Source organism: Pagrus major, chromosome 5 (assembly GCF_040436345.1).
Source record: "Pagrus major chromosome 5, Pma_NU_1.0".
Lineage (NCBI taxonomy): Eukaryota > Metazoa > Chordata > Actinopteri > Spariformes > Sparidae > Pagrus > Pagrus major.
The window spans coordinates 11891375-11963463 of NC_133219.1; the positions used below are offsets into that span (position 1 = coordinate 11891375).

Genomic DNA, 72089 nt, shown 5'->3' on the forward strand with positions numbered 1-72089 from the left:
GTCACGTAAAGTGGGTCTGTGTTCCTCATTTAGTTCTGTACTGTACAGCTGGGGAGCTGTCCGGCGCGCGGCGGCAATATGCAAATGACTGTGGATTTGAATGGAGATGGAGGTAGACACAAAGCTCAATTAGAGACAGAGAGAGAGAGAGATGGTGGGGGAGCGTTGAATGTCTGGAGGGGAGGGGGAGGGGAGAGGACAAAAAAAAAAAAAAACCCTTGGCTGCTTAATGCCAACCTGAGGAAACCAATGTACGGACACATTCAAACACAAAGGCACACACAGATAGCCGGGCAGATTTCTAAATTCTTCAGACAGGCAGCTGATCTCTGAGGGGCTCAGACAGCTCAGCTCTGTGATGCGTTTCGGTCACACCAATCACGCCGAGAATATTCCACATCATCCATATCACACATATCATCAAAACAAAAAGGTGTCAGGCAAGCACAGGCGCACTTCCTCTTTTGTTTAAAGCTCAAAGACAGACTCTCCCATGCGGAAGAAAAAAAAAAAAGTATGAAGGGGGATGGCGGCCATTTTGTTCTCGGGTGTTAATCGATGCCCAGCAGCAGTCTACACATCACCTGACCCAGCTCCTGCACGAGTGTCCTTGGAGGAGTCTCTGACATCAGTGCTGCCACCCCTGGTTGCCACAGCAACCCCAGTGCAATTGGAAGGGAGGGGTGGGGAGGCGGGCGGGTGGAGGGCAGAATAATTAATATGCACATATGGGGAGTTTGAATGAGGATTTAATTGTATTTGTTGGTGTGTGAAGCTGAAATGGATTGAACGCCACAGCAAAAGACGAGGAATATCAGAGAAGGGGGAAAAAAGGGATTAAAGCGAGCTCATTGGTCAGAGAAATCATTTGCATCGTTGTCAAGGTTATTTCCAAATGATTTCCTTTCATACAAGAAAGTAACTTCATAGATGAGATGGTGGGGAGGTGGGCCATGGGGTGGGGATTATCCTCCCTCCTCCTCCTCTAGATCCTTCTCCTCCTCTTCCTCCTCCTCCTCCTCCACAACATTATCATCATCATGAATAGTTTACAAAGCTGTGTACAGCCAAGGTGATGCTCCACACAGCAACAATCCATCGGTCAACATCTGACTTTGTGTCGGCGAATTGCAATCATTTCACCGTGCTCGGAATTATTTTTACATGCAGCTGGAATGTAACAGACAGACTTGAGGCTAACTTGATCAGGGAGGCTCAAAGATCATCCAGCTGATCTGGTGATGCCACACAAACCCCCCGCCCCCCTTACCCATAAAACACTGGCTGTCAGATTATATGGAAACATCCTTTAGTCACAGGGACACACACTCCTGAACGTTGTTCCACACCACCTCTCACACACACTTCAAATACACACAGGAAGTTGCAGCATTTCTTCAATAAATAAAGAGACTGCAGGCTGCTCTGAAGTCTCATTACTGCCAAAAAGACATATAATATTCAACACCAATGTTAAAAAAAAAAATAGGCAACATCATTTTTTCTCTTTTTTTTTTTTTGATATTCTGACTCAAGGTAAAAAAGATTCAAATAAGTCAGCTGCACCACTCTGCGGAATTAAGCGAACCAGCAGAAGGAAAGGTGTTTGGTTAGACTGACAACAGACGTACATGCACACGGTCACTCACGCACGCACGCAGACATTATACGCCCTATCAGCGCCCGCACACACGGGCGCACATACAGTAAACGTCGCAATGGTCTCATCAATAATGCATCGGCACTTCATGTTTATGCAATTTACAGGGCAAGACCGAGCGATGGATACTGTAGATGCGAGCATGGCGCACGACGCGCGTCGAGCGTTTTTACAAGCCTATCACAGACAGAGCTCAGACATGAAAGTTCAAATCTTCCTCCGCCTTTAGAGAAAGAGATTAAGATAATAAAACAGTCCTCAGCACATACCTGTTAAAGCATTATTTCTTTGATTCTGGTTTATGCAGGCTTGAAGGGCTTCATGATAACACCGCACTAAGGAAATAAAACTGTAGCTGTGGTGATATGCAAATTAACGGCTCCCGCTGGATGCAGGGGCATTTATTATTCATAAATTACTCATGTTTATGCAAATGACGGTATACGGAAGCACTAGTGGGGGTTGAGTGGCTCCGTCTAAACATACTGTGTGATTCAATTTCTGTCATGCTCTTCCATCTGAAATGATCCAAAATCCAGGCATTTCAGCAACACGGCGCAGTTATTCTGAAGTTTCATCCAGGTAGTCAGGACTGAGATGAAATCAAGGAAGGTGCAGGGAGCTGTGCAAATCAGAAGACGCCTCTGTTTGTTTATTTACTTTTCTATTTGATTTTATTCTTTAAAAAACTAGTTGGTTAAACCTGTGGGACCCCCTACTCTGCATCAGAGGTGCGTTTTGATCAAATACACAGCCTTTGTTCAGTGTATGTTAAAGATGCTTTTATTAGTTATATGTGCTTGAAATCTACAGTTATTTCCAAAGGCTATGAAAGTGTGAGAGCCGGATACCTTTGCACTTTTTTTTAAATATATGTAACAGCATATCATACATTGCTCTGACAATTACCCAATATGTCACGTGATTTGAATGCAACCAATTATCCACAGCTACGACATAAATGTGAATTTAATGAGATATTTGAGACTGGAAAGACAAAAAAAGAAAACAAAACGTTTGAGAGAGAGAGAGAGAGAGAGAGAGAGAGAGAGAGAGAGAGAGAGAGAGAAACTGCTGACTACATTTTTTTTATATCATCTTTATTCAAACAGAAATAGCGTCTTCTGAGTCTACAATCACAACTACGCCAGGTGGACCATAGGTTGTACTAAATAAAAAAGATTTTTTTAAAAATCAAAAATTGGAAAAACAAAATGATTAAAATAAAACTTTTTTTGTCAGTACATTCGGATATAATGTAAACATTGTTTAATATGAGCAGGCAGCTCCAACAGGCTCGGCCTAAGAGTTTGGAGTTGTTGCTCAGTGCATTTTTCTTTCGCGCGCTGTGTCCTAAATTACGGTAATAGTGCGTCATCAACAGGGGACGATGCTAACGTAAAAGAGTGGCGACGCGGATAATTTGTATTCTTAGCTGGTGTTTGTACTTCTAGGGAATATTTTTTGAAGTTTCACGACTAACCAAATAGTCTTCATCCTTCACAGCTACATGCTGCCTCACTACATGGTCGTCGTCGTCAACGTTATCCGGTTTTGAATGGACTATCGTACATTTAGACATAAATAAGGTAAGTTAATTGATGCTAGCGCAAACCTGTCAAACTGTGAGCAGCAGGCTAACTTTTCCTGTTTGCCACTGTTGTTTTATTTCGCCTTTTGGGACACTTTTCCTCTATTTTTTTTATTTTTCTTTCAGACGCCGTCATGTTCCACAACAGCTCACACAGAAAATACTGGATATTTAGAAGCGAAGAGGAACTGGAGCACATGAGATACAAGGCTAATCAGAAATTCCGTAACAAGATACAAGAAAGTGGGAAGGTGAGTGTTTAAATAAAGACAATAACAAATGAAAACAAAATGTCTTTAAGTGATATTTAAGCTCACTTCCACCTGTCTGTGTGTCTTAATGAGCCCGGGGTGAGTGAGTCCTCGTTCCTGGAGCGTCATGAGGAAGACGTAATATTCAGACACTATGAGAGGAGGATGCTGGACTTCTGCAATGCCTTCAAACCGGTCATGCCCAAGTCTGTTGTGGTATGTGTGCGCTTTCTTTCCACCTGTGTGAGAACAACATGACTTTGCTGCCTGTAGATAACTGAATCACGTGTGTCTCATCTCATCTGTGCAGGGTACAGCCCTCATGTTCTTCAGAAGGTTCTACACGAACAACTCTGTCATGGAGTACCACCCCAGGATTATCATGTGAGTAGCATTGATCATGGTAAGAAATGAGCAGGGATGGACATTATTTAGTAGGAAAGTATAATCTGCCCTAGCTGCAGGTAAAAGTGATTGGTGTAACTAGAGATGCACATCTTAAGCAATTTCTTTCATTGATAGTCGGCTGCCTTAACAATCGTTTATAGGTTAATCATTAATGATATAGGAAATAGATTGGATGTTTTTCTATCAGAAAACTGTTTTAGCTGCTGACGTGATCGACGTTCGTTCAGAGTAAGCTTCATTAGCCGTTAAAAAACAAGTAAACACCAAGTTACTTTAATGATAAGCTAAATAACACAAACATTTTTTATTACATTTTTACGATGTCATAATGTCAGCTTGTATAGAATGTCTTTTTTTAAATGATTTGTAGGTAAACACATTTTCTCATACCAGTATTGGCTTTAATTTTGTCAAACAAGGTACAATTTAAATGTATTTATCAATATTATTAACAGGAGTTTCAAAAACGAGGTTTGAGTCATTTTCTACTACATTCACAGAAAAAACAAAATCTATTTTATAAAATGGAGTGTAAAGGATGAATTGAGGAGTCTCTTGGCCTCAGGAAAGAAGCTGCTCTGTAGTCTGGGTGTCGTCTTTCAGTATCCTTTAGGCTCTGCGCAGACATCCTACTTGACCCATATCACTGATGCTCTGTCGATGGGTACTATTGATGATCTGGGCGGTTTTAATCACCCACTGTAGAGTCTTCCTATCCTGGGCTGTGCACGAACCGTGCCAGATTATGATGTTTCCAGTCAGGGTGGTTTCTGTAGCTCCTCTGTAAAAGTTGTACAGAATTTGGCTATATATGTTTGTTTTTGGAAAGTATTTGTAATTAGCAACAAGATACTTTTTGATGTATGTGTGCCCATCTCTGATTGTCGGTTAATACATTTTTAATATGTGAAATTCTTTACAGGATTAATCAATTTATTATTAATAATTAACATCCCAAGGAGTAACATTGAATTGAAACATGGATTAATTACTTGCTTTAATTCGTAATTTCTAGCAGATAAATCAGCTTTTCAACCGATTATTCACCCTATTGTTAGTGTTTTGAGCTTTTGGTTTGGTTTTAGTTTGAAATGGTGTGTATAGATGATGTGCAAGTTCCCAGTACTTTATCAGATCCTCTCAGTTTTATCCTAGTTCAATACCTCTAAATCACTGCCCACATCTACACATTGACTTATATAGAATGCACAAATGAACAAAATGAAAAACAATGGCAATGCAGTGTGATAAGCAGGCAAGTAGGATTGAGCAATATTGGGGAAAAAGTGCTAATATACTGTGATATGTTTTACAACATTTTCAAGTCTTTTATTTATTGATTGATTTATTTTGCCACATATGTTGTATGTGACTTTCAGCCCAAGTTAAGTAGCTCCATTTTGGAAAATGCTTTAGTGTTGATGTAAGTAAATGTATGTCAGATTGATGAATAACATTTGACACTGAGTCAACATGACACTGTTTTATTCACTTCATACTTGGCCATCAGCCTCATCTCAGTGTTGAATAAAGTATTAAACATGTTTCTTTCTATGGCTAAAGAAAACTACTGTTCTTAGGAATTGTTAAATGTAGTGTTTAGAAAGGATTAAAATTGACTTTTATCCTTTTGCAATCCAACTTAAGGAATATAAAAGGTCTATACAGCCTTTTTTAAACTTACCTCCCTGTTTCAGGCTGACGTGTGCATACCTGTCCTGTAAAGTGGAGGAGTTTAACGTGTCCTGCACCCAGTTTGTGGGCAACCTCCTGCAGGAGAGCCCAGCAGGGCAGGAGAGGGTTCTGGAGCAGATCCTGGAGTTTGAGCTGCTGCTGATTCAACAACTCAACTTTCACCTGGTCGTCCACAATCCCTACAGACCCATGGAGGGCTTGCTCATCGACCTCAAGGTAGGTGGACTCCTGGAGAGCTTTCACTGCTTCTCAAGTACTCATAAATTCATTTAATAGTTCAGATTGTTTGTCCTGTTTCAATGAATTGTTGGATTAACATAAATGTCATCCCTCAGACTAGATACCCTACGCTGGAGAATCCAGAGACCCTGAGGAAGAGTGCTGATGACTTTCTGACTCAGGCAGCCATGACAGACGCAGGACTGCTGTTTCCTCCCTCTCAGATTGCTCTGACAGCTATTCTGAACAGCGCCTCAAGAGCTGGCCTCAGCATAGAGAGGTGAGTCAAAAGGCGTGCTCAGGTTAAAATAACGAGCAGTGCTAAATTTAAGTTATTGATAGGGCTGGGCATAAAACATTAAAATAATCTTGCAATATTTATAGGTTACATTTTGATACACAGTATATATCTCCATATTTTCACTAACTAACTAACTTTACCATAATGCAGCCTTTAAAACCAGGAAAGGACTAAACTTATGTTATATCACGATAAAACAATATATAGTCCTTCATAATGATGACGATATAATATGGTATATTGTCCAGCTCTGCTCAGTAATAATAAATAATTTTGTTCTATAATTGATGAGAATTTGTAACTTCCTTTGATTGGTGAAACAGTTTCAATAACATTTTGTTAATAAGTTTCATTTTAATTGTATTCAATATCACTAATTGCAAACACATTGAGATAAGTTACTAATCAGGATGTATGATGCTAAGTACCGATGGTGTATATAATGTTTTTGGTGTATTTCGATGGATTTGTCCCAGGAAATGCAAAACACCGAAGTTCTCATAGTGTTACGTATTATAAACAGATTATATAGTAGTATATATCTGTGTTTAAAACCTGTTTATAGGTAATATGTATATTTATTTATAAACAGTGCATGTATGAAAAGGCAACTGATTCTGAGAAAACTGACTGACCATCTTTCATTCATACGTTTGTGTAGTAATTAAAGGGAAATGTTCCAGAATAAAGCAGAAACCTTTAACTGAAAATTCCCCAAAGTGAAAGTTTCTATTTTGTGTGTTAATTGACACCTTCTTGTTTGTTGTTTCAATAGTTACCTGACTGAATGTCTGGGACTGAAAGGGGACAAAGAGACTCTCTCAAAGATGTACGACTCGATGAGACGTGAGTAAACTGCACCTCCCTTTTGACACCACAAGATGGTGACATTGAGCTGTCCTGAGCTTCACTGTAGTATGATACACAGAACACGTCTTTTCTGAGATTTAAGGAAATGTTTCCTCTGTTCATCCAGGGATGAAAACCCTCCTAAAGAAGTATGAACTTCCCAAAGCGGAGGAGGTGAATGTTTACAAACAGAAGCTGGAGAGGATTCATGCGGAGTTAGCTTCAAGCAAGTAAGGAGAAAGTGACCTGCTTGTGTTTTATACAGGATACCTAAAAGGTTTTCCAACAAGCAGAGTGTTGGGGATAAATAGCAATAACAAACATTTCATAGAGACGAGTGTATATAAAGCAGATCTGCCAGTTTGTCTGCAGTTTAGTTCATACATTTCATCTCATCTCATTTTCTTGACCGCTTTATCCATGAGGGTTGTGGGGATGTTGCCGCTTTATCCCCCCCCTTTCAGGGGGTGGGGGTTACTGGAGCCAATCCCAGTTTTCATATGGGCGGAGGCCAGGGTCCAGTCGCCAGCTCGTTGCAGGGCCCTTTCTGACGGCAGAGGCTGCCACACAAGCGTCAGGAGCAATTTCGGGGTTCAGTATCTTGCTCAAGGATACTTCGGCATGTAGCTTGGTTCTGCCCAGGGGAGCCGGGGTTCGAACCAGCGACCTTCTGGTTGCTGGTCACCTGCTCTACCCACTGAGCTATAGCCGCCCCTAAAGTGTAGTTCATACACTTTACTGATAAACCACAGGCCTGTAGGGTAACATTAGGCTTCATGATCAAAGTTTTTTTTTTTATCATGTGGACACTTCCGTTCATATTCTCGTGCTAATTCACTCGTCCACATGAGTGCTAATTGCATAATACTTTTATTTTTCAATCAGTTGGTGTTTTTTTTTTTTATAATGCCTCATTTCAGGGGGTGCTGCAGCCCCCTCAGCACCCCTACTTCCTGCATCCATGACTAGAGTAGTGTAATTTTAGGCACAAGTTTAGTTTCAACATTTAACTGGAAGAGCACTCAGTAGATCGCATACCTGCGCCAAGGGCCCAACAGCCCCCTTTAATTCAGTCATGCTAATCTAATGTCATTGAAAACATATTTAAACCCTCTAGATCTGGATTTTTACTTGGATCTGCATCGAGTTTAACTCACTCATAGATACCAGCCACCTAAATACAGCTATTTTTCATTAAGATTCATGAATTATTCCCTAAGAAATGTATGAAACTTACTGTAGTGTAGTACATTGGTACTGCTACGTGTATGCTTTTGTAATCACAGATTCTATCCCCCACACCAAAGTAAGCAACTCAAGTTTTCCATTGCCATACGTAGTAACAGTTTTATTTTAGCCAGGTTGTCGTATCTAAGATGCAAAAAGGTTCAAGGTTCAGTTTCAGGTAGAAAAATAAAAAGGAACACATCATCAGCTGTATGAAATACAGAAAGGAAGTACAACAGCACGCCACATTCCTACCTACATCATCCATACCATGTAGCACAGCTGATATTGGTATTGCTGATGAGGAGACTTTCAGGCTCATTCGTCATCATCTCTCTGTTGCCGGTCGTCTGTTTAACACTTGGTGAGGTTGGTGAGGTCCGTGGTATCTTAAGTGCAACTACAGTAAACAGTTTGGTAAACTCTTGAGCTATGACAGGCACAGATTCAGACTTTGCAGCGGCTTGAATCATCAGGAGGCACATGAGGCCCACCTTTACGACTATGACTTTGAAGTTGATAAATCTGTGCATGACATGACTTTTCAGGATGGATCTATATGGAAAAAACAGTCAGTGCAGAGGTGTGCTGAGGGAGAGAAAGAGAAGACTGCAAATGCACGAAAGCTTTCGTTCACACCCCCGAGGCTAAGAGGGAGTTCAGGTGATGTTTGTTAGAGCAGCATATATGTAGGCCCACACACTATAGCAGGATCCATTCAGGGTTAACACATGCACAGGACAGGATACAGATATCTCCTACAAAACTTAGACTATCTCTCAGCTCTGTTCGGCTATAATCATACACAAACACCTTTTACTGCTATACAAGCCTAAGTATATAACATCAACAAACAAAGCAGCGTATAAAAAATGTAACAAGTGGTGTCAGTGCTGCGTGGTAGTTCATACACAGACGGTGGAAGTTGTCGGTGGTTTGAAGGAAGAGCTTGTCATGAATCAGGTGACAGTGCGGGCAGGCGGATGCGGTGTAGAAAGGGAGTTAAGGCTTGTGTCATCTTGGAGAGAGGTGCTATGTTTGAATTCCCTGATGACGGCAGAAATCGCTACTTCAATGCTTTGGACGGCCTCCCCTACAGTAATCCTCGCAAGTTTTGTCCAAGGAAAGCAGTGATCAGGGTGCCACGTTTGTCTGGTTCAATCACAACCCCATTCAGTCCGACGTCTGAGGGGAGTGGCAGGCATACCAGGATTAAAGAGGTTCAGACACTTATGTAGCTGACTGTATCTCAGGTCCATCTTCATAGAAATCATCTCTTCAAAGGTCTCATGTGACAAGGCTTCTTGTCAAACTTGAATCAGTTCAACACACTGTCTGTAGCATTTTGGGAAGGGCTTTGGAAGGACAGTATTCAGATATGCAGCAAGTGGTTTCCCATGGAGAACAGCCATATTGCATTTGAACTGCCAGGAATCTAGGCCACATGCTTATAAATACAAACTGACTTGAGTCTTCGGTCGCGCACCTCACGGGATGAGGCCTGACTTTGGCTGCCTGGCGGGCTGTGTGGTCTGACTGCCACACTTTGATTCTCAGGTGGGAATCTGTAAAACTCACATTACCTGGATGGCAGCAGCCAGTGACATGATGGTGCACTCTGTCCTGTAAGATAAAGTGGACATGTTTGTGAAAAGCACAAGCTCTGACAATCATCTGATGTGGCTTTATATTAAAACGCTTACAACCGCGATTCCTTAAGAGTTGGGACGCTGTGTAAAACATTTTAAAAAACAGAATGCGGTCATTTGCAAATGAACTGTTTACTAACAGCAAGTGTTACCAAGCCTTTCCCCATCCTGTCTAATGAACGACTGAGCCTTTCATATCCAATCATGACACTATCATCTGTTTCCAGTCAACTTATTTACCTGTGGAATGTTCCAAACAGGTATTTTGAAAGCATTCCACAACTTTCCCAGTCTTTTATTGGCGCTCTGTGTGTGGTTGCTCGCATCAAATTCAAAATATAAACATGAACAAAAATAAATAATTAAGCTGATGAGGTAAATCAGTTGTTTTCAATTGAGTATATGTCAGAAAAGATAAGCAAATTATCACAGTTTTCTGTCAAACACAGCGAACCAACTTTTTGGAAGCGGTTGTACTAATTGACTGAAAATTAAATGTATGAAACTACAACTACTGATGGTGATCATGAAGGCGTAGAGGAAACTAGATGTCACATTCTTCACCTAAATGAGTGTTGGAAATGGACTTGGAGGGGTTGGTCACAAACATGTATGAACGTAGTTCACCAACAGATATGGCTTGCAAAGATTAACTCTGATCATGAAATATTAACAAAAGCAACTATGAACTTGCTGTTCTTTTATGTGTTAACTTAACGGCTCACGGTAAAATATTTCTTGTATTGCAGCAAACGAAAGAGAGGATATGAAGAAGATGGTCATGTATCAAAGGAACCACGTATGACGGAAGAGGTAGGATAATATTTTGTGTTAAAGGTAAACTTAGTTAAGCTGCATATTTCTTGTACAATCCTTCTGAAATTAACTTTTTTCTTATTGCAGGAATGGACTGATGAAGACCTGATATGAGCATTCAAACAAAGTTTTAGTTATTATACCACTTAATTCCAATGTTGAGCCATTGAGGTTATACGACCATACCTATAGAAAATACGATGGAGCGGCATAAACAGTTAACAGTGAGGTTACCTAACAGTTGCATAAATGTACATGTTATATTAATTTTCTACAAGATACAGTAGAAACTTGGGTTTAACTTTGTTCTGCAGCAAGAATAAAGATATTTTTCTACATTTTGTGTGTTAATGTTTCTGCAGATAAGAAAAAAAAACAATAATCTTTCCACATAACCAAGCCACTTGATACTTTGTCCACACGTTTCTCCATCTTTGTCAGGGGACAATAAACGACTCCATAATCTACTTTACAAAAACTGTTTAATAAGTGCATGCATGTCTGATACAGTCTGTACTATTCAAAAAATTTACTGCTGTAAACACTTTCATTTTACTTGGTTTCTCTGATTATGTGTCTTGTCTTGCATTGAGAAGTTTCAGAAAAAGATCTAAACCAAATAATCAAAAAAATAGCTGATACAATCGGAGGAAAAAAAAAATTCAGCTCATCTCACTTATATACTCATGATTCCAGCAAGAGAATTTATTCTTAATATAAAATAACCATACTTTTCAGAAAGACTTTGTTCCAATCTAGAAAACAAAGAAAGAAAAAAAAAAAAAAAGAACAAATAGACAGAAATGCTAGTTTCAGCACTTTGCGGATATTGTCACAACCTTAAAATAAATCGGTCAATTACAGTATAAAAAGCATTATCGCTCATAATCCAGTTACAAGAAAGGGGGACTGAGAACTAGCTTCTTCATGTCAGTTTCCTCATATTAAACAGGATTTGGGGGGGAGGGGTACACTTTGGCAACCTGTGCTATCAAAACACATAGTGGGTACATAGAAACCACTTTTGAAATCTGAATATTTGGCCCTCATGAAGAAGGGAATGAAATGTACCCAAGTCAGACTCATGAACAGTTTATGAGGGAAAATATTGTTTCCTGTGCATACAGCTGTCAGTCACTGGTGCGAGTTTTTTTATTTATTTATTTGTTTTTAAGTACTGCGTCGGTTGTTGTACTCAGCTGCTGTTGTTGCATAGCTCTCTTGTGGTGAACGGGACAAGATGGCAGGTGGGTGGGGATGAGCGGGACTATTGGAGGAGGACATGATGGAGGGGTTGCCATGGTGATGAGGGTAGAACATGCTCAGTCTCCTCTGTGCTGCACTCCCGTGGAGGAGACTTGTGGCGGGATGGGAAGATGGGAGGAGAGGAGGAGTGCAGTACTACCTGTTGCTGTTGGACATGGCATACTGAGCCTGCTTCTGCTGGAGGAGCTCTGTGATGGCCAGCAGCTTTTTCAACACATGCTGCAGAGAGGAAACAAGAATTAGATCAATCTTCTGAAAAGAGGACGGCATAAGTCGTGCCGCATGTGCACAGCTGTGACATGGTCAGCCTCTCACCTGCTGCGCTCCCCTCTCGTTGCTCAGCGTCCGGAGCTCGTCTGAGTGGGTGGCACAGACCTCATGCAGCGCAGCCAGGTCCCGCGACAGGTCTGTCCTAAAGTGCTCTGTGGCTTCTGGGAGGTCAGGGACATTCTGCACACACAGTGAAAGATTTCAAACCCTTTGAACTCTGCCAATGTATACCAGTGCCCACATTGGTATTTTTTCGTTATTTTAATGTCATTTCTTCTTCAAATGCATCATATCCTAAAATCTGTACAACTAAATCTGAAGGTCATGTATAAACATGAACAAAATATTTCTTAAAAATCCTGAAGTTATTTGAACGATGTGCATTTTTTAGCTTTTGACGCTGTGCAACACTTTAGCATACAACATGAAGCCTTAGCTTTTAGCTGCAAAAACAATGAATGCTCTGGCTGAATTCAAGGATGTTATTTTAGATCGACCTGGTCAGGATTATGAAAACAACGACCTCCAGCAACCAGTTTGGGGTCATTTTTCACAGGGTTGATAGAAGAATAAGAGACTTCTGGCAATTTGATCCAAAGCAAAGAATGTTCAACTCACTCCCAACTCATCCAGAAACATGATCATCCTATGTTTGTTGTTTTTGATGAAAGGGTTCACACCCTCCATATAGGGCTCCTGATTGAGGATAGAAAGAAACATTTGTTAAATGAGTATCATAACTTACAGCCGATTTAACAAATACCAACGCATGTACTGCCACTGTCAAAGTAATACTTCTACTGCATGCTATTGTTTCAAGAACATTATCCGTACCTTAGCACCGAATTCAACAAGGTTGGCCAGGTTCTGGACAGACTTAGCCACCAGTGTGAGGGTCCTGCCTGCTGCTGAAGATGGAGGGTCTGCGAGAACAGTTGTGGAGCAAAATACACACTGTAACGTGTCACATGAAAATCAGGAATTGTTTTTGTGTGCTTTTTAAATGGATGCTTACCCGCAATGATGTTGAACAATCTTGGGTTGAGAATGGCAGGACAGATCAGTCTTAGAAAGACAAAGCCACTGGAGGAAGAATTGATGAGTTGGAATGAATAAGAACAAACACCAATTAACATAACTAAGTTGTATAGACAAGATAAATATGCTGACAGATTGTTCACTCTGTCCAACATTGATTGCTTTGCTGTTTTACCTTACAACTCTTGTCCGCATGGTGGTGTTGGTGGGCCATTTCTGCTGCACAGACTTTTGCAAACAGCCATAGATGAACCTCAATGTCCTGGATTACATCACAGAGAGATGTTCATTTGAGTTTATTGAGTTTGAACAGCCTGTTTAATTGACCCCCCCCCCCACACACACACACAAAACAGGACAATACTGTGCACAAATATAAGTGTGTTGGTTCTTACGGTGGTAGGATCTCAGCAGCCATGAAGATCTTCTCCACCAGTTCAGACAGGATGTTGAGCAGATGAGCAAGATTCAGGTTCACATCCTCATTCTTTTCCAGTTTGGAGGGGTTCAGCTTGGAGCGAGCAAAGATAAGGAGAGTCATATACAGGGATGGAAACAGGAAAAAAGGATCGGATGTGGAAAAAGATTTAAGGTTTGCATCGTTGTGTGTAAGAGATAAAAACCCGTTGTAGGCCTTTACCTCGCAGGACTGTTTGCTCTCCATGATCTTGAGGATTGTGTCTTTGAGAGCGTGGTGGACAAAGGGTGTGGCTGTGGCCTTCATGTACTGCTCCATCAGTGTGCTGGCCAGTGTCGTTGCTCTGAACAATGTTGTGGCCTCGTCTGGTTATAATGTACAAGCAAGGAAGGTTAGAAGTATATGGGCACAGATTTTTGAGCTGAAGCAACTCAACAGACAAACCAAAACAAGAAGCTGAACCCTGCTAAAGACTCCAAAATGAATCATTTGAATCAAAATGTATATATTGTGGGTTTCTGAGGTAAAAGCTGAGTCAACCCAGCAATTAAGCAAAGCTTTCCGTTTGATTTTACATCACGTTTCTGTTATTAGTGCTTGCTTTCTTACCCTCCATGTTAATCTCTCTGTCATTGAGTGTCCTGAGTAGAGGGGCTTCAGCCTTCTCGTGTCTGAAGATCCGCAGTAGTAGACTCGCCAATAAGGTGCGGTCCTGACCACACACGTGGGCCAGAGCGTAGATGACATGAAACTCTTTCTGCAAGATCATCTAAAGAGAACAGACAACAGTGATATAATTAAATGAATATCAGAGTATCACAGTTAAAACCACTTTTCTGTGGGACAGACCTCTTTGAACTCGCTGTACTCCTCTTCGGGCATGATCTTCTCCATGGAATATCGGGCACGTACACGTAAGGAGCCTGGCTCGATGCCCTTCAGAGGCACGTGGGAGCTGAGAGGGAACCACTCATCAATCATCTGGCCCTTTTGAAGACGGTTCAACTGGCAACGCATGAACACTGAGAGGGAGAGATTGAGCAGCGAGGTAGACAGATGTGAGTTGTGTCACAAAACAAAAAGACGTAAGGTAAATGCACAGACTTCTAGTGATTACATTGGTTTTAAAAATCTACAGAGGTACTTACAGATGTCACTTTCTTTGCTCTTTTTTGTTTTGTTGCTTAGGCTGATTTCAAATCTGTTGATTTCACTTGACAAGTCACTGAAACAACAGATAATACATTTTGTAATTCTGTAAACAAGTAGAGAAAATGTATGTGAGGAGGACAAAATAGAGAGGGAGAAAGAAGAGTGAAAAAATGGATCCAGACAGACTCACTCAAAGATGAACTCCTCAGTGAAGACGGGGTTCTGCCCGTCCCTGTGGTGCGTCTTCGCCACTTGGACACTGTTCAGGTAGATGTTGCAGTAGGGGCTGTTGAAATACTTCACTGGCAGTTTGTGGGCCTCCTCCACATACAGCACCAGGCTGCTCACCTGAGAGAGAAAAAAAAACATTAGCACATAAACAACACATTAAAAGATGGGTTTCAGTGAGTCATGGAAGCTCATGTTAAACTAAACAACAATCATATTTCCTCTCAGACTTTTCAATAATATATTGAAAACATTTAAGGAACAGAACACTACTAAGAAGGACAGCATGGGGTTGTTTTTTAAAACCACACTTGCTTTCTTCTACAGCATTTCTGATCATTACCACCCACTCCTGCAGAGATTCTGAGTATTCCTGTTTACAACACTTATAACACCTGTCATGTCCCACTGAGAAAATAAAGACAGCTAAGCAGGGTGCAAAATTAACTTTTTCATCCAAATAGCGAGTCAGTGTTCAAATTTTACCAGCCACTGAATACATTATCAGAATTTGGCTAGTGTCTGGTGCTAACGCTGTGCCCTTCACTTATGCTGCATTATTTAATACTGGGATTATTGATGTGTATTCCCTCTCAAGTCAGAACAACTCAGGAGGTTGGAGAAAATTTTGGTACACATGTGGCCGACTTGACATTATAGGATGCTGAAAAATGGTGGTTGGGTTGATGGTAAGAAACTTTGACTAAAGTCATGTATTGTATAGTCATTGTATCGTTTCCTTAGCTCTTCCTTGTCACTCAAACACTAGAAACAGCTGTCAACGTGTTGCTTAAATGCTCTAAGCGTTAAAGCGCAAAACAACGTATTTTTGGCGTCCACGTTTCTCTCACATTCTAACATGATGCACTTGAACACACCAAAGTTGGAAGAACAACATCCCAGTTGGGGAAATGGGACAAGTGTGGGGGTGTAATTATGCAGTAACAAGATTGGCTTGTCTTGACAATAGCAGTACACAGAGCTAGCCCAACATGTGTCAAGCCAGCCAGGATAAAAGATTATTTATTCTTTATTTTTTGTGTGTGTCTGTATTTTTAATTTAACACACACTGTTTCAGATATTGATCTTGGGACCCCTCACAAATTAATAAAAGTCTTTTTAATCATGTGGCCACCCTGTCACACTTCTGCTCACTTTTAATTAATTATATTCTTCAAATTTTGATTTTAAAAGCACTCACTGCTCGTGTTCTGACACCTGATACCTTTCTACATGGCTTGTCGATTATCAGCTGCTTTAATTTGTCTGCAATAACACACACCCACTGATGATGCACGCACCTGTCTAAGCCTCTTATTGGAGGTCGGCTGAGTGGTTTTCCTTAAGTTACTGCAGAAAGTTTGAAGGCATTTCATCCAATCCTGTAAATAAAGAATAATGTCAGAACATTTGGAAAACACAGTTGCTATGTTTTTGTTTTATAAATGATGAGCAGTTCACAGAGTTGCAAGTCATTTTGGAGACAGAGCACACAGTTAAAGTTTTCTGGACTCAATCTGGAAAACACAGCTGTGCGAGTGCATAGGACAGTTAGAAGTGACAGGGGTGTGCTGACTCTTATTACCTGTGCCTGCTCTGGGACCTCCCCCGCAAAGTAGAATATGTACTGTTCCTCGCTAAAGTGCTGGACAACAATCTGGAAACAGTTTGGCCTGAAAAAGTAAATAGAAGAGAAGATTTTTAAATTACTTTGTACTGTAATTTACATTATTTCAAAGAAAACTTGCATAACATCTAAGCAACGGATCCTTCAGAGCTGATCGACAGCACTTCCTGCCAACTTTACTAAATTATACCAAGAACAATGATTTCACATCTCACCTGCCAAACAGACTGTCATGCACACCATACACGGAGCACACGCTTAGGTCGATCAGCCCTTTGGGTTTGGTGGCTCTCTTCTCGCTCTCAAAGTAGATGAGCTGGGCGTCGTTCCCCTCCAGGATGAAGTAAAGGTTCTTCCATCGTTTGCCTTTGCCTGTAGGTGAGAGGAACCAATGAAAGGGCTTACTGATCTGATCACTGATCTCATCTTGAAGACTAAGATGATATTAATCAAACATGTTACATACCTTTGTTGAACAGGAGGTAGCCTTTCTTGACAATGTTTTTGTAGAAAGCATCTTTTGTTTTCCGTCTGATAGTGTTATAAATTTCTCTCCCATCCACTGTGTCAGAAAGAACCTGTTCCTGGTGCTACAGTAAATACAGAAACAAATCAAGAAACAAATCAAGCTATCACACAACTATAAAAAGGCAAAATCAATTCCATTGAGCACCAACTTACATTACAAAAAAACCTATAAATGAAGTATTATATCTGTTGCCCCAGAGAAATGTCTGAGATTTTTAAGAAAAACGAAAGGCAAGAAAGTGTCTGATGCAAAAACACTTTTTTTGAATAGTATTACAGTTCATTTTTTTCAATGACATCGATATTTGAATACTTTGCATGGCAGTAAGGGTAAGAGCTATGTGAGCATTTGAAGTCAAACAGTATCAAACCCCTTAAATTGTAAAATATCATCCATTTAAGTCCAAAATATCACTTCCTTCAGACTCATTAATGACAGTACAATTTTGTACCTACCTGCACTGAAACTGGCTCCTTCAGGTTGTAGCCCTCGACAATCTGCTCTTTCTTGTAATGGTCGATAATGTCATCAACGCTACCAGAGAGAGAGCAAACAAGATGCAGCACATCAGTAACTGCAAGTCAAAATACACAGTGGAGGCTAGCTCCATCTTTAAAAATGTTTTATTTTATTTTGATGCAACGACCGCCGAACATACCTGTTGTAGTACCTCCCCCCCATCATGTACTGATTGTTGGGGGTGGGGGAGATCTTAAACCTTTGGATGTTTTCATTGGTGCGAAAAAAGAGGGAATAATCCCCAGGTGTGTTGTCTGATGGTCGGACTAGAAAACTGCACACCTGGCCAACTAGCAAATGAGAGGGAGCAAGAAGAAAGACGGAGGTTTTAGTGCATGCTCAGCATTATATTTTGATAAATGGACTTTGATTTTCACAACTTATTTTTCTGACAAAAGAATGCCTGATAATGTCACAAGTGATTAATAACTTTCCCCTAATGAAAGGCAAAGAGGAATGTACCTGTCATCAGCAGGTTGTAGGCCTCTTGCTTGGTGATCTTTCCGTGATACCAGCTGTTTAGGAGATTGGAAGCAAGCAAAAGAAGATGGAGGTGCAGACAATAAAATTAGCTCAATCAACAAAATGTGAAACCTAATCCAATTACACCATCTCTGAAAACAGAAATAATAAATGAGTGACATTATCTGAATAAAATGACTATGTGATGTTTGCTAAATCAATTGCTAGCGTCTACAAATATATCAAATGTGTGTATTGTTCAAAAGTGCTAAGACAAAGAACAGCATAAATGTGACCATAATTTTATTTATAACTTCTATCCTCTCACAAGGGCCCGTGGGCAGTTTGCATGCTCAAGGTCTTTTTTTAAGTTGAGTCACTAAGTTAAAACTTAAAAACTTGAAGGACATGATAGGTGAGGAGAGAATAATGACTCATATATTGCAATACACAATGTGTTGTCATGCTATCCTGTTTGTTAAATCGAATAAAGAATATAATTTCCCTCTCAAGGACAAACCAACCTAGGTTGTGTGAATGGAGGCTGAACATCAGGGTGGATGTCATCCTGTAATGATATCTTGTCTACCACTTTTTATAAATGAAACTGTGTAATAAGTAACTGCATCATAGAGAAACATTGCTAATAAGAAAAGTATGCATGCAGACTTTTACATCCTGCTTTGAAATGTTCCCATTAATCAAATATTGGACACTAAAAACAACGTTTCCACCAAGCAGTCCATTAAAGTTCAGTTCAGTTCATTAAACATTACAGCGGATATATTTACATTTCCATCAGCAAAAGTTTTGAATAGTACCAAAAGAGCCACTTCCTGCCATCCTGTGTTTTCAGTACACCTCTGTTGAGGTACCTAGCAAATTAAACTGATACGAAAAGGTAGAGTAACCCCTAATCTTAACCCTACTGTACTGTCTGCAGTGGAAATGTGAAACAGATCTAGGGATAGGGTATATTCATTGAGGGTTATATACGAGTTTCAAGGGTACTATAGTGAAGGGATTTTGGTGAACACAAAGCTGAAGAAAAGCAAGTTCTGTAAATTACAACTTACACTTTTCCCTCATGTGGATCCTCTTCCCGTCCCTGAAAAATATCAGAAACAGAAATCTGTCAAGACACCCAACTCTAATGATCCAATAACTGCAAAAATTGGGGTGTCTATAGACTACTGTATATTGATACACTTTCTCACAAGTTTACTGTGAAGATGTCCATAAAAATTTTGACTTTACTCCATATAACTTTCAAAAGAATATATAGTATATCACTTACCACCTCCTCCACCAGATCCTCCACAATGAGGCCCTGCTCCTCTGTGCGAACGTTGGTCACCCACATCCAGCCATCATCCAGTTCATTGTGAACAATAAACATGTCCCCTTTCAGGAAGCTGAAGATATACGCACAATGGAAGTTAAGATAAAGGGATAATATTAAGACAGTATGTATACAACACTATTGCTCTGTGAAGGCATTGTCATCTTGATAATATGAAGGTAATCTTGCCGTCAACGGATCTGTAATTTCAATTTTCCAGCTGAAGAATCTGTCATGTGTCTATTTATTTTGTTTCTATTGCAATACCAAAGCATTGCCAGCAGGTGTCCCTCTGACTCATAACATTTGGAGTGAATATTACATGTCTATCTTCTTTAGTTAAGCCCGTGGCTCGCTGGCAGACTCAGGGTTGAGGCTGACTTCAGACAGATGTTTATCAGATTTGGGAAATCAGGAAGAGCTGGGATCATCAGTAACTGTGCCTACTGCAGCTTAATGACACAGACAAGACTGTTTTTCATTAACAAGTCAGATGATGTGCTTTCCAGGCTGCTGTGAGGGGAAGAGCTTGCCTGTGACATGCCAAAGAAATCAAAGGGAAACTAGGCTTCTCCTTGGAAGCAACACAGTCAAATGCTACATTTTCAAGTCGAGGAAATCATCAGTGCTCGTCTGTGTCTCAAGGATTATGCATCAATCTTCTGAGAGTACTTTTAAGAATGCAACTAGTGGGATATGAAGACGTGATTCTATAGGTATAAGACAAGAAAAGCCTATTTCTACAGATATATACAAATACTCACCTGATCTCATCAGTATCTGGCACTTTGGTGTATGGAAGTATGGCCCTGACTCTCCTCCTGTCTTCTACAGGCTGTGGAAACATTCACACCCAAGAATATAACTCTCACTTGTAACCTTGACCTTCCAAAATCACATCCATGTTAAGTCCCCCTATTATTAAAAAAAATGAAGTACTGTACTATACCTCCCTCTGGGAGCTACCACACTCAGCTTAAAAAAATGGTAATTAGCATTAGGTTGAGCTTTGCCTTACACTGAATTTTGTCCGAATACAAAAGAAAAACGTGAAAACCAAGACTTGAAAAATACTCTCTTGTACAGTGAGCATGAGGCTAAATAAAGGAATCAAGGTTTACTTCAAGTTTACTCAAAAAAGGAATATTTTTCCACTCATCTTTCAACCATGAAATATGTCATCAGGCTTAAGTATTTTTACTGAACAACATTTATGGAGATAAGGTTCAATTTGGTATACCTTACTGATAACTATCAGAGTATTTGCATGCATTAGGCATATTTAAAAGGCTTAAGATTCAGTTTTGCTAGATCTAAAAGGACAGTTCTTCTCTATTCTATTTAAAAAGAGACGCTTAATCTGCTTTGTCATGGTAATCCATTCCTGAAAACAAGAACTTGTCAATCACATTTTGATCAAAATGTTACTATCATAATATACAGATGTCTATTTTCAAAAAAGAAAACCACATTAATGACAAGCCACATGCAGGGTTTCCTCTACATGTAATTGATTGTGGCGCACCGCCACGGCAAAATAAAAGCCGCCACACCTTCAGAATAATGTTTTTTTGGTTTTTGTTTTTTTTACCTTGTTTTTATGTTGTTTTATGTTTATGTTAATGTTAACTATTGTATGAAATGTGAATTTTGGCACAAAACATGGTGTTTTTCATGAAATGTGACGTTACGCTGCAAATACCCTTATTTTGAAAAACCAACACTGGAGTCACCACCTGCCTGTCTGGCTGCGGCGTGCGAAAGAAGAGAAGAGAGTAGAGACGACAGTCCGACGTGGAGTGAGAGAAAAGGGTGAAAGGTTATATTTGATACAGTTTTGTTCAAACCCGTGAAAACGACCCTAATGTTATAGATGGATTAGGCTACAGAAAAAATCCTGAGTCGGGATCAGTGTTGCCACAGTTACCTTGAAAAAAGTAATCTGATTATTCCTTTAAAAAGTAACTTAGTTACTTTACTGATTACTTGTTTTTAAAAGTAACTAAGTTAGATTACAAGTTACTTTCGAGTCAACCGCGTTTAGGCATTTCCTCTACAACATACCGCCCGACCAACTTCTTCAACTCTCCCTCACTTACTTGTTTTGCACCGAAGTCCAGCTTTTGTTGTTTGGGAGGTGGGCTCGCAGCTCTCCGCTTAACACCACCTGGTGGGACTTGCTCTGTAAACTTAACTGTGCCGTGCTGCAACTCCAAATGTTTCTTCAAATTTGACGTTGTGTTTTTGAAGCTTGACAGTACTTTGTCGCCAGCACAGAGTGTACAACGAACCTTAATATTCTCATCTTTAGCTGACACGAACTCAAAATAATGACTGTATTTCCAGCTCGAAAACGCGCATCTCTCACCTCCCTCCATTGTTGATGTGTTTGTGTTGCTGTGTGGTGTTACACGTGAGTTGTCCTCATGCTGAAAACGTGACTTGTCGCATACGTGACATCGCTCCCCGAGACGCAAGAAGAAAGCAAAAATATATATTTTTACTAAGGAAAATGACAAAAATAATAGTAACGCATGGTGACTTGAATAAGTAACTTTAATATGATTACTGGTTTGGAACGCGTTAGATTACTCGTTACTGAAAAAAGTGGTCAGATTAGAGTAACGCGTTACTAAGACGTCCAGCATCACTGGTCAGGATAAATGTGTTATTGATTGGTTAATACAGGATATGCATTATTTCTATCATTATTTCAGAGAGATTCTTATTTTTATTTTATTTTTGTACCATTGACACTCGTTAAAGAGAGATTACTTTAGGCCTAATAAAACATGTCGAGTCTTTGGTTATACAGTAGAGAGAGATATTATTTTGTTGTAGATTAATTTTTAAATGTAAAACTTAATTTTCTATTGATAGAGGAAACCCGTTACGTTTCAGATACACTTTTTGAACAGCACGACATAACGTTAGCTTAGGTAATGCCCAGGTAATTTTCTGCCATGACTCTTTTCTGGTTACATTTTCAGATGAGTATATTAAACTATTTTCAAAAGAAGAGAAAGGTTCCAGAGGAAGAGAGTCAGGTAACGTTACATAAAGGAGATGTTATTCCCTCAAGTCAATAGAAATGATAATGATGTGTACCTTGATAAGTGTAATATTTAAATATTCCTAACATTTCAGTATAGACTAGTTTAGTTATTTAACTTTGAAATATATCTTTAATTTGTTGTTGTTGTGTTTGTTGTTTTGGCCTAGTGACACTGCAAGATCCTATTTTCAATTATTATTTTCAATTTATGTACCGGAAGCCCTATAGTAAATAATGTATTTAGAAAAACATTCAGTTTGAAATAGTCATAATTTCACATTTCAAAATTCATGTTGTCGTCGTCGTCGTCACCCCCCCTCTTCCACCCGGGCAGACCTCCCCCACGGTTTAAAAAAATCCTGGAGGAAACCCTGACATGCCAGTCACAACCCAGTCAAGCCAACAGAAATGCCTAAACAAAATGTTTATTATATAATGTACAGTCTTTAAAATTAAGCAGAATATGTTATATTACACAACTTCCATTGTGAGACCATTATCCTTCTGGGAGTACCTCATATTTAGACAAGGTGTATTTCACAAAGCTTACTTTGAAAGACAACTACAAGGGGAAATGTGCAAATATCAAGTAATGGCATGGCACACAAGCAATGGAAAGAGTTGAGAATAATGTAAAAATGTAGGGGAATTGACCTTTAAAACATAGGGGGGGTTTTTCTATCTATTGTATACTCTCGAACATGCTGTCAGTCTTACCTCTGGGGGGGCCACAGGTGATAGCAGTTTCTCTCCTTTTAGCAGGCAAGACACATAGCTGTAGTAACCAATAAGGTCTGATAGAGAAGAGAAACGCCGCCCACCGATGTAATAGTCCCCACACATGGCGATTATCCTGTTGAGAGAAAACACAACAATGATAAAAAACAACACAGTTACTTTTAAATACAAGTTAATTGTTGTGCAGTTAAGTTAAGTAATGTAAGACTTAAGTATACCATCATCCTTAAATGTCAGAAAATATTAAATGTCTACTAGTGTTGTAAAGGTACAGGTATGCGTCACGGTGAGTTTCATGCACTCATGTGAAAAATGCTTTACAGTATGTGAGTGGAAAAACGTTGAACATGATAATGCATATTAGAAGGCATCACCCAGATGTGCCAGTCAGTATCAAGTCCAACAACATATCCCTGCTGTTTTTAAGCAGCCTCTAGATGTGACAGTAGACAAGGCCAACGACGTTAGATCTATTTCGCCTTTTGTTTGATCATAGTTTACTGGTTGATGAATTATAGGACAAGGGAGGAAACTTGGTGGAACTGTAACTTACAAACTTTATGTTTAAAATAAATGAAAATAAATGTAGCATTATGCACTTGAGATTGTTGTTGCTTTTTTCCCCATTGTATCGGACTAATACCCCAAAAACAAGGTACTGAACGGTGACTTCTGTGCACCGCTACACCCCTAACATCTACATTATCTAAGGAGGATTTCAGATAATGTGATGAAGAGAGAGATTGAAGGTGCCCTGTTGAATCCAACTATTATGACTATGATATCTGTAATTTGAGACTTGGGTATATACCTGTTTATCACTACAGTGATGACAATGGTATAATAAAAGTACTGCTCTGAACCATATCCAGTTGCAGAGCCACTAATCCTAATTCTCTGCTCATCAGTTAAGTGGATCTCTAATTGAGGGTTTATAATAAATCCATGTGTGCTTTTACTCATTTGCTGCATACGCAATCTAAGGACATCAGCCTTTTGAAGTGTAGGTGGCACGCAATTAACCTTATGTTAATAATTCCCGTACAGAAGGGCTCCTTTCTTTAAGCATCAATGACATCACAGGTCCACACTAAACTAATGTGAGTGAAGGAGATGATGTCACTGTTGCATTTACATTTCCTAGAAAATATATTCCTCAGAGCACAAACCTTTTGCTCTGTCAGTTGCAAAATTAGCACAAGCAGGTCACACATACGCAGTAAAGTAGAAAATACTATAAAATGCATACTTAGAGAAAATTAGCTTAAGAAAGAGATACACTTTTTTTGTGCAATGTGTGAGACCAACATTGGCACAATAGCCTGGACATTTATCTGCTGATGGACGGACTCTCATCACACACCCACATCGTGTCTTCAAGTACTCACAGTTGGTGTTTAATACACACCATGGAAGGCTGAAACCTGGGTGCTGCTTTTAAATGCCAAATTTATTCTTAGTAGCCTGCTTGTTGATCTCTTGCTCCAATGAATACTTTATCACATCCCATCTTCAAATAAGCTAAAAAAGGTTGTTGTTTTTTTTTTTTTTTCAGTAGAGGATGTCAGGCCATTTGACCTTGATCTAAAAGAGCATATTTTCACCTTTCACGAGAGTTAATGTATCCTCATACTTAAAATAACATATCCGTTGAGGGGGACTACAGATTGTGGTGTCTTGTTTTATTGACTGTAAGGTTGTAAAATACCCTTAAGTATTGCTGCTAGAAAAGTGGGCTGTCATCTTACTTTTACTTCAGGTCCAGACACACACACACACACACACACACACACACACACACACACACACAGTGTGAAATAAAAGTCTGCTGCATCACAAGCACATAGAAAAACACACATGCACATACAGAGTCATGGGTTTCAGCAGGCATCTAAGCGTGCAACTTGATATGCGTTACAAAAAAACACTGTTCCCAAACTTTGTAGTGTCTATTTGAATAACTCTAACACAAATAGACTGAAATAGTCTGCAATGGCCTGACAGGCCACCGGAAGCCAACATAGAGAGAGAAACAACCCTAAACATTTTCACTTCAGTATCATCTTATCTCTGAGGTTGATCTTTCACGACAGTGCCCACTGCCCTTTTGGTTACTAGTTAACAGATAACTCTGGTAGTTTCACTATCCATATCTTCTACTTGATGGTGGCTTTATGTAAGATGCCATATTATGTTCTACTTTTTAATAGAAAATAGAGTTGCAACACTATGTCACAGCAAAAGATTCTTACTAACCTACCCACAAAGCTTGCTTGGTTGCCAAGTGTTTGCAGTACCATGCTAGACAGAATAAGTCTATGTAGCTATGTAGGTACAATTGCTATGGTTAACACAACTGAAGCCTTAGAGATGCTCACAATTCATGGAAATCACTTGTTTGGGACTGTTTTTGTTGCAGGATATGCTAGTCCTATCACTGAGATTAAGTTTTATTTGCTTGTTGCATGTTCTCGGTCTTACCTGAAATGGTTGACCACGTTGGTCATACTGAGGAAAGACAGGACAAAGGAACCGGGCCGGCGGTCACTCTCCCTGATGAGGTAGCTGCCAGGGTTCCGGGCCTGGCGCAGCCGCTCCTCAGCAATGGTTCGGTCTAGCTTGCCATGGTACCACCTTAAAAAGAAAGAAAAAAGAAAGACAGACAAGGACATTAATTAGGAGCTGGATATAAACAAATGGTGCGTTAGGCCATTGTATTTGTACACAGATGGCATTTTATAGCAATGACATTTTTTGTGACAAGTTGTTACGGGCATAGTGCTTTGGATGCGATTGTGGGTGTGTTTACCCTTTTCTCCCCTCCCTGCCTATAGTGAGTGATGGGTCACACCTGATCCCCCTTACAATCTACAAGTTTTAAACCAGAGGACAGTGCCAGCAGGCCAGACAGCAGCAGTTGTGCTGTGTGAAGGTTGCAACCCTCCTGTGCGTTTATACGTTGAATTGGTAGGTGCTTACTTTTTAGAGGTTGTGTGGTAAACCTTGGTTTGAATTTTGCCTTGAATATCATTTAACTTCGGCTGGTTTTTCTGCTGTAGAAAGATCGACCCCTTCACTTTTAAAGAAGTTTGTTTTTGACCAGGGTAACTGTTTATTGACTGGTATACATTTGTGTTGAGCAGTTAATGTACCATAAATAAGACTGCTTGATTGACTGAATTTAAAATGTTTACACAATAAAAGGTTTTGTATATCTAAAAATAAAAGTATAATTGCTCTCTTACAACTATACTAATACACATAATACTTTAAAGACACAGTGCCTCTCATCAAAACATCTCTCTAATGACAGCAAACAACACTGAGTTCCTCACAGCCCTGTTTGATTGTAATCATTAACCATAATATGACAGCATTGCAAAACTCGAATAATAAACATCAGAACAAACAACCACCTTCACCAGGTTACCTAATGTCATGTGTTATACTTCATAAATTCCCATTTTAACCTTGAAGCCACAATGCTTCTTTTCATTTTCAGATCACTTCTGTTAACTTAGGGAAAATAAGTAAATAAGTAATTGATCAATCATTAATTCATTCATAGACTTGATGATGAAATCGCTATCAGATATGAAGCTTCAACATATTTTACTACCTATTTTTATGACCACAAGCCCACACACACTCAGCAGGTCATGAACTCTCAAACAAACGGAAAGGGGAAGGAAGCTAAAAGCTTATATCCAAAAGCATTTCTTTTTAGTTTCCAGCATGCCATTAAAGTCTTGCTGCTTTCTGAATTAACCAGAAGCCTTAGGAACAACACTGGTTAAAATTTCAGCAGAAGAGGCTGAACTTGACTGGGCCTTGCCAGCTGGGGTAAAAAATTAACACGCTTTTCCAAATTTAGGCCACTGGTGCCTCTCAGAACAGAGGGCAGTGGCTGGAAAAACATCCAGCGGTGAGAAGATGAATGAGGCACTGCAGCAGTTCTTTTCACAGGAGACCTAAAGGACTCCCATCTGGTTTTAGGTGAGCAGAGGTCTCTACTTGTAAAGGAAACGTGATTAAGTCTGCTATGATGGAGTGAGCTGGAGAAGGTTTGCTGAAGAGGAGAGGGTGAGTTAAGTGTCCAGGAGGGGGCTTTGGGGGGGATTTGGGTGATAAGAGATCTGAAGAGGGCAATTGAGGGCAGCTAGAGAGTAGGGCCAAGCAGCATTTAAGGGGCTGGGGAAGCTGGGGGAAATAACACTTACGGGGAATAGAGGTAGTCAAGAGAGAAAGATAGATTGATAACTGCAAAAGAGGAAAGGCAGAAAGCAAAGCTGGACACACAATCCAACAAACCAATATGGCTAGGTTCCAATTAATACAGCAGAATATGATTAAGCTGTATAAGTAAATAGTTTATTCCCCCCAACAACACATACAGACACACCACCCACATTAGCCTGTATACAATGACATTAAAGCCAAATAAAAGACATTTGGGGTACTAACTCAAACTGTAACTAATCCTGAACTACACCAAGAAGACCCTAGGTCTCAGAACCAACATATGTTAACCACAACACCAACAAAAACATTCAACGGTCAACAATGGCCACAATACAACATGAAAGACAATGTAAGGGCCACAAACTCTTTCCATTGCTTTAAGCCATTTTAGCCAACAAGTAAACACTGCATGGATTGTGATGGACAGTAAGATGCTGGTTTCTAATGCGGGCTTCTTCTCTCTGTCATGGTTTTATGTCTGCTCTGTTTACCAACTCCAAAACCACCTCTGACGTACTAGCATCAATTTCAGACATTTTTAGACGACTGTGTGGTATATTTAACAAGCAACAACTAGTTCTTAGATCACCTATAAATACTCGAAAGAAAAAACCCTCATAAAAACAACTATTAACCCTGTGCTGAACTTTAATCTCAGTAGTTATCCATACACACCTGTACACGTTGCCCTATCTATGTGATGGTGCAGCAACCAGCGCAGGCAGCCCTCAGACATCTGTGACGCAACTTCTCACACACGCAAATGTAATACTTTGAGTAAATGTACAGAAATAAGGTAATAATGATTAAAATGTAAATAAACTTTTTAAATTAAATACTCTTCAGCCAGTAGATGGGTTTAAATTAAAAAAAAGATATAACTTTTGTTTTGGTAAGAGCAGGAATGCCAGTAACGCAATCTGCTTTGAGCTATAAATTATTAATCTCTTGAGCCGAGTCCAATAAAACCAATGATTTGACTGGCTGAGAATGTATTTATTAATCATCACACTCTCTGATCTATATTAACCTTCACCTTAATACTGCTGCACATACATGAGCCAAAACTAATGAGTGTACTTGGAGACGTTCACACAGTCCATGCGCCTCTAGCAAAGCAAACTACAAATTCCATGTTTTTTTTATTATATTTCTTGACACTTTGGCCCTTGTTATTAAGGATGTAGTTTTTTAAAAATCTTTTGTATGAATTTAAATTTTTCAATTCAAATCTGAAAATTAAACAATGTATCTGTATTGCTTGTCTTCATTATGCAGCCAAATTGAACCTCCTAGCCTCACTCCAGGAAGGATGTGGCTCAGTCAACTCTTTTGACTAACAATGATATACCTGAAACGTCTTCGTCTAACGTCATGCATGGCTGAGTCAGTGCGTCATGCTGCCAGACAGCCTGCTGTTTAAATTAGGTTGGGGTACGTACACATGTCCAAGAACATCAGCTAATTTATTCTGAGCTGTTTACAGTTGCAGGCGAAAGTGTAAAAATAGTAACATACTGTTACCCAGACAAAAAATAAAAAAAACGTACTTAGCAAAGCTAAACCCATGCTACCAACACATTATTGCTTTCTTCCAAAAACAGGTTCTCGCTTTGAACAAGAAATAAAATAACTAGGATTGAATGTGGTGCTAACATTAACAAAAAGGATTCACAATCTTGGGCATAACATTAAAAATATGAACTACAAGGTTAAAAATGCTATTAATGTGTTGCTCACCTGCTGCTTCATTGTTACACTTTCTCATCTTTAGAACACTTGGTTCATAATGTTTATACACAGACCTGAAGTATTCATATATGGGAGAATTGTTCTTCCCTGAATCTTGCCTTTGATGTATGACTGACATGTAATTAATTAACTAGGTACAGCTTGCTGACCTCTGTACACTGGTGTACAATACAGAGACTCTCCATTTTGGTAGATTTTTCCACCATAAAAAATTCCAAGGAATGTATTCCAAGGTTAACAAGGATATTTGTTTGCATTATGCATTTAAACCAGGACGCCATACAAATTAGTGCTTTGTTTTAGTGCAGCATGCAGGGGAGCTTCATTGTTGGTGTTTTGTGGAGCTCCGTAACGTGAGGTTTTTCAATCAACCGTTAAATGAGATAATATATTTGTTTGTCACCTACCACAGTCACTGTTATAGCTCTGGATTTGAGCAGACATGTAACAATAAACAGTTTGTCAGCATTGCTTTATTACTTAGACTGAATCCTACGCTATACCTCAAATACACACAGCGTGAAACACAGATCTCGTTATGCCATTCATTGTCTTGTTGAATCAAGCAGGTGTATAAAATGCATAAACCAGTCTTGGTCCCGAGGTGGATTTAAATCCAGTACTAATCATCAGTATTCTGCACAAGCAAACGTTCCACTGGGTTACACTGGGTGAGGCTGCTTAGCTGTATTTTTGGTTTGGGTTGCAACTCATTGCACTAAAACATACATTTTATAGCTGTGGTATTCCTCCGTTACGTCACAGCTGTACACAATGTTTTCTGTGTATCTATAGCAACCCCAGCCATGTGGATTTGTTGCTGTATGCCTTTAAGTCATCTACATTATTTACATCGCCTTGTTGATTTAATTTACAGATACCCCTTATGTCCTGGTGTCTTATCACACCCATCTATAGATATGGAAAAAGCAATTGAGATGTTTTATGTAGATGGATGTATGGGCTTTACTATTCCATTCTTAAATAACACTGTCTATGATGACAGGGGTTGTGAGTGGCTAAACCAGACAGGAAGGGTGTTATGATAAACAGACTATGAGCATAGGCCATGACAGCGTTGATAGGATACAGTGCTTCTATCAGCTTGAGGAATGCCCTGTCATGTCAGTACATGAACAGTGAGCAGCACAGTGACGTCCTGGTTCTCTCCTGTACTGACACTCAACTCTGGACTAGGCATTTATCTGTCTGCATACAGTTCCCCCACGGATACTAAAACAGGCTAACAAATGCAAACAGATATGAAGTGTGAACAAATCTAACATGCATAGCATTTTTCACTAGCCAAGTCACAACTACCTGAATGAAACCAATAAGGTTTCAAACTGCTGAGGTGAGTGAGTAGGAGGAGACACCCACACTGTCATCCTTCCCCACCCTCAATGCCCACATCCTGAACCTCACCGTCACACAGAACACAGTTTAGGCACTTTGTCATGACAAGGGGCGAGGGCAATCATTTCAGCTATTGTGATGAACAGTTGAATCAGTCACACACAGTGTCAACACACCTGTAGCACCAAAACATCCACTAAAATGCACATTTTATCATATCATCCTATACTTTTATGGTGTCGGCCATAGCGTTTTTAAATATACTGTATACACCTACTCTCTTTGCACATGCTGCTGTACAGTTATGCACTGTAGCATTTATCACTTTAACTTCAACCTATTTCTTCAGTTGCTGTCCTTATTCCTAGCTGTGTGTCTTTTTCTGTGTAGTACACTCAAAGCAATGTAAATTTGATGTGGATACATACTTACATGCCAATTCTGATTGTGTGACTGGGACCATATGAGTTACTAGGTTAAGTAAGATGCATAGTTCAGCTAATTGTGTCATGCTGTCAACAACAGTATTACTGCATACTGCTGAACTTAAACATGCCCAAGCCTAGTGAGCTTGGCAAAACACCAAAACATTGGGCTTAGGCTCCAACAAGCACAGCAGCATGATTTATTGTGTATCCTTCTGGCTATATTTTTAAGGCTGAATGCCTTTAACAATATTGCATCACAAGAGGACAGGACTGACATACTCCTTGTAGATTGTGCCTGTATTGTTGTGCAACATAAACCCTCAATGTGGCTTACTCTCAGCTTATAGCTTTTGATTGAAAAGAACAACCTGTGGCAACATGAAGTCACAGGATGTGAACAATGTAGTTTTTAATCTTACAACTAGAAAGAGATTTAAATTATCCAAGAGAAACTGCACAAAGATGACCACATTTGTAGAGTATTTTCAATGGGTTGCTGTGTTTTCAGTGACTGCACACAAGAAAATATATGTATATCATGCATTTATGTATGTATGTAACTGATGTTTTAATTAAATGGGCAACAGCTGTTATAATAATTTAAATGTGGCAATATAAATAAACTCTAGCCTAACAACATACGCTGCATACTTTGTTTGGGTTATTAATGTGCACTCAACTCATAATTACAGTATTTTATGGTGCTCTAGAAGACAGCAATACCAGCATAAGCATGTTGTATACCCCCATAGGAGAAATTAGGCGATGACTTATAAATGGATTGAGAAAATGACTGACATTAACATCAATAGACTGCTCTAAGTAAAAACAAACTACATCTACATCCTATAAGAAAAATAAACGATATTTAAATTATGTTATGTACGTCACCCCAGGATAGAATTATTGCTAAAACAGCACAGAAGTTGAAGCAATGACAAGCTACAGTTTGAAAAGGACACCAAGTCTTCGGAAAGATTTTGGGCTCAAAATGAGGACACCGCATACTCTACTGACCAAAATCATTCAAGCGTAGCCATTTTTAAAAAGTAATGATACCCAGAGTATGTTGGGTAAGACTTAACCATTTAATAAGCCTCAGTAATGGATTGCTGAAGAAGTTGTACATTATTCATTCTTTAAAATACTGTGATATATTGATATTAAAATTAGGTTTTAATGAAGATTCAAAGTAAGGTAAGCAAAGATTCTACTCTTTGTGCCCATCCAGTTTATGCACAGCTTTATTGTTACCACATGCCAGAAAACTGACAAACTGTTTTGTTTGCATTTTTTCTGTTTGCTAGAGCCAAGTCTCTAGGGGCAGTAAGACCAACAGAACAGACAGATTGCAGTGACTTGAGTGAGTTGGACCTCATCTCTCTGTCAGTCTGTCAGTCTGTCTCTCATTACGCTCCTTGGAAGCTCTCTCTCTTCAGCTTCTGTCTCCATCCTTCATCTTTTTCCATCTTGATGGATGCGGCTGTACTCAAACATCTCCACAGACGTTCTGTCAGCCCTCATCAGTATCAAAAAGTAATGAAACATTGCATTACTGTACATTAGCAATGCACCTCGGGGGAGCTGCAGACTTTATATACGGGGTACTGAGCACAATATGTTTTCTACACATACATTTATCATCCAGTAAACACGCCACTAAGATTTTTAAATCAAGCCAATATACTGAAATAGGTAAGATTGTCTTGAAATTGCATATTACCATGTAGTTAAACATGTAATTTGCCTTTTCCTGACTTCAATGTGCCGGTTCTGTGAATCGTGTGATTAGACAATTTGTTACATACACCATTATATCAACATTATAGCAAGTGTTTGACTAAACAGTTAATGACACCAAAAGTCCTATAGCAAATGTCCGGTGATGATCTGTGATTGCACTGAATGATTAGATGAGCAGTTGGCTGAAAGACATCACACCGAAAAAGTCCCCTGCATAATAATTAAATGATAAACTACACACACGAGTATCCCTTATTCAAATAATATTTTTTAAAACTACAGTAGATTTTGAATCCTCCAATAGAAATCAGTTGTTTTTTTTAAAAAACTGGAGCAGTCAGCTGTTTCTACCAGCCCACTGTTAAGGATGTGAGGCTAGACTTGCGGTGTGATTTGATGCCCCACTTACGCCAAGTTTGCCCTTTGCTGCATCTCCCTCCTGCGTCCCGTGGTCTCACAAGGTGCACCAATTCCACAAATACTGCTGCTGGCCAGGCAAAAACTGTGAGCACCGACGTGGAAAGCAGAGCAAAGGCAGCTCTAAATCCTTACAAGGCATGATGATGTGACCCTGCTGCTGCCCTGATACAGTCATCTCCCGTTGCAAGGGTCAATACTCAACATCCATTGTAAGATGAACAGGAGGACACAACGATGCAGACTGACATCCCACATTTATTGAATTGTGCTAATTTGAAGAAAACTGGAGGATCATGTCTAGTTCCATTATCCTTTAGACGCGCATCTGAAGAAGTTGATCTTTCAGAGACTGAGGCAAACGGTAGCCATGTAGTCTTTGCTCCCACTTCATCCTGCAATGACTTTCTTTTTCGCTTACCCTTCTCTCTTTCTCTCTCATAAAGCCACGCATCATGAGCATGCTGCCTATTGGCTTTTGAAGCAGTGGGACAGCAAGGGTAGGGAGTGGCATCTCTGCACACACAGACGACTGTATGAATACACATTTATGTGCTGTCCATGAACACTCGAATACACAGATGTGCATTAGTGGAAATGAAACAAACAACCCTGTGACCTGCAGTGGCCTTTGGGAGTACTTTAACATACCTGGTTTCAACCATGCTTAAAGATTGAAACACAGTGACATGAAATGCTCTCACTTTTTTTCAGACTGGTTTCAATTCCTAACCCTACACCAACGATTCTTTTAGCAAATGAACAGAGATTTGAATGTAAAACTTTATGGGTTCATGCACTAACCAAGCAGCAAAACAACTATTATGCGAATAGGGACCTCTTAACCATTTACTTATATTTGTGTGGTCAAGTTTCCACAATGGAAAGATAAAAAGGTGGAGAGCATTGGAGCTCTGACAGCAGCATTGAATTGGTTTTGTTTTGCTTTGCACATGACGGACTGCCACAGCTTGTTACCACAGTCAAGGCAGGAGAGTGACAGCACACAGTGGCAGACTTAAACTCTACAGATGGCGAGAAGGGAACGGGACATCCATGAATCTTCAGCCTTGCTGAACCTGAACGCTAACCAACCATCATCATTTTAATGCTCAGCCAGACACACAGGGACCAGAGCCGACATCTCAGCTTTCCTGCTGTGAATCAGCCTCCCTGAAATAACATCATTACATCAGTGATAATAGGCTTCACTGTCATCTACTCATACCATATTCCTGGTGCTTCTGATATCTACAAGCAGGGGTGTCCAGTTAAGAACATTCTCTTCCAGCAGAATTTAAACCATCACTTAATTATACAAACATCCACCAGGCAGACAGAACAGCTTAATAAAAATGGAAATGTGCAACACTAGCTTCCAGTTGTGTGGCATGTCTTTTGTACAGGTAACAATGCAATGACAACACTGTTATAAGAAACACCTTTATTATATATGTGCAGAAAGTCATGTAAGAAGTACCATAGTACTTAAGCCTAACCTGGCACTGTAACATTTTCTACATACTCAATTCATTATCACGCACACCTAACTAATGCGAAAAGTCATTCAAATCAAAAGTCCTGTGCATTGTCAAACACAACTGAAATACTTCTGAGGATCCTGTTAAGGCCACAATGAGCAGCTCAGAAGTCTTGAAAACAGGATGCAGGAGAGAAAAGGCAGGGCAATGTGGGTATTGGAAGGGCATGACAGGACATTGCGTAACACACTGAAAATGCATGGAAACCATAGGCTTTACCTTATCAATGCACAGCACAGAGTTTACACTAATAAAAATGGGACTGGTGTTTCAATCAATGGGTCTAGTAAACCAACCCAAAGCATGTGCATCCTTGGCTATAAAGGTTGGGAGACTGAGTGGACAGCTGAGCGACAAGGTACCAACACAATTTCATATATGCTGTAATCCTCTATGTAACTTTCCAGCTAAAGTATTGGAGTAATTTCAAAAATGTTCATCATTAATTACAGGCTTAATACTAATTGGTGAGATCCCCGTTCATCAAAACTGTGCAATGACCGATCAAATCCCATTACTAAGACCCTACTTTGTTATAAAGCGATGTAACATTTTGGCTAGTGAGAACAATCGCCACCAAGGAATAACCAATTAAGTAGTGAGGGTACTCAATGAACACTAGTTACAGAGGTGTTTCCACAGCCAACTGCTAAATCTGTTAAATTCATTCACATAGCCACTGATCTTCAAATCCAACTTTTCTTTCCTCCATTTCTCCTTCCTCCTACCACCACCTCCTCAGGGAAACCCTTTATGACTCAAAATCCTTGCTAATCTTCGTGGAAACTCAAAATCAACGACTCGTTTCCCAACGTGCTGTTTGTTTAAAGTCAGGCACTGGGCCAGAGGTTTCTAATGGCAGCAGGAGCAAGCACTGTTAGAGCCACCTCACATCTTCACTCCCATTTCTTTGTTAAGCTATCATCAGTGTGAAATTCTTACCAAAGTACTGCATCCATTGTTAATGACACCGTGTTGTACAGAGGTGTGAATGAGTGTGACTGCCGTTTGTCTCGCTCACTCTCATTTTCACTCTTCTGCACAGTGCAAATGTGCCACAGTGGGACTACTTCCAACAGTGTGGAAGTTTTCCACCATCACTCTTCCAACATGCACTTTGCAGGCTGCTAAAATAACTCAAAGGAATACAAGATCAGTCTTGGAGCGTGATTACAGAAGGCATACACAGCTTGCTACACAGCTGAACGGGCAGGGTGAGATTCAGAATCATTCAGGGTAGTCAGCTGTGAATGCAACACCCATAGTTGCCAGTTGTAAATGTTGCCATTGGCATATGCCATATTGTTGTCACGAAAAAGAAAAACACATATGAATGTTGTGTATTATACATAGATTGGATGATCACATACATTATGTGACACAAGATGAGTTGATTTATGCCATAAAATGTGGCCTTGAGTTTCATCTTCTTGCCTCCAGGCCAGAACTTAAGCAAAGTCCATGACCGTGATGATTTTGCCTGAATCGCTGTATATTACATCCGGCATCATCTATAGGACAGCACAACGAGAAGAGACAGTAACCTCGCAGAGTGTCCACATCTCAGCCCTGTCTATCATAGCAGATCAGAGGCACATCCTGAAGGAGGGACAGATCTTTGCCTTAACTGGGTCACTGTTACAAGGCAAAGGCAGCACCTTATAACTTGTCTGTACTCGAGAAGCATCCACTGCCAGACAGGATGAATGAAGGCTGTGTGCATAGCTCTGCCTCCGGCCTTGCTTCTGTTGCCAGTGGCAGGTGTTCGCATGGTGAGCACACATTTGTACATTAACAACTTGACCTCAATGTTTTTTTAATGTAAACCTTGAAACAAAAACAAAAATTAGATCGTAAGAGCATTTTTTTTTTTACCAATTTCCTCCTACAGATCTACTTCCTCCAGTTTGATGTGAACGAAGTTCAATATCCATAAAGGCCATAATGGTAGGCCTCAATTTGATAAACACTGTCACACACTTTGCAACACCTATTAGGAAACTGCGGGCTAATTATAACTAGAAAAAAAAGGTATGCGGTCAAGCTCTCTCATGCTCATCACCACTATGAGCAATTCAATGAAACCACAAACCCAAAATTGAGGAAAAGCCTTGCACAAGTTGGTTGAGTAAAACATGTCAGAGTAGACCAGAGACAGTCAGAGCAGATTCATTCTGACTCTCGCCAGCGTGTAAAGTTATGTCTTAGTGAATGTGGCTGAGAAACATTTTACTACAAGTCTCTCATTGTGAAACAAGCAAGACCACAGAAAATCAATGACATTCATGCACAAGTGACAACTGTTCCACAGCTTCACTGGCAAAACCCTGCAAGTTGATAAACTGGAATCCAAATGCAAACCCATAAAGAAGTCTGTATCCTGTTGGCAAAACTACTATTTCCACAGAAGTACTGTAAGAACTTCGATTCAAGTCCAGTTGAATCCAGCTCGGGTTGTTCATTACCAGTACAGGCAAGAATGGTGAAATGCTGGCCTTCCCCTTCCTCTCTAATCTGACAGGGAGATATAGAGTGGCTCCTAAAATAAGAGCTGAATTCACACTCTAGGCCTACTCACTTCCATATCTTACAGTATGAGGGCCAGAAATGACAAAGCTCAGCAGTTCTCTAATGAGACTGTAACAAATGGGAGGGCCGTATTTAGGTTATTACAACACCAGCACACATGGGTTTGGGCATGTGCTTGTGTGCAAGCCTGATAAATTCATAGAAATGCCTGTAATTAGAGATGCAATCCTAAAATACAATGTTTAGGATGCATTTCCATGCTGCAATCAAAAAAGGCTCACAAACACCCTGTTGTACCTGCTTGTTTCACTTACATCACAAACAAAATATTACATCTCAAACTGAACTCAATACAGTCCATACAACTGTGATCAGACCCGGTGATGCAGCCACGAGACAAATAGTTTTTGAACAGAAAAGGCACAAATAAAAATGATGCTTACCGAGATAACAATGCACTCGCCCAGACTAAGTAGGCACTTATCACCTGCAACTTTTCATCAAACCAGTTCACTTTAGCTGCCTCTGCCATGCCATTACCATGCCTTCATGGAGAAACTGATCTGCCAGTTTAATTTTTGCTCATGAAAACTGATCAGATAATATCTTTATGATGAAAAGGCTGCACAATTAACCCCCCACTGGGTGGATGAACAAAAAAACAGTAAGACATAAGGAGTTAGGACAATGCAACAGCCCGTTACATTTTTCTATCTGATACAGGCATATGTATACTGCAGCTTTGTGAGGCTTTGTTTATGTGTCTTCTATGTTTAGTCTCCTCTAATCTATGTAATCTAAAAGATCCACTGTTATTACGTTTAATCTTTTTGTTCGGCCATTTGTTGAATAATGTCAAGAGGACCAGGACCAGGAGAAGCAGTTTGTTTGATGGCATTTCAGCCGACACCGACAGCCAATAATTACTGTCCTCTCATGGCCGATACTGATAAAATAACTGATAATTTCACATTTTTGTATTTTAAAAAGATGTTCCTAATCTGTAGATTATGCGCACCTGTCTCTGTGTTTATTGGCAGATTGCAAACCAACTTTTACAGTGCAAACAGCCACCTGCTGTATTGGAGTTTGTAAATGCTGTGTTTGTTATGCCAGTGAGAGCACTTAGGCTTCATATTATCATGTCTGTTTATCAGCAGATTTCCCATATAATGTTAAATTGCCGATAATATAAATTATAATATAATGCATCCTGCATCCCTTTGTGAAGATACTGCATTTTGACTTTTGAGTGCATCAATTCTCATTGTAAGGTTCATGATGTTGATTCAAAAACATATGAACTGGATATTGATACTATCCTGTTAGCTTCACTGTGAATAGGGGTGTAACAGTTAGATCCAACTAGGGACGGGATGATCAAAGATTTTATTGCGGATCACAATAACAAACACTCACAATAAGATGATGTGTGAATTTTGATTATCTGGATAATCATGAATCAGAGTAACGGTGAATATCCTCACATGAATGATTTGAAAAAGTCGTCTAGCTCGCTGACACACAGTCCCATTGGTTCCCTGATCTATTTTGAATTGCCTAGGCATGTTACCCAGGGAGGAAGACCTGGCTTGCACATTGCATTCCCCACAAAAAACAGTGAAATCGTATGTGTGTAAATACTACGGACTCCAAACTAATAAACGGCACGGAGACAAGGATACCACGATTTATTTATCTTTTCACTTGTGCAGGAGGACCATATGATTTATGATTATTTATTTCTGATTGTTTTTCACTCACAATGATCTGCGTTCTATCTGTGATGCAATATAAATATTTGTTTCCGAACAAAATGTCAGGTTAAAGTGATGTTGTATGTTTTTGTGCAAGTTGTGCAAGGTACTCATTTTAAAGTTTTACAGATATGTTGTAATGTTGCCAAGATCCAACAACAATTTGACTTAAGTTTGACTGTTTAAACAAATCAATGCATGGAGTAATTTTAATACTGCAGAAAAGTAGAACAAGTTTGTAAATGTAGAAAAGAAAACACACTAGGTCAACAGGTTTTGGGACTATTGCATGGCCACAACTGTTGAGCTACTGGCTATAAACACCCACTGTACATGGAGTAATGATTGTGGGCTGTAAATGTAGAGCCTGACTGATGATACCTGCCTGTAGCACAAGTCACTATTGAACCTGCACGAGTCAAATCAGACATCAAGTGTTAACAGGAAGGAAGTCAACCCAAGAAAAGGTACAGGATGCTTGATAATGTTGATATCTAGGTTTCAGTGTAGTGGTAGTATACTCACTGGTTAGTGGGAGGTGCAGAGAGGGGGAAGACCACCTCTTCTTCTTCGTATTCCGGTCCATCCTGCATGTCGCTTTCATCCATAGTGCCGCCGAGCCCCCCACAGCCTGGAGGGGGAGGAGGTGGTGGTGGCAGTGGGGGGAAGGCAGTGGGCCCATCAGGGCCTGTTGATGTGGGTGAAATCCGACTAGCTGGACCCTCCGAAGTGGGAGAGGAGCAAATGCCGCCCACGGTCCCTGAGCTTGTTCCTTGGAAAACTGAATGTCCACCTCCTGCTCCGCCACTCCCTGTTGCGGACAGCACAGGTCCGGTCATATCCCCACTAGACATGGGATAGATTATGCTCATGTCGGGAAGTGAGTCCGGAGAGGTGTTTGAATGTTGGCGGAAGGCTGGTGCTGGTCCTTGTCCCAAATCAGTGACTCGCACTCTGCTCGACTTGGGATAGTAGGGGAAAGGGGCCGTCTCCGGGCCTCCTCCGCCTGCCACCCCTGTCCCTGTCGTGACCGAGCCCGTATCCTCAGTGCTGACCTCCGCAGCCATCATATTAGGAGAATATGTAGAGGGGAAAAAGTCCAGAAGGGAACCTGCCCTTCCCCTCCGTCCTTACAATACTCCTTCAGTGTTTGGGCTCCGGGGAAACAACACCAAAAGTTTCTCCAAAACGCGTTTAGCTAGCCAGCTAATATTAGCCGACAAGCTAACTTAGCTTACTTGGCTGCACTAGCGGGCGTTAGCTTTACCTCGCATTCGCTCGCTGCACGATAGCCAAGCTAACGCTAGCGGGATGGCTAACAGCTCCGAGACACTTGATGAGTTCTTGCTCGCTATGTCTTCATTGTTTCCTGAGTTTAAAGTTCACACAGACACGCTATCTGGAAACTAACATTTAAACCGTTTCAAACAGAACATCAATTCACCAATATTTCCTGTTTGGTTTTTTGTCTGTTCGGACTTCACCCTCGGCACCAGGCAGACCACTTGTCGGGGAGTGTTGTTTTATTGTCACTGTTGTGTGTAACCCCCGTCTTTTTTTTCCCAGTGTTGTTGTTTTCTTTCCTTCTTGAGTTTCCAGCCGTCTCGTGTAGAGTCCACAAACGACCCGGCCCCTATCGCCCAAATCCCCGGAGCGGTGTGTTGTTATAAGCGAACTACCATATCGTAAAACCACAGTCAATTATTCTTGCGCATTCAAGCTAAGTTCGCCTTTATTTCTGGGTTTCAGGGCTGGTGGTTCGCCCGCTGCTGCTGCGCTCGCTGCTCTTCTCCCCTCCCTCTCCCACTCCTCTCCAGTCAGCGAGCAGACACAGCCAAGTGAGCACAGAGCGCCGCCGGCCCAATCCATGCCATCTTCAATCAGTACTCCGACAAATGCTGCTTGGATCCTAATTGATATTCAGATAGATTGAATTTGATCGCTTAAAACACAGCTTCATGATGTTTTAATGCAGATGGACGGACCTGGAGCTGAAAGGCTGCCTCTAAATAGGCGGACTGGTTGCATGTTTTCCATCTGTATCTATTGGTTAGCCTATGTTGTCAATGTGATTCATTAGGACATTGATTGTGATCTGTATTATGTTTAAATCCAAGCATTCTTCCTCTTGAGAGATGTCTAGTCTACTGCTGGATTGACATCATTCAGGAGTTTGTAGCCTGTAATATTCATTCATTTCAGAATGCTGATGACTAAATTAAATATGTATATGGTCTAGTGGGAGTTTTTAATGATCGCTTTAATACACTGCTGAAGACAATCTGATTATGGCTATCGCGTTGTGACAGAAAGTCTATCTTTGTACAAGTATAGACCGAGTAATCCATTTTCATTTCACTCATTTGGCCTCTGCATTCTGTTAAATAGACAAGTGGCTGCTTACTTAGAATCAGAAAGTATTAGGACAGTGGTAAGTTTTTCAATTATTCACCTTCATGCTGGGATAAACTGTAACTGTTTGTATTAAAACGTGTCCATTTTTAGCACCACGTTCCTCAACTTGCAGGGTAAGCAACCAAACATGTATCTAACTGGCTGAAGACAAGACAAGACAGACTGAAAATGAAAACACCCCCCAAACCAAAAAAAGATGACAATAGCCACAGTGCAGGCCTGAGAGAGCATCACCAGAGAAGATGACACACGTCTGCTAATGTCTGTGGGTAGTACGCTCAATAATAAGTGTGCTGCAGGTCTCACCTAACATCTTTATAGGTTGGGTGAGCTTTAAATTCAACTTTAAACATTCCAGTTTCTCTGCAGGCCTGGAAGTTGATTTGTAAGCTCCAGTAAGTCAGCCATAAGCTAACCTTGACCCGATCAGAGCTTACATAGTGTCGAACAGCTCCAGCCGTCGGCCACTGTTGCTCTCCACCCACCACCTCTAGCCATGCCCTTGGTGCAGCTGCCATCACCATTCTACCTCCACACTGATCCGTCTTAGAGCAACTGGCGCTGTGAGAAAAAAAAAAAAAGGATGTCTGGACCACTTTCTCATTGCTCGCTGGAGTTTTTACTTTCTGTCTGAGTCATTTTCTCACTTTATGAACCCTCATCTTTCTTTTCACTCTATTTTTTTTTGTAGTTTGATTTGACAGTCCTTCCAAGATAGAGAGATAAACACAGTTATAGATCAGCATTTTAAAGCAAAGGTGGATGACATCTGCTGTCAGTTCCCATCTGTGCAAACAACATTTTGCTTCTTTGCAGTGTTTGTCTTTGATCTAATGTAAGTAACCCCCCTCCTCTCCTTCACTCTCCCTGTTCCATGAGTGGTCCTCTCGTGACGAATGGCTCCTGACATGCATCATGACAGAGGTCGACCGGCTGCGGTGTGAAGAACCATACTGCCACTTAGGACCAAGCACACCTTGCATTCTCATGGGGCTCTCGGGGAGCTGATGCCTATGTTCTCCACTAAAGCATGGCCTCTCTTAAGTCCTGTGACACAGAAGGTCGGTGAACTGTGAAATGTAGAGGCTGACATTGACTTGACATGTAACCATAAAAGCCACTCCACTCGAAACGCACAAATACGCAGTTGTAAACACGCAGACATACATGAAGCACTCGCCATAGACGTACACTCAAACGTGCTCATTAAGCACGTAGGGCACTCCACAGTGTAAGTGGCCTCTCAGAGTGGCACAACAGCCTGGTGTTTTTTTTTCTTCATCAAGACAGCATTGCCCTGGCCTGCATTTACTGTATGGCCATGCCTTAGGCTTCAGTGCAGCTAGGTCCAGTAGCCCACAGTTGTCATTTGGCCTTATATGGTGAGCACTGGGGTCTTCCTCTCGGTCTCTGTGTGGCAGTGTGACTGTGTCCTGCGGATCCTCCCAGACTGAGCGTAATGAGATTGCCGACAGGATGTAGCTAATCCTTTCCTTGGCAAACGATATGAGAGGGCCAGCTTCATACCTGCTGGGAGGTGAAGTAACCAGCCGCTACCATGTTTGGCCTCAACGGGTGACTCTGTGTGTGTGATGGAGTATGAAAAAGGTGATTTCATACCTGTGGAGGTTAAACATTTGAATCCAAAGTCCAACCTCAAAATTTCAAACCCGGTGTGCATGTGTATTCTGAGATTGTGCCTGTCTTTGACTTTGGTTCTGCATCTCTGCATGTGTGTTATAGGAGGCACTGACAGTCTGCCAAGGGGAGGAAGAGTGTGTGAAGGAGAACGGCAGGGCAGCCTGGCTGTTCTGCTCCGTTTCACCATAACTGTGCTGTCAGATTTGAGGATGGGCGCTGATTTGGGTACCACAGGAGCCTGACTTGTTGTCAGCTGAAGGCTCTCATCCATATAATTTGTCATAGTGTCATAACACCTCAAAGGCAGCATGGGAAGATCTCCAACTGCCTACACCTTTGGACAAAATTACCTTTTTTTTGCATTTACTGACATTTTGCTTGCAGAGAATATTTTATAACTAGAATGGCACTCAGCAGAGAGCTTACCTCCACCAAGGCCCAACAGTCCGCTTTATCCACATGAAATACGCTTGATTTTTGTATTTTGTATCATGTATTTTTCTCTGATAAATTAACCAAAATGTTGATAAACGCCCTCTCGCAATGTTAAAGGCGCTATATGTAAGAATGTTTGTTGATTTAAAAATTAACTAAAATTGTCAGCAGGATGTGAAAAGAAGAAATGTTTGATGTTATGACGTCTGTGTATCAGTCCCATCTCGGTCAAGAGCTCTAAGCTGTGCTAGCAGTGTATACGCCAACATGCCACCACTGCTCCGAGCTCCCAGTCCAGAACGCTAGCTGCATGGCTAACTGAGCCAGCTAGCTTATGGCAGCTTCAGTTAGAATTAAATATAGTCATATGCTGCCCCTGATTGGTTTGGAGTATTGCAATGTGGTCAATTATAATGCACATTTAAAGAAAGTGAGAAAAAATTCCTGGATCCTTCCCTGTTGTCCAGATCTGCACCAAAAAAATATAAGGGTCTAGTCTGGGCTGAGACCGGTTCTCCATCCAAGTTCTGTGGAAATCCGTTCAGTGGTTTTTGTGTAATCCTGCTTACAAACCAACCAAACAAACAAACGGACTTGAGCAAAAACATAACTTCCTTGGCAAAGTTAATAATGACATTTCTTAAGTAAGGTCCACTGCTGTTCTGTCCTCCCTGCCATATACAGGTATGACAGATTGAAGCGGTAATGATATGTAAGGCTGTGCGTGCATGTAGACTTCCTTTCTGTGTCTCTCTTTCTGTCATCCTTCTCACAAACAGACCACACACACACACACGCATACAAACACTGTGCTTCGCAAAATCTTCATAATGTGTGTCAACCCACTACCCCTTGGCGTCTCATTTAGACGCTAATGTGGCGAGTGTCAAAGGTAGAGCACACACATTAACCCATATGTTACAGGTTTCTAGATCAGTGCACAAGCCACACTTGCCCTCTCTTCCTCGGCTAAATCAGAGGATACTCGTGGGCACATCGGGACTCGTGTGAATAAATAACCAGATTAACATAAAAGTTTAAAAAAGGGAGTGAGTGACACACGGATGGATAGCGTGAGCAAAGGTCCTCAGGAGAACTGGGCTAGGTTTTTCAACATTCATGGGATTTATGAAACATCCCCATGCCATGTTCAATGTTAACTGGATGCTTAAAGTTTCATGTAATTACCAATGTGAATCTCCAGATATGACATGAATCTTTCAGTTGTCATCTGAAAAAATTAACTCTTTCTGAGAATATGTCTCACATCGTGCCAGGATGTACTGTAGTATTCGCTGTTACATGTACATCAGATCGCTTTAAAATCTATGTTGTGCATTAAAGCTGTATGGAATCACTAATGCAAACCCTACAGAAGAAACTGCCCTGATTTTAAGTTATGTTTGGGAATATGTCTTGTATAATGTATCCACAGCATGCAACTTTCATGCAGCATGATATTGTTAGCTTGAACTTTATGTTGTTATGTCCGGTGAGGGATGATATTTCTTTCTGTTACATTTCATCTGGGCTGTTTAGTATACCAAGAATCCACATGACTTCAGTTCCTCCTTCGCACAAGATGGGTATTATGCTGCAGGAGGCGGCAAGTCCATCTGTTGCTGAACAGATCTGGTGTGTGTGTATATATGAGGTGACATTTCATTGAGGGTTGTGGTGTATGTAAAACAGAAAGTGCGAAAGAGACAGAGGCCTGCTCCATATCCGCGCCTGTGTGTGCAGCTCACTCTTGTATTTGTGTCTCTGACTGCACACTTGTCTTGTGATATTCTAATTGGTGCGGGATGAGACTTCTGCTGGCGTTGCCTCAATATGTGCAATATGTGGCCACCCGGCCTCTGTGTGTCACTGAGTTACTAATGTGGTGAGCAGGCTGTGGCGCGGTCTGCTGCTCCACACCTCCTGCAGTCCCCAAAAGGAGTTGGAGAAGGTAGACCGGGAGGCCACTGTGCTGCTTTATTAGTGGATAACTGCATGTGCACACATTATCTCAATTAATGCATCGTCTTGCTTACAAAACAGTGTGAAATTACAAAAGAGATATACTTTACTTCTGTGCAGATGAATACTTCCGACAGCAGAGCGCTTACGAATGACTGGTTAACTGTTTTCCCACAACAATAGACACCAGAAGCCTTTTCTTTTTGTTTCTCCCTGACACTCACAGTAGCTGCCAGCCACCGCCTGACCAGAAAAGCTCCCCTACTTTTGCTGTGGTGCAGGGGGCTGTTTTTCACTTTCTTTTTTCAGAGGGCAAGCGGGGGAGTTTGCAGCTGCCACTCGAATGCACATATGTGCAGAGTGGTGGTGGGATGGGGGTGGGGGGATGGAGAGCACATGGCCCCCTCAGTCACACTTTATGAGAGGGATGGTGTTAGAAAAATGGGCAGCCTCCCGCATTTGTGATATGAAGACTACTGAGAAAAAGTAGAATCTGCAGTGCGATAAACACCACGTTTGACTTCTTGAGCCGTGTGAAAATGATGCCGAGGAGCAGCATTGTTCCCTGACAATCATCACCGGTATAATTACGCTGTCCTCTCTTATTTACTGGCGCAGCGACACCAGCTAAGACTTCTAAATGTCATTCTGATGATGTCTTCAGCTCAAGTCAGCTATCACTTCAATGAGTGCTCTGTTGCATCAAGCTGTGGTGTTAAATATTGAGCGAAACATGTGGTCACAGCTTTTTTTTTGTTTTGCTGAAATGAGTGTTAACACTTTCTTAGCAATACAGAACAAAGCTGCAACAAAGAAATTAACACACACACACACAAACATACACATATACATGATTGGACAGATTAGACAGAGCTGCGTTCTGAGAACAATATAATCAGTTAAATCAATCATTTCCCTCTACCACCCTCAAGCACATATTTAGTTCTCTTGCTGATGATTTGTGAGTCCTCTGCTATTCATTTATGTATTTACACCTGATTATTCTTTTATTAATTCACATGCTGTATCTATCCATCTTGTTGAAATTGTTTATGTGATCGCAGTAGCATGCCAGTGCCTCACTAAGAAGACTAATGCTTCAATATGTTTGAGACTATCGAGTAAACAGCAAATACACTGTGTGCAGTTGCAGGGGCTTGGCTTCAGTGCTCTGGCTTCATGGCTCTGTGGACTAAAGCTGGGCTCACACATGATCCCTCTCACGTGATCGCATGGGGAAGCAGACGTAAACAAAATAGAGATCAGCGTGGTGCGACAACTTGCTGTAGTGACATGCTGCAGTGAGAAACTTTTTTTTTTAGAAGGTTAAAAGAGTCTGGATGAGTGGGAAGATGCAATCAACACATTTCCTATTCTTCAGCAACAACTGGAAATGAGATTTTTGTCAACAATAGTATGCTAGCTAATGTTAGCATCAAGGGCTAGAATGTTTACCTTTGCTTGGCAGCACAAGGATACCTCTCTCATTGGTTGTTGTGGTCTGGCTTGTAAAGTACAGATGTATTCATCCAGATTAAAGTGATAATCTGTGCCGAACAGCATGATTTGAACGGGCACTGCACTAGCAGATGTAAATCCAGGAACAATTTAAATAATGGTGCCTTTGTCTAAATTTTGCTTTCTAGCGTCTTGTCATATTGTTTGAAAAGATGCTTGTCCAGATGGGCTCTGGAGGGAATTAAGAGCACTCAAGCACAAGTAGAACGACAACTGATACTCCACAGACAGACTACTATTACATCTAATGGACTGCATCAATAAGAGAAGCTACATTCAGCTTGAGGTTTAAAAAAAAAAAAGATTTAGTTAATAAGCCTAATTCACTTGGCACCCATTCAGATATATAACGCTCCCAACTTTCCATTTTATATGACAAGCCAATTTCACTTGTTCTGCAGGATTAATATTTGCGGATGAAAGGAGCTGAATATAAAAGGGGGGCGTGAAGGATGAAGACCTTCCACTATATGAAAATGCACTGTGTGGCTCAGCGCCCATGTTTGAGGTTGATGATCAGATGATATCACTCTGGCACCAACGGTCTGGGCGGTTCCTTTTCCCGTCTGGGGTTGCCATGAGAGATGGACAGCAGCTCCCCCAGGGCCAATGAAAAGGGTTGTCATTAGAGGCACTTCCTGTAAAAAGTTACTTACAAATATCAGACTCATAAAACACAGAAGTGAGAGGGTGAGGGTGAGAGAGAGAGACATAAAAGCATGGTCTTAGTCTGTAAGTAACTGTTGCATTTGAGAAATGTGCATTAAGTGTAGAAACCTATTGTGCATTTACATATGAAGGACATTCATCATCCATCAGAACTCAACATCCATGTCTGTGACCTGAAAACCCATTTGTCAAATTTGATCCCTTCACTAGAACAGGAAGGGTATTGCCCTTGAGTCTTTTATTGCCCACAGCTACCGTTTATTGGGTTGCTGCATCAGGTGATGAGTCACAGCCCAAATGAGGTTATCCCATCCATCCGGACATGCAGGCTGACACCAGAAGCCACTTACTGCCCGACCTATTTGAGCAACAGCTGAGACATCACACACCCCACTAACTGTCCGCTGAATGCATGACGTCATCTTCTCTCCTGCGTTTTATATGCATCAGTAGGGGATTAATGTCTCTCTGGCTAAATTAAGACTGCTGTCATGCTCCGGCTATTTCTCCGTGTCATTACTGAGAACTTCTGGTGTTCCTGTTTGCTGCGTTCCTCTCTCGCCTCCATCTATTTCTCTGTTGCATCTTCTTCTTCAACAAAATCGTTTCCTCTACTCTGTCATCGCTCTCCCTCAGTCCCTGTGTGTCCCTTCCTTCCTCCCTGCCTCACCTCCCTCCAGCCCCTCAGGCTGTGGCGACATGTGCGTTGCAATCTGCAGCCTTAGTGCTCTGCTGTCTCCTCGGGCCTCCCCATCACCCTCTTCCCTCCCCTTGTGCTTTTAGGCCCCTCTGTTTAATTCATGAGCTTCCTGTGGCTCCTGTCATGTCTCATCTGGGCCACAGGAAGACACAGTGTAAATAATGGAGCATCCCCAAAGAGATGTTCAATGCTGACTGTCACAGCAGCGCACCATGTGCTCCCACGGAGAGGACAGGACAACAGTCTGTGTGTCTGTGCCTCTCTGACACATATGCCGTGCCCATAACATTATTTCTACACATATGGTAAACAGAATGTGAAGTTACAGAAGGGCTACTGGCATGTGTAAACACATATTGTGTTGATGTGTCACATTTCACTCATACATAAATAAATATTCAAGAAATCAGTGTTTTCATCTTCAGCTTAAAAGGTTTAAGAGAAAAACAACACAAAGTATTTTAAAGAGTGGAGTCTGGAGGATGAACTGAGGAGCCACAGCCTGAGGAATGAAGGTGCTCCGTCGCCTGGTGGTACGGCAGCGGATACTTCTGTACCTTTTTCCCGAACGCAGCAGGGTGAGCAGACTGTGGCTGGGGAGGGTGTTGTCTTGTAGTATCCTTTAGGCTTTGTGCAGACATCTTACGTCACTGACATCACTGGTGCTCAAAAGATGGGTACCAGTGATATTCTGGGCTGTTTTGATCACCCGCTGTAGGGTCGTCCTGTCCTGCGTTGTGCACAAACCATGCAAGTTTGTGATCTTTCCAGTCAGGATGCTTTCTATTGCTCTTCTGTCAAAGTTGACAAGAATTTGGCTGCAGAATTTAAGTTTCTTAAGTTTCCAGAGGAAGTAGAACCTTTTCTGGGCTTTTTTTTAACCAGGTCGGTGATGTGCAATGACCATTAGAGGGTCTCTGTGATGTTGATTCCCAGGAACCTAAAGCTGTTCACTTCTATAGATGAAGACGGGGGTGCGTGTCTTTGCCTCCTTCTTTCTAAAATCAACAATCAGCTCCTCGGTTCTGCTGGCAGTGAGCAGTAGATTGTTCTCTGTGCACCACTCTGCATCATTGTTGATTTCCTCCCGATATGAGCTGTCATCCATGCTTGCGATGCCGCCGATGATGGTGGTATTGTCTGCACAACAATAGAGTTTTTTCTCGATGTCGATGGCAATCACACCAATCCCCCCCAACCAAACAGCTTCATGGGTGTGATTACACTGCATGATAAAACATTTCTTACTTCTAATTCCAGAAATACATTTGTATTTACTTGTTTTATTACAAGAGGCTACAGGATGTACTATATTCCCCCTTTAAACAAGCTGACACTCTTTTATCGAACAAGCATAACATCCTCCCACTGCTACAATCTTTAACATTGACCACCTCTGGATGTTCAATCCACATTATGACAGCAGAGCTGGTTTTGAAGCACCATCACATCAACCATCTTCTGTGGAATCCTTCCTTAAACCCCCACATGCTTAACAGGATTCAAAGATCAATACTGTTGCGAGACAAAATGAGAAATCAGGGCAGGGGTAAGGAGGCAAGGCCCTCACTTAATTCTCACAGGGCAGTCTTAAAAGGCAAAGTCTTTAAAATGATCTGCTTGTTAAACATAGCTGAGCAATCCCTCGAACACAACGAAGATCTTATTGTCCTACTCAAATATCTGGCTTGAGGATATTTGTTCTGTGTACATCAATAAAGAATGGATCAGGACGGGGGATTGAGCGTGGATAAGATAATAAAGCTCCAGGAGCCATTTGCCGTCTTTTTTTTGCAACATCATCAGTCAACCTGCAGGATTTCTCCATTATCAATTTTCAGGGCATAAGCCATGTTTATGATTTACTATAAATCCAGCAAACAAGCCAGTAATGTAAAGGAGGCTCAACGCTGCGATGAAACTGAGTCGGCTTTGGATTAAAAATAAACTGAATCTGCTAAGCTGACAGCCTTTTGTCCCCTTCTGTGATTGAGTAACTACAAACCTTTTACAACCACTTTTTGTATCTTCAGGAGCTAAATGTGTCATTCTTTAAAAACACATTAGGAGATATGTGTGTTTGTGTGTGTATGTACATTTATAGCATGCTTTGGTCATATTTACATAGAGAGGCTGTTATTTATACCAACCTCACTAATGCAGACCACTGACACCAATAACAGCTTCCCGCATCAATGAATGAGTACATATCAGAATCAAGTGTCATGTCTGCGTTTGCACATGTATGTTAATGGGTTTCCAGTGTGCACTTGATCACACCACCAGAGGAAACCTCTTGGGGGTAACAACCTGGCTACACACCGTGTCCATATTGATCTGTGTTATGTTTAGCAAATCCACTGCTTAGGCTGACCGTGTTTTACACTCACCTGTGTAACCCCCCGCTGTTCAACACTGGGTGTAAGTTCTTTAATTCTGCTTGATCTGGCTCCCTGAGGCTGTTGAGGCAGCCAATTCGATCCGTACATAGTGGAAATGTGTGTGTGTAAACATACACTCATTCCTCAGCATAGCAGCTGTGACATAACGTCCGCTCTGGTTCATTTTTTTCCTTTTATGTTCATGATACTCCTCATGATGGACTGTTTCTTCACCAAAACAGATCCTCTCTACAAATGTTTTACCTCAGAGGAAACCATGTGGGCTATTTTAACAATGTCATCATGTTGTCATGACATGTATAGTATGCTGCTACATTTTGTTACTAATATGGAAATGTGCTGAAAACTTAAAATCAGCATATTTGGTAAATATAGACAATGATGATACACATTAAAATGTGTTTACAGGTCTTTGGAAGTACAACTGTGTATGTGAAAACAGTAGTATTAAGCTTTTTGCTTCATTTAATTCAACAAATTGTTTCCAATGGTGTCACTTAGTGGCTGCTGCATTGTGGATATTGCAGGTGTCAGGTTTTGAAAAGGAAGACGCATGCGTGGAATAAAAAACATGATATCTCTGGTTCTGCTGTACTGGTTTTGATTATGTGTCCTTAATGAGTCCAACAGTGTTATGGTGTTAACATGTTAGGCAACTTAGCCACAGAGTGACATCTCTGGAGGCAATTTTTTCAGATTACATGCGGTCCTCTGGAGCCACAATAGGTTTTTATTGTACTTTTTCCACATATACAGTAGTACTCCCCAAGTCCTGTAAAGACAATTTAATGTGTACAAATGGTGCAGTTACCCTTTAATGTGCTATATGTACTTGTTGCTTCATGACCTTCTTGAATTAAAGGAAAGGAGCTGAAAACAGGATTTTGTTTCAGAAGTCTGTTGATGACACATTACTTCTGTTTACAGTCCCAGAGCTGTAAAACGTCATTAAATACAATGGATGCTCTTTATCTATGATTGATGCTGACTGTACTTTATATGCAGCCCCAGGCTGTTCATACAGTAAGAGGTCGAACAGGGAGTTGGATCTATTAAAGATAACATAATGAACATATCTTTGTCTGTAAATGCAAAGAAAATTATTATTTATCCATAGATGACTCCATCAACATATACAATTTCAAATAGGTCCTTGTTCTACTCTCTGTTTATTTCCAGATTTGGCTACCTTCATCAGTCATGCAAGCCCAGTTTGTGGCAAGGAAATGGGTACCACTGCCATACCTGTCTACATACTGGAAATAATGAGGTCAAGAGAAAAAAAAGGTATACACAAGAACAAAAAGTTTGATTTTGCAATGATTTCATTGCAGTGGAATTGGTGGGACCCCCAACGAGGAAGCAAAGCCAATGTCAACAAAACACAAGGGTTACAATATCTGGCAATTATGTATGATATGAGCAAGGGTGGCAATTTATGTTGAAAAGTGGCGGGGACATGAGGTCTTCAACAAATGCAGTTTTAGGCGATGTAATGAGGGGGATCAGTATGAGGTCAGCGTAGATAATTACAGCGGGAAAAAATTGCACGATGGCAAATCAAAAGCCAAAACAAAGAGTCAAAATCATAATAAAACACACAATAACGTTGAACGACCAAGTAACAATCATCCAATACCACTGCATGTCAGTCCACCATTTTCATTTATTGACATTTTTAAGGTGCAAGCTATTTTCAGAACATACATTTGTAAATGTATAAATGACACATATGGATTTAAGTATGACAAGAAGATGCATGTAACAAAAATAAAATAGACATTTTCCCCTTGAAATGGAGCTCATTGCTGGCATTGCAGCCTTATCAAAGTTGCAGTGGCAGAAATTAGGAGGAGGGCACTTACATGATCACCTCTACATGCCTGGAAATGCAGTAACGCACCTGGTTGTGACATTACGACAGTAGCTGTTAATATACTCACACATTTACTCTCCATTTTGTTTGATCACTTCAGCTGTGGTGGTCAAAAACAAAATGGCTATATCCTTGTGAAGCTCTTTATATCATTCGGCGGCTCAATAACAAGATAATTATCCTGCTGAAAAAGTACATTCATGCATGAATAATGCGAAACAAATTTAGATTATTGAACAGATTGCATTATAAATCAGCAGAGTGCTCGGAGGCGAGAGGTGAGTGTCTGCTATCTGTCTGGAATAATCCTCTCCCTGGAAGTGGATGTCATAAAAAGTGTGTTACTTACAATGTGATGAAGTTGGGTCTCAGCAGAGCAGCTCCCATGGGCTGCCTCGAGTAACACTGCAAGAGGCTTTGTTTTGTGTTAAGTGGAAGAGCGATGGTAGATTAGACACCACGGTGAAAAATAAGGGCGCTGCAGGTGGGGAAATCTAGGGCAAGCCATTAGATGAGGAAGGATATTCGTCTTCAGCACTTAACCCACACGTTCCAGCTGAGAAAGGCTCGAAATATCATCTTTATTTCATATGAAGCAGATTCTTCCATTGTTCCCTTCATCTTCCAAACTGACCCAAATGAAGGAAAAATGATTTAGTTTAATCCAAAGTTGCACATAGGAGCATTACATGGGGAATAAAAGATGCAAATACTCTCAAACACATCCAGTGTCTTTATCAACTGAGACAGGCAGCTGAACCTGCAGCCTCCCCGGCACTCACTGTACTGATCCTGATGCTGATGTTTAGACAGATCTCATTTTGACTGGAAAAGGCCTGCAGCAAGGAGCTTGTATTTTCACCAGCGGCAATCTTCTCAGGGCCTTTCTAAGTCAGGAGTAGGCATAGTTTATCGCTCGAGGGCGAAACTTGCTCTGCAATCAATTTCAGAGTACTATATTCAACGCATTTACCAGCTAATGTTCCCTCACAAAGACGCACACGTACCGTAAACACACACACTCTCAGCTTCTCAACTCCAGCTGCAGAGCTCCTGTGGCTCCTCAGCAAATTTAATCAGAGTACAGAATTTGTTCCCAGCATCCTTGATTTAAGTCTTGTGGTGCTGCATATTTAATGTATTGAAAATAAAGTTGTTCCTCTGGCACAACTTGGGATTTAGAGATCAAAAATAAAGGCTGAAGACAATGCAAAGAACCGCTCCCTGTAGACTTTACTAGAGTGTTTTATGCATGATTAAATAACGGTTCTTGATGTTGCTCTTGGCTTTTTGTCTTCAAAGGGGATGAAGGTTAGCTTCCGGATCAGCAGGTATGGTTTTATCATTACTGGCTAGACAGGAACTATTTTTGTCCGTCCTTTCCTTCACTTCTAAAACACTGTAAAAACGCCCCGGGACACTGACTGCAGCAGTACAGTGAATGAAGCTGTTTTTTCGCTGTTTATCCTCTCTCACTTTTCAAGACAATGGCTGCTTATGAATTCAAAATCCAGGCCTGCGTGAATACACGCACACTGTATGTTGAGGTACTGAGTGTAAGCTGAGGATGCACTTTTCTCTCAGTTCTGCTGCCATAAAATAGATAATTAGTGAGCTTTTGAAACTGAGGAAGTTTAAATGAGTGTGTGTAAACTGCTAATCAGACTGAAATAAAGTGACAGATGCCCATCTGCCATGAAAGGCCCTGTGGAGGAGCCCTGAGAGGAGACGACCGCTGTGGCCTTCTGCTCTGCACATGCAAATATTGTGTATAGATGGATAGATTTCTGTCTTCATTATGTGAGAGTCAGTGCTTTATCTCTGCGCTGTGTTTGTCTTGTGACCGGCAAATCCAGACTTGCAAGTCTTTCTCTGTTCTTTCTTCTATCTGCCTCTTCGTTTTTCTTTCTTTCTTTCTTTCTTTCTTTCTTTCTTTCTTTCTTTCTTTCTTTCTTTCTTTCTTTCTTTCTCTCTCTCTCTCTTTCTTTTTCTCTCTCTCCTCCACAGACAGACCTCCGCAGGCCAGCAGCATCCAAAAGCCTCTTTATGAGGGCCATAATGAGAAGTAAAGCTCTGCATTCAGTCGCGGTGCCTCGAGGGCCTGTTGCATTTCTGAGCATAGTTTCATGCCCCATCCCATTCAGAGGGGTTGATGAAAGGGCATGATGCACAAACAATGAAAAAAAAAGCAAGCAGCAGGCTATTCTTAGGAGGACAGGGCACGGGGTGAGGACAGAGAGATCCCGATTCTGCCATTCACCAACACAAGTAACTATAAGTAGACGTTGTACAGTCTTTACAACATGCCTTTACAGAAACAGAAGCTCTTTTCGAGAACAGGGCTGCTGATTGATTTGAGTTAAATGTTCAGACTACATGATTTTGAGTTCATTTGAGGTATCAGTTTCAAGAAAGCTGGCTGACATGCCTGTCCTCATGCCATGTCTAACTCTAGTCCAGAGGAAAAAGTGTGAGTAAAGCGCCCTCTGCTGGTCAGATCTTGAAAGCCTAAGACAAGAGATGTTTTATCTCAATAAAAACACACAATGTGCCATTTATCTTCAAAATCTGACTGAAAATATTCCAAAAGTAATTGTAGCCAATAACAGATAATGCACATAAAACCCACATTTTGTTACTGTCTTACATGAGATGCAGTGTGATGCATTTTTGTAAATGAAACATCCACAGCGCTGATGTTGTGTGACTCTGGCTTCACAATGCCCATGTTGATGACACTCACGTCCTCTCGGAGTGACAACAATGCCAGCAGTCACAGCGCGTCTGTGTGAGTCTGCCACGTGGCAGAGAGCCAGCCACGCTGCAGACACTGCCATGTGTTCTGATGGTTTGACACAGAGATGGGGACACTTGTCAGAAAGGGGCCTCTGTTGTTGTCAAAGCAAACAGGCGTGCTACACAGAATCACATGTTTTGATATATTTTCTGCATCAGCGACCAGCCAGAAAACCTGGAGCGTTTTATTCTGGCCAGTAGATGGCACTGGAACATTGAAGCTGGAGCAACTCTCTGTATGAAATAAGAAGGGATACATCGCCAGTATGAGACGTGTCAGCTGAACATCTCCTCTCAAATTGGTCAACAGATTGGTGGGAATGAACGCTGCACATTAAAAGGATGAGGAGAGGAGCAAATGTGGAATCTTTGAATACATTTATTTATAGATGTTGAGCTTTACATTTAGACAAAGTTCTTACAAAAGAAAAAGAAGTGGCCCTCCATGTTTCAGGGAGCAAACTCTATGGGATATCCAGACAATAAATTATAAATGAAATATGATTAGTATCAGACAGGAAGAACTGATTTTCGATAACTGTTAATATGTAGCTCCACCAAGCAAAACATGGAGCCTACATACACAGGAGAATTGTCCTCATGTCTTGGGAACAGTGAGAAGTAAAGGACAGAAATTACGACCTCTCTGTTTGGCTCACACAGCCATGAGTTCCCTATTGCCTGCTTCATGCAGCTGTAAATAAAGGTAATTGTACAAAAGCTTAATTAAATGACATAAATCCTGTTTACGACGTCTGGGCTTCACTGAGCTACTGAATCGTAGGGGGAAGGAGGGCTGCAGTGTGTGTTTGTGTGTACAGTTCCTCCCTCTCTACCCCCTCTGCCCACAAATACACACACACACACACACACACACTACACTACACAATGCAAGCAGAACACAAAGCATAAAGTCATCCCCCTTCCTCCGCTCTCTGTGCGGATATGAGGTGCTTTATTGTGGCTCTTGCTAACGTCACTTTCTGTGAAACTCCGGACACCCAGAGCAATAATTCATCTCTTTCATTAGAGCTGAGTGTGTGTGTGTGTGTGTGTGTGTGTGTGTGTGTGTGTGTGTGTGTGTGTGTGTGTGTGTGTGTGAAGGTGTGGCTGTCTGACTGGCACTCAGACAGGCCTCCTCTGGTATTCCACACCACGGACAACTCAGACTGCTCGTCCAGTGTCCATGACCCTGAGACCTGATGGGAGGGTATTTAATGAGTGTAAACAGGGAATGGAGTACACAGACAAGGACGCCCCCAGTTTAAAGAACAAGTGAATGTCTTTATGGAAGGTCAAATAGAGTTCGAAAGCTGTGCGCTTGTACTTGTTGTAAAAATAATAATGCAGAGGCAGGTTATGGAGGACATTTACCCAGCACCTCAATCAGCTCACATTTGTCTCAATACAGAATACATAGCAGCTACGTACACCAGCCTTCATCTCTCTGTCTCAGCAGTTTCATCCAGCGAGCACAATCTCTAATGATTGATTGATATTAGATTGAACTGGCTGGCTGTTGTTTCAGCACCATTGACTTCAGCGAGAGTTGCAGCCGAAGATTACAACACTGATTGCATTTCAATTTTTAATGGAAAGTGCCAGAATATCCAAAGTTCTTGCCGGGGAGTTCACGCAGAGTGTTTTGCGCCATTAGCGGCCCTTGAGAAAGACAAATTGGCTGCATTACCAGCTGCCTAATGTTCATTTATTATTTGTAATAATAAAGTGGCATGTATTTGTGCTCTCCTGTAATTGATTATGTTGTACAGCACACCGTTCCTGCAGGATGATGCTTTTTTTACAACCTCATAAGTCATGTGTGTCTTTGTGGCAGTTATTAATCTGTCTATGTGGTGAGGTGCCACTGAATCAAGCGGGCCTTCTCCTGTTGGGTTCAGGGGAACTGCATGTGCCTTAATGGCACGTTACCTCCTGCCCAGTCAACTGTGGAACATTAGACCCAGATTCAGTGCGCAACTGATAGGGTTTCCCCACGTACTGAACGGGTGTGAATGGGAGAGGTAATGATTAGAGAGGAGCAAACAGGTGAGGGGCTGAAAACAGGGCTGGACTGGGCCATTTTTTTAGGCCGGGCATTTTTTACTTAGGCCAGGCCACCACCTGTTTTTTTTTTTTTTTTTTTGGGGGGGGGGGGTATTTATTTATTTATTTCATTCATTTATTCGGGGTGGGTAATTTCATTCAGCTTCGATACTTACATCTAAGAATAAATAGAAATTATATAATAACATTGGTTATATATAAATACTGTATACCATAAATGATATATAATTGCAATCCAATTCATCATAAAACAAGAAATGGCTCGAAACAAAAGGTGGAAATTTGATACTGCAATACACAAAAATGCCAATACATGGCGATGTCATCTATTGGCAGTAGGTCACATTACTTTTAGACATAAGTCCTTTCATTCAGCCTGGTTACTTAAATGTAAGCATAAATTAAATTTATATAATAATGTGTACTATATTAACACTGTATACCATACATGTCATTACTACTGTCACAGTACACTGGGGTATTTACAGTATAGTACTATGGTAGGTATGTACAGTATAGACAGTAGTAATGATATGAGTACACTGGGGTATTTACAGTATAGTACTATGGTAGGTATGTACAGTATAGACAGTAGTAATGATATGAGTGCACTAGGGTATTGACAGTATAGTACTATGGTAGGTATGTTCACTATAGACAGTAGTAATGATATGAGTACACAGTACTTCACAGCCATAAGTACAAATATTCCAACACCCCCACCTCTGCCATCTTAATGACAGATGTATGAGTGACCCCGGTAGACGACACTTCACCCCCTCTTAATGACAGATGTGCGAGAGAACTTAATTTCAGGTCAGAGGCGAAATAAATCCATCAAACTGCCAGTCCAACTAGCCATGATGAAACAACCTGCCTGCTAGCTAGCATGCACACCATTTGCCCAGGTTGCATTGCTTAATGGCTAGGTTACATGACTGGCAGAGTTAGCACCAATGAAATTAATATCCAATTATAATACATATCTGAGTGATGACAGAGACAGGTGTGACAGATGTCCATCTCTGTCTTACACAGATATCTGATTTATGAACCAGTTAGGTTGCAGTTTATCAATTATACTCACAGTGATCATGGCCGTACTGCTCCCCGGGTCCACCTGTTGACCTTCTCCGCCACTTGAAGCTGCCGCAGATGTTGAATCTCCGCGTCCAGAAGATGTAAACATATCGAATATTTTTCTACATTTTGCAGCATCCACCTGGAGGGCCATTCTCTTTTGGTCCCTAGCTCTTTCAGCGCCACCCTTTCTCTTTTTGCCATCCATGGTCAGATAAGCTACTATAAACTACTTTTTATCACGCTCGGTCTTAGCTGTTTTTACAGGCACCTTGTAGCCCGAGAGGGAGGGGACCTGCCGGGCAGACCCTGCCCTCAGCTCATTGGTCCAGCAGCTACATCAGTCATGAACAATGGGCCGAGCTACCAGTTTATGCACCAATAGGAGGGCTTATATACCGTCATTCGCCTACAACGGTATGTTAAATTGTTATTATATTTCACGTCGTAAAATAAATAAAATAAATAAAAATAACGCAGGCCAGTAGGCCAGTAGGCCAGAAAGCCTCGCAGGCCACCGGGACAATGCCCGGTTTGCCCGTATTCCCAATCCGGCACTGGCTGAAAATGGATGAGCTGACTCCACCAGGCTGCATCCATTCATTAGGCAGCTACAAGTTGGAAGGAGGGGTAAAAATGGAGGGAATGAAAGAATACAAATGGAAAGAAAAGGGATGGCGTGCTGCCAGTACTACAGATAAACATCATCCTGTGTGGCTGGGTGAGAAAGGACAGATAGGAGTGTCACCTCACAACAGTGTCAACAAAGATATACAGTTAAGCAACGTTTTCTTTAATATTGTGCTCGACCCACTGCATAAGAAGAATCTCTGTTAAAAGCACACGTGGCAGAGTCGTCTGTGTGAAATTACTGATGAAAGTGAATCAAGCAACACAGGGAAAGATCTAAATCATTTCCACCGTAATGTAACAGATGAATAATTCACTATCAGAAACGGTACTGTTCCCACCAATACATCTGCAGCTCTCTCTCTGGCAGATTATAGCGAAGCAGCCCATAATTGCTCAGGGCATGAAGTAGTACCTAAAGCCCAGAACGATGTAGATCAGAGTGCAGTGCACACTACAGTGACAAGCACCACCAGTAACTAGTCCATCATGCTAACCTCTTTGCTGTAGCGAATGAAAAAGTTAAGGGGCCCATAATGCTGCAACACTGCTTGCACATCACTGCAGGCTATATCCCCGCATGTACTGTGTGGCAGAAAAAAAAAAAAGTGCAGAGAAGAGCTTTTGAATCAAAGGGAGGAGAATTATAGCACTGGTAAGAATTTAATGAAGGCACATGAAGTGGAAATCTCAGTGTTCAAGTTCAGTTGCTGGCTGGGTGGAGGCTGCAGCTAAAAGCACAAGAGGGAATATTTTTGATCCAGTTGCAGCAATTCTTAAACTGGTTTGAGGATTCGTGGCATCCTGTCTGGTTTTTAGAATGTGAGATAATTCCAACACAATCGCCAGCAGAGCTCTAAGACTGAGCGATCACACACCAACAAACATGAGCAAATACAGAACTCCAGACTTCCATCCCTCCTGCCTTATCTTCCTCGGCAGTATGTTGGAAGAGTACTTCTCTGTAGCGAAAGTGAAAACCCTAACATTACGGCCAGCTCACCCCCCCCTCCCACCCTTCCTTCGGTGGATTATTATTGTATGTAGCTATTCTCTCAAAGGTCAAGAAAAGCGATTTGTCTCTCCACCGCGCTATACTGTCTCTCACTCTCAGTCCCAGTGGTGTCTGGGCGGAGATGATAGAGCAGTCTGTTCCTTTCCCATCCCAAACTCCCTGACCCCCCCCTCCCCTCTCCCTCCCTTCCGCTCCTCCCCTCCTCCCTCCACTTGTCCCTCAATCGGTCTTCCCCTCACTCAGTCACTCAGTCAATCATTAGACCTTATTTACAAGAGGCTGCTAAAAGCCTTCTTTGCATCATTTCATAAAGTTTCAGTACTGGTGCGTTTCTCTCATGATAATTACGTGCATGTTTTATAAAACTTCTCAGCCTTGTGATGGAAAATAGGGGGGAAAAAAACGGTGAAGCAAATATTTGAACCCTTTTTTTGCAAGTCTAATAAGTGTCTCTCGTCCGCTGAGAAACCTTGGCATAACAATGTTGATGCATTATTTTTTAGCTTCATCAGAAGCAGGTCTTTTATTCTCTCGCTCCCAGGTCGCCGCATCTTACTTTTCTCCTCTTGCAGCTGGTAGAGCAGATTTGATTCAGCATATCCAGACTTTCCCAAACTCCCTGTTGCTCTCTGCCTCACTCACGTATGGCTGCTGACGAGGCTCAGGGGAGGGACACTGGGCTGCATACTCAGCAATAATATGTATTTACAAAAAAACCATCAGAATACCTATTCTTTTCCTGGTTCTGTTCTGGTGCCTGACCCCTTCCTCACACCCAGCTGTGATGTGCAGACACTCTCATGCGTGCACACATTTGCAGTGGTGTTACCTTAGAATGAGCCTTTTATATCTACAGAGGGAGCGTGTCCTCTTCAACGGAGTCCGCCATGTTGCACCGCCATGTTTCAACAGAAGCCCAGAACGGACAAACCAAACACCGGCTCTAGAGAGGGCCTCGGGCATGTATAGTGGCCACTGTGCAAACACCGCTTGATGCCACTAAATCCTACACGCTGGATCTTTTAAGGATAAGATGTTACACCATTGATGATACAGCGAGGAAGTGTTTAAAACATATTTAACTCTCACTTTTGCAGACTGTAATTGCCTTAATGTGATAACCCCAGGTTAAGAATGAGGCTTCTGTGGAGGGCTGACCCATATTTTCCACATTTATGTGTCCATGAATAAATGTAATATAAATCAAACCTGTTCCATGTGAGTAACTCATTAAAAAGCAGCCAAAGGTTAAATAGAGTGGTGGAGGGCATGGTTTAATTAGACCATCTTTCCTTGCTCTGTAAAGCAGGCCATTCACCCTAACTTTAAGAGACCTTTATGGGATCTTTCTAAGGAAAGTGAATTAATGAACCATTGAGATCTTCAGCCACTAAAAGAAGGAGATCTTGTGTGTGAACCTGGATGAGAACACAAAGCCAATTCAGTAACAGGGTAAAGATACCAAAACTTAAAACTCTACCACAACTACTTTGCCAACATATAGACTTTTACAAAGACCAGATTCCATTAAGCCACAAACACAAAAGTATTCATTTCAGCTTGCTGTGAGCTATTTGACAACAGGGCAGCCTGTGAGTAGAGATATAAGCTAGGTGTCATAAATGCCCATTTTACACTGCTGAACAGCACCCACTGAAAATGCAATTAACTTCCAAGAATAGACAGTGAGAACAAAGACACTTCAGAACAAAATCATATTTAAAGTCAAAGAACTACGCTTAATTGTGTTAGCAGACTTTGAAGGTAGGTGAAATTCAATTTCAAACTTTAAAAGACCATAGCTGCAACAAATTAAGCTTACATACTTTGTTCATTTTCCCCCCTGTGAAAATTACACCAAAGTAATGAAATATTATGATATAGCCATAGGGGAAGCTTTTCAAGGATAGATGAAAACATTTATTCAGAATAAGGGCACTCTATGATATGATGACATTGCATCAAGATAATACTGCTGAGAATGCCTTCATAAAAAGCTGATAAGGATAGGTTAGATCTCCACTGGAAATGATGAAACAACAGTGAAATTCTGGTAATATGTGGCTCAAATTCTGTGAGGGACTTTTTTTTAATTAAACAAATATCCATCTCCAACTTTCTACAATCCCTTTATTACCTGTGCTTTCTAAGGTTATCATTACTTGAGTTCTTGGAGATACATTTATATATATATATATTTTATCCCCTCCCCACCTTCTTTGTATTGAATACTTTTTCTTTTCTCCACTTTTGAAATGCGCCGCTCAAGGAAGCTCTTGGGTCTTGGAGCCCCCCAGGAGCCGAAGGGCTACATGTTCTATTCAGAGTCACTTTTATTATAAAGTTTGAAAAGAAGTCTGCCTGCCGTCAGTTTGGATTCATAAACCAAAGTGTGAGAGATGTGACAGAGATAGTGGGATGCAGGGTGAGAGAGAGAGAGAAAAAAGACGGCAGACGGGAATATTTCTCAGCTTGCCGAGGCAAAACTGCCTGCGGTGTCTGTGTATGAATTTAGCAACGGTGGATGTGTCTGAGCATCGTCCACGGCTGCTTCTCAGAGCTGAAACTGGTTTTCGGTCCCAATGAGACGTGTATGTAGATACTATATTTTGGCAACATCGATCAATCATTTTCATGAGCTCTGAAACTTCCTTTGGAGAGCGGAGAGTCACAGGCTTCCTGGGTAGAGTCAAGTGATTATGTATCCTTGTGGGTGCTGTGAAATAGAAAGAGCCACATGTCAGCTCAGACAGCTATTCCCTTCATGTCATACACACTTAGAACAAGTGGTTTTATATTGAACCTTTAAGGGTTCTATACCTTGGTTCGTATTTGCTACCCTTTAAAGGTTCAATGTAGAACCATTGAAGAGGTTTAGGGCTTTGAATTACTTGAAATTCCCATTCCCCATTCAAATTGACTGCATTAAAGTAGTTGCACCATATATTTCTATATAATACTATACACAACATAACTTGCATGCTATGACAGGCAACAAAATATAAAATACTAGGGTGAACAAAACATTACATGAGATTTCAAATACATTAGCAGGTGCAATGTGTAAGAATTTTAGTTTAAAACATTCAGAAATGTACCACAAAGACATCTATGTATTGTCTCACAGGGGTATCTATTGAAGTTAGCATGCCAGCTAGCTAGCTCCTAGCCTTATTGTACCTGAAGAGCTAATGATTCGATAGTAAACAACACCAACAGTCCTGCGGTGCTCCGAGCTCGCAGTCCGGCCAGAGTCAGCTAATACGACCATTAGCTGTATGGTTAACTGAGCTTTACATACATAAAGTAATTACATAAAGTGCCTTTAATATTTAAATACAGAAATGACATTTGTAAACAAATGGTTCCTTGGTAGAGGATAGAGAAGGTAGGGTCAATATAAAACCCTAAATAACCTGTTTTTCTTTCAGTGAACTGCCCTGGACCGAGCAGAGATCAGACTGCTACCTACATGAAGTGTGGACTGTCATGTATGTGAGGACTTTGTACACAAAGACTCGGTGGGATGACCCAGCTGCTTGTTGTAAAAGTTTTGTTTTGGTCTTTGCTGTAGCGCACGACTTTCTCCCGAAGAGTGCTGATCGTTCCCATTACAGATTCAGCAAATGTTTTTGTTCAGTCAGCTTCCTCATTTGCCATGCAAGCTGAGCTGTCAGGGGGCCGCAATCTTTCCCTCAGTCCTTATCGTGCTTCCTCTCATCCATCCCTTCTCCTTCGCCTCTCTTCTCCCTAAGTGGCCACCCACCCCTGCCATGACTTTGTTCGCCAAATTAACCGGGGCACCTACTGTGATTGGAGCAGCCAGTGGAAAGTCAACTTTAACCCCTCTTATTAATTGGATATCTTGGCCTCCCCTATCAGAGTGAAGACGCAATGGTGCAGTGGGATAGTTTTGTTTGTGTGGACACACACACACACACACACACACACACACACACACACACACACACACACACACACACACATACACACACTAAAATCAGCAGCTAACGATTCCATTAGAGAAGAGGCTTTTTATCCGGTATCTTGTCTCTTCATAATTGCAAAGAGGAATAGGATTACTTAGTAATCCTCTCTTGGTTAGTCTGCGTGGAAAAAGTTGAAAGATCTAACAAGATGAAAATCTCAAGAAACTCTGAAGTGGTCTACTGTAGGCTACATCCTGTTGGAAAGAGAATGATAATTAAATCTGCACAACTTTGAGTGGTTGCTGCAAAAAAAAAGAGTTTTTTTCTGTCTTGACCAAACTGAACTTTAAATGGCTCGTGATTGACTAAACATCTGAAGGACGCTCAGAAAGAATCTTAGCTGCCAGGTTATTTCATGCTGAAAGCACCAGTGGGATTACATGTCACTCAGTGGTGCATTCAAAACCTCATCTAATTTGTGCAACCATTCTTTTAGGGAGGAAATACAAGAATAAAAGGTATTAGATCCTTTTATGTTTGCAATATTGAGTCAGGCTATGGCAGATTCGTGGCTCAGGTCCTGGGCACCATGTGGTTCAGCGGGGGCCTTGAATCCACAGCCCCAACTGAACTCAGGCCAGCGCCAATTGTGCCTGCTCATTCCATCCAAACATCTGTGGTGCCCAAAGAACATCCTGGAAGAGACTGGTCTGCAGAGACACACACCAATCAGAACCCCCCGTGCCTTCCTCTGCCCCAGTTCTCCCTCCCCGTCTCTGTGAGATACAAGCCTTTCATTCATTTCCCGCCTTGCACAGTCAGTTCTGCCTTTGTGACTTGTATTGTGTCTCTGTTGGTGCTCTGTTCCCACGTTCAAAGCAAACAACAATTGTTGCATCCCGCCCTCTGAACAAACACTCGGAAAAAAACCGTGTGAGGTCAAATTATTAGTTTGTGTGGACTCTTACTGCGCTGCTCCGAGCCTCATACAATGAGTTTGTGAAAGTTTGACCTGCCCTAAGTCATTTATCATTAATATGAATGTGTGACAATCAAAAAAACATGACTATGATAAAGAAAAACAAATGGAAAGTTGTTTAAGCTGTTTTAAGTCCAGCTGTGCAATTTTCTCATTATGCGGCAGATGTAACCTTGGCGCTGCAAGTATTTGGAGTCCCCCTGAATTCATAATATACCACAGCCTGATAGGATGTTATTGTCCAGATGGGGGAGCTATCGGGCTACCCAGCATCAGTGCAATTGCGCATCACCGTACAGGCTCTCTACCTCTCTACCTCTGTATCTTTGTCCTGGGAGACTACGGCAGAACTACATCAGAAGTCTTGCAAATATGGTAAACAGAGTTGCAAAAACTATAAAAGTGCTGACTCCCAGATTTCAGGACACTGTTTGTTCCCAATGGGGAACAATTGTAGACACACAGTTCCTGTACCTGTGCAGCTTCTGTGCCCATTTCTGTACTGTATATCCACTGTATACTTATCTGTTGTCTGGTCTCAATCCAACTGTCTATACAGTGAGTAAAAATATTCAACTATCCTCCAAAACATAAAACAAAGAAGTTACTCTTAGCCTGCATCTTTGGCACCAGTTTTCAAAAGAACGGCTTAGTTTTCTCTCTTTATTCATGCAACTAAAGATGCAGCTAAGATAGATGTACAGTAGTTTGGCTGCAGCTTTAACAGAACTGTGACTGTGTTTGGACTTGTCGCTGCATGTGTGTTTGTGAATGCTGTATACATATTTCAGTAGCGTTCCTGTGTATGTGCTTGAACAGCGTTTGTGCATCAGTTTTGAGGCTTAGGCATGTGCAAATGTGCATGTGCCGGTTTGTGGCAGATGCCTCTTAGTGTGTGAAATGCCGTGGGTTGAATCTCTCCGGAGAGAGTAACAAGGGAGGGACGCCACGAGACAGCAACAGGCACAGTTTCTGGCCCAGAATAGGTTCAAATATTCTCCCTCTGTCTGGGAGGAGAGAGACCCACGGCACAGAAAACAACAACAGATGATCAACTACGCCCTTTTTTTTCCTGCCATCTCTCTCACTTTCCAACTTGAGTAGTCTCACATTGTCAGACCTTATTCACACAGTAGATTTGCACTGCAGACAGCATCTCTAGAGATGCTTCATTAGAGAAAAAGATAGCTGCCACTGTTTTTTTCTTCTATGTAGATCACACGAAACTCAACCAACCCGGCCCTCGTTGAACCGAGAGGGGTTTGTTACAGTGAATAAACCCGCTGACATTTATATGCAGCATCTATGTGGATGTTTTGCGCTGCTTCACAGTCATAATAAACATCACCAAAACATGGGTATAACAAGCCAAACAACAACAAATATTATATTTTTGTGAAGTAGCAGAGGCAGATGTTTTGGAAATTGCTCATCTTACATGTGTAACTTGTTCTGATGAATTGAATCAGACAGATTGTAATTTTCATAGAAATATAACATAGTGGAATCTTTCACTCAAATTAAATTCAAATCACTTCAGTCACAACCCTTGAATGGAGATAGTACACAATATCCCCAGACAGAAGAGCTCAACACCTCATGATTTAGCTGAGCGTTTTATATGCCGAGAAGTATTTGATAACAGACAGCTGGTAAAAGGGAAGATAAAAATCTGCTTTTCATCGAGAGGGCAAAGAGTTAGATTCAAAAAGGCACTGTATATTGTATGAACTGAGAGAGCAGAATGCACATCCGTCTACATCCGACCCTTCAGAGGCATTAACATAAGGCTTGATGTGAGAGCCTGGACTGAAGTGGGCATGATTATTTAAAATGAAAAGTTTTTTTTCACCCTCAAACTTGCTACTATTAACTCTGGCAGTGTGTAGCGTTACATTATTGAACTGAAGGTTGTTCTGGGGACCTAAGTGGACTTGATGGGATGTAGAGATTATGCCAGTTTCACATCTCGACTGAGGTTTTCTCTGCGCCTTTTATTCTCATATTAAACTGAATGTGGAAAAACCTGAAGTGACATATAACATATTTCTCTCCTTTGGCTTCACAAAATCTTTGTGATGGGCCACTGTTTGAAAGGGAGCCACGTTTCCCTGAGGTGGTTGAGTGCATGGAGTTTTTATTTTTTATTTTTAAGGGAAAGGTGTTGCAACATTAATGAATGATAATGCCTGCAAAGTGCAATACGTCCTGTACAGAGAGGACATCATTTTCTATATTTTATAATCACGTGTGCTTCTGACACTAGCTGCGTTTGCATGGAGCCTCATATTCAGATTAAAATCAGTTTAAAAGCCCAAACAGAATAAAAATGCTCCAAACTAACACCTCAGTCAGAATAAACAGGCCCAAACAGGCTGTGTTTTTTCTGTGCATGCCCACCATCTTGACGTAAATGTGAAGTGACGTACGTTTCTCCACTTGCCAAAGATGTCTACTGCAAGGAACCTAGAAAAGAAGGAAGGATCAGACTGTGGTGCCAACTGTATTGACGTCTATGGGAGATGCATGGAGAAACGCACTAAAACCCAACATATCTACATCGTATGACTTCCGATAGAGAAATGCCTCCAGAAAATGAACTTCAGAGAGTAGGTCAACGAAATGCATCCCCCATAGACTTCACTCCAGTCTGGCACCAAAGAGCGAGATTCAGTGACCCATTGACCCGTCCTTCTTCTTTAGGTTCCTTGGTAGATATAGATAGATATCCATCTTCATGACAGGGAGCTGATCAAACACGTGCCAGAAGAGATCAAATATCCGACGAGGAAGAGGAACGCATGAGGTAACATCGCTTTTGCGTGTGTCACACAGATGTTCTGATTTAATTCGTTGTTGCATGTAAATACCAGACCCTATTAATCCCATCCTATCTAGACAGTTGACCCGAAATCTTCAATCAGAAAAATATTGTCCATGCTAGCTTAGCGGCTAGTGTGGCTTTTTGACAGTTTTGTTAGAATTGGTGAGACTTTTACAGACTGTTTTTATAAATGCCATCAAATGTTAAAGTCTCTCTTGGACTTCTTTTCTCTGTGACATACATAAACACACACACACACACACACACACACACACACACACACGAGTCGACTCCTGCGAGCATTCATCTCCTACGAACAGTCAGCCCCCTGGAGGTTCTTGGTCTAATTGTGTAGAGTTCCTGGATGAGGCAGTAGAGCTCCACTCTGACGAAGTGGGAGGTGCACGTACACTTCATCTTCCTGCACTGACAGTTCCGCACTTCTCCACAAGTCAGCATCTTTGAGGTAGAGTGTGGTAAACAGAGAAGGTAGGGTAAGAGGAAGGGCTTAGCAGAAAAACTTGGGAGTAAGTGTGTCCTTGAAACTTTATTGACTGACAGTGCAGTGTCAGGGTGTTGTGCTGCTACCGGAGGCAGCTGCTTTCACCTCTTATTGTCATCATGCTGATATGATTGGTGGGCCACATCTCGAGCTACCCTGGTTTTTGAATGTAATATATTGATCGGTTGCTACAATGGAACGCTGCTGTGCAAGATGTTTACAACAAAGTGCTGATTAGAGCTCATCCTCCTCACCCAGAGGGGTAATTTAGCCTGCGGAGTGTTTGTCAGGCACCCACTCTCATTCAGAGTAAGTAAATGTTTATATAACTGTCAATCACTAATGAGTGCGCTCACACTAACTAACAGTTACAAACGTGTTTGACGATAATACCGCGGCTGGATGTGAGATTTGCCTCTAACTGAGGGGATTCAATAAAATGTCAGGTCTTTTTATTAGATGGCTGCGCATCCTTTACGCCCAACTAAGCCTCTATCTTCTCCTCTGAAGTGCAAATGAGACTATAATTAGATTCCACACGTGAGATGCAGAAAAGTCTTTTATTGAATAGTCTACAGAGGCTGCAGTGAATGGCCACAAATACTGCAAATAATGTGATTTACATATCTGCAAGAACATGCAAAACTACATTAAATTGTTGGAAAATAAAATGCTGTGATGTTTTAACTGAGGCATTACTATATTTACAGTGGAGGCTTTCACCTTTGTGTGCAATGCAGTAATTGTATGTAACCGATTCATTTTATTAGCATGCACAATGTTAAACATTAACTGAATGGTGATAAACTGCTACAGAATTGATATTTAATGACTGCACTTTGTTATAATTAGTGTCTGTGCACCAGGGAATGTAAAGCATTTGGAACAACAATCACAATAATGAATTTAGCAGATATTGGCTATAATGAAGGCGTAAACTCTGGCATACCACAGAAAACCACAGACACACACAATAGCGCTGCTCTCTATTTTATTTCCCCCCCCACTTACATACTAAATGCAGCATGACAAACTCCTGCAAGAGACTTGGCATGCTGGGAGCGTAATCCTCCTGTAATGTATTCTTTTTCTGTCCCCCCCCCCCACCCCTCGCTTCCTTCCTGCAGCCGCTCTAAGTGCCACGCAGTGGAGATATGGCAAGCCCATCTAAAATGTGTGATGTAGACTATTGTGGGCACCATAGGAGTCCTCCTGCAACATGTCCTGTGCCAGCACACCCTTATGTACTTTTCATAAGTCGCCAGCACTGCACTGCAGCTTGGTCCTTGTCCAGATAACACCATTGTGTCTAATTGGCCCTCGCTGCTGGAGTCTGGCATCAACTAGGAGTCTTAAAAGCCCCTGTTAGCAGCGTAATGGCAGAGAATAGATCAAACATTTATGACTAAAAAAAGTACCCTCTGCTTAGTGCATGTTTTTTACTCTCTGATGTCCAGATAATGTGACACCCCTCTCAGACCTGATCTCTTAAAGCGTCAATGCCGGACTAAATTTGTACTCTCAGGGGGAGCGAATGCGTGTGTCTTTTTAATCTCTCTCTTTTTATTTTTTTCCTGCAAAAGGGTCCAAATGTTGGGGACATTCCTAAATTAGCACTCTGAGTGCTGGAGTGTATTGCACCCAAGCGAACCATTTGTAAAATTTAAAGTAGCTGCTGGCAGTTCTGTGAAGTCAGTGCCAGTGAGTTCAGAGCTCAGAAGTGGAGCTTTTCAAATGTTTACTACTATTACCAAACTGGGATAAACTGTTCAGGGATAAAAATAACACAACCTGCTGCAGTCATTTAATGGACATGATGGCGATAACTTTTTACAGTGACCTTTACTGAAACGGCATTGGATGAATTGTCACTTCACTGAGGCTTATTTGTCTCTAATGGCACCAGAGGGATCCATATGTCTTTGTGTACACAACAGAGTGATCTCTGACATGCACTCGAAAAGACTAACCAGCCAAGTACTGCCCATGTAAGGAGCTGAAGGACATCAACTGAAGCAGGCTTAAACACTTAATCGTGATGGTTCATTACGAACTGATAAGGACCGTTCTGAGAGTGGATTACTGCTGAAAGGCTGAGATGAGTTGAGCATCCTCAGTAAACAGAAAAGCTACTGAGATATCACTGAGCAGAGTGACAGTGCATGACGCAGTTGTGACGTTTTCCCCGAACACCTCTTATAGAATTGTGTTGCTTTCACGTTATTGTGTGTGGCCTGGTCTCTTCCAGGTCACCATGGTGGAGAGGAGCACCGCTTGGCGACTCCTCAGCCTGCTCAGTCAACCTCCTGGATCCTCATCACATGTTTTATATAATCTACTTGCATCAGATATTTTCTCACTGTAATCTCTATACTCTGTCTGTTCTGTAAATGCGACATCTGTCTCCTCTTTGGCTGAGGTTTCTTCCATGTTTTTCACTGTGACAAAGTTTTTGGGGGAGTTTTTTCTCACTCAAATTGCTAATTTTGGGCCCCCTCTTAGGCTAATTGAACAATTCAAGCACCAAGGCTGCCAAGCAGGCGACTGCAATTTGACTCTGTGGGGGGATTTCAAAGCTGTTTTTGTGGTGACAAAAGACAGCCATTTTTCATGGGAAGTGGGACCATCTCTAGACATTTTTGTGGTGACAAAAAATGTTTTTTTTAAGGAGCCCTGGGGACATTAACAGCAGATGGTTTCCTAACCCTAACCAAGTGATTTTTGTGCAATGGGAATGGAAAATAGAAAAATAGAAAATTGAACCTAAACATACACGTAAAGTAGTGACATAAAGAAACTTTGAGTTGTATGTTCAGTGGCAGACTCAGACTGTCTGATGCACAGGCACAAAAAAATTAAAAATAAAAAGGGCACCGACTATGTGATGCAGCACCAGCTCCCTCACTGTTGCTTAACCCTTTTGTTCAGGAAGGTTGACATACACTCACACACAGTTTTCTGTTTTCTTTATGTATAGTTCCAAAACATATTGATAAATACAAAGAATTGTACTCGGCATTAGAGGTTGAGAAGGGAAGAAGTTTATTTCTCAAAATATATTAAAAACATGCTATAATCAAAGCAATAACCTGTAAGAGTTTGAGTCCTTTGTGGTGGCCATCTTGTGCTGGTGATGAAAGAGGAAGCGCGCCTCAACAGTAGCCTTTTTAAGTGGTGTATAAGTAGGTGCGTGCTTGGATTTGATAGGACAGTGGATGTGTGAGGAAATTTCAGGTAATTAATATAAATGCTGTATGATGTACAAATGATTTGTTTGTTTTGAATGTAAAGTAGTTCTCTTAACATGTTGAAGAATGAATTTAGATCTTGCTGGTATGAGCAAGGTAAGAAAACAATGTATATTTGTTATTTAACCTTGTCAACTCTCCATTGTAGAGATCTGCCCTGATAGGCCAGTTTGAACTGGAAAGGCGGACTCACCTGCTATATATGTGAGTGAAAGGGGAGAGAGCAGGTTGGTTTTTTTTTTATTATTATTATTAAGAGTAGCACCAGAGCTGTGTGAAGACTGTTTTCTTTGTAACATGTTTTTGAGACTATTAATAATAGTCT

General features: G+C 41.2%; 2 protein-coding genes across 2 annotated transcripts; one reads left to right on the forward strand and one right to left on the reverse strand.

The window, feature by feature from the left end:
• Positions 1-3157: 3157 nt before the first annotated feature.
• ccnh (cyclin H) lies at positions 3158-11004 on the forward strand. Its single transcript, XM_073465831.1, has 10 exons — positions 3158-3249; positions 3378-3502; positions 3596-3718; positions 3813-3886; positions 5608-5821; positions 5941-6104; positions 6901-6971; positions 7102-7204; positions 10600-10663; positions 10754-11004. The coding sequence occupies exons 2-10, from the start codon at positions 3386-3388 to the stop codon at positions 10778-10780; spliced, it is 957 nt and encodes a 318-aa protein (XP_073321932.1). The 5' UTR covers positions 3158-3249; positions 3378-3385; the 3' UTR covers positions 10781-11004.
• Positions 11005-11362: 358 nt separating this feature from the next.
• Positions 11363-40203, reverse strand: rasa1a (RAS p21 protein activator (GTPase activating protein) 1a). Its single transcript, XM_073465830.1, has 25 exons — positions 39602-40203; positions 25793-25945; positions 23291-23426; positions 20283-20353; positions 19474-19591; positions 19253-19284; positions 18177-18229; positions 17854-18004; positions 17651-17729; positions 17133-17256; positions 16882-17038; positions 16625-16712; positions 16341-16421; positions 15001-15158; positions 14807-14883; positions 14508-14680; positions 14268-14427; positions 13881-14023; positions 13636-13751; positions 13416-13502; positions 13218-13285; positions 13037-13125; positions 12821-12898; positions 12248-12382; positions 11363-12151 (listed from the first exon to the last, which is right to left on the reverse strand). The coding sequence occupies exons 1-25, from the start codon at positions 40144-40146 to the stop codon at positions 12068-12070; spliced, it is 3156 nt and encodes a 1051-aa protein (XP_073321931.1). The 5' UTR covers positions 40147-40203; the 3' UTR covers positions 11363-12067.
• Between the last annotated feature and the right edge of the window lie 31886 nt (positions 40204-72089).

Bases quoted from the DNA above. Each gene is read 5' to 3' on its own strand.
- ccnh (XM_073465831.1), top strand. From the start codon at position 3,386: ATGTTCCACAACAGCTCACACAGAAAATACTGGATATTTAGAAGCGAA. The intron at 3,887-5,607 runs GTGAGTAGCATT...TCCCTGTTTCAG, and splicing joins TACCACCCCAGGATTATCAT to GCTGACGTGTGCATACCTGT. The intron at 6,972-7,101 runs GTGAGTAAACTG...CTGTTCATCCAG, and splicing joins GATGTACGACTCGATGAGAC to GGATGAAAACCCTCCTAAAG.
- rasa1a (XM_073465830.1), bottom strand. From the start codon at position 40,146: ATGATGGCTGCGGAGGTCAGCACTGAGGATACGGGCTCGGTCACGACA. The intron at 19,592-20,282 runs GTGAGTATTTGT...GTATATCTTCAG, and splicing joins CCAGATACTGATGAGATCAG to CTTCCTGAAAGGGGACATGT. The intron at 17,730-17,853 runs GTATGTTCGGCG...TCTCTCTGGTAG, and splicing joins GGGGGGAGGTACTACAACAG to CGTTGATGACATTATCGACC.